Below are 72,089 nucleotides of genomic sequence, written 5' to 3'. Positions count from 1 at the left end.
ATACCAATCTGTAGCACAGAAACAAACGTAAGTAGCACTAATACACTGTGGGCTTCGAGGAGAGAACAAACCATACAATAAAGCAGTCAAAACAAGATCTAGAGATTGTAGAATCGCTGGCATCCCAAGGAACCACCTACGGTGCGTAAGTAGGGATACCACAGAGGACGGGTGCAGTGTGAGAACACGACTGCCTGCTACGTACAATTCAATGGGAGAGTCGCAGTTGCAGTTTTTGTGTTTAAGGACCCTTCCCATTGGATTACGAAGAAAACCTTTGGCACATAGACAGTTGGAGATCCACCCCACCAGTGGATACCGAAGTACCCGAGTTACCTATCCCAGGGAAGCCGGGTGCATAGGGTCGAAGTGGCGTCGGAAAAAGCAGTCGTTCTCAATGGGAATGGTCAAAGAAATGCCAGTGCTGGAAAGAAAAAAAGTGTCCGGTGGAACCCACAGGTGGATTCTTGAAGGAATGAACCTGAAAGCAGAGATGACAGAGTCTCGTCAGTCAGGAGTGACCAGGTGCTCGATAGAAGAATGCCCACCAATGTCGGGTGCTTCGGAGACCTTGACTATGCAGCCACAGGAACAAGGAGACGTCGAGGACAATCAAGGGCTGGATACGAGCTGTCCCACAAAGGATGCAGAGTGCTAGGGGGCCAGTCTCCGGCAGGAGCATCAACAAGCCTTGGCAGCTGCAACCAACGCAGAAGGTCGAGGAAGGTCATGGTCTAGCCCAGCAAGGACCATGAGACTCACCACAGCAAGGGGAGTCAGGGCAGGCCTGAAGCAACCAGGGGAGCCCAAGAAAATCAGTGTTGTTCCTCAAATGGACTCACAGGCCAAAGGCATACGAGTCGCGAGGGGACATCTAGCAGTTTTACAAAACAACAGCTTGTAAGGCACAGTGCAAGGTGGCCAACTTCCTTTGTAAGAAGTGTGCACAGAGGTTGGGCTATCAATAGCCCAATGAAATTAGTTGGGGAATGCCAAAAAGCATATGCAATTGCAAAGTACGCAGTGCACAGGGGTTCAGGTTATGCAATCCCCACGAGGGATACTGGCCTCAAACTCAATGAGTGGATAGCTCAACCTCAAGGAATGTAGGATCCTACCTCCTATCTTGCTGGAGACTTCGAGTCTGCAGGAGCTCAGAATCAGCAGACCAGCCAGTTGCATTACGGTGCCTGCGAATGCAGGGGAGTGACTCCTTCATCCCAAGGGAGACACTTCAGATGTCCTTGATGCTCCACAGGTTCTGCACGGAGCCTGTATGGTGCACGGGCACAGACGATGCTTTAGACGGCTAGGGAGACCTATATGTCTGGCTGCATCACTGACAATGCGGGAGAATGGTCTCAGAAGGCTGCAGAGGGGCTTTGCTCATGCAGGGGCACCCTCTCACATAAATCCCAGCACCCTGCCTTCAGGATTGTCAAGGCATGCTATAAGGGTGACTTATAGGTTTTAAGTGTAGTGACCTACAGATATAGTAAACCCATATATTACGTAAGTGGTGCAAGCACCAGCTAACACAGGCGGCAATGGCAGGCCTGTAGTTCAATTTTGCATGGCCTCTCATGGGTGGCATAATACATGCTTCAGTCCATTGGAGGCCTCTGGGCTACCTATGCCATGGATACATGTGTACCATACACTAGGGACTGACAAGGGTACCCCAGTATCCAATCTGGTATGGGCCCAAGTACATTTTAAGGAGAAAGCAGATAGACTGGGGCCCTGATTAGCAGGATCCCAGTCAGACTAGTCAAAACAGTGTACCATCAAGCAAAAAGTGGGGGTAACTATAAGAAGCAGAACCTACTTTCCTACACACACACACACTCAAACGTAAGGAGATGAGACTAACCTTGCCCAGTTGAGTCTTCATGCTCTAAGTGGAAATATCTGGAGAGTCCATCTGCAATGGAATGGTTACTCCCAGGTCTATGTTCCACTGTATAGTCCATCCTCTGTAGGGAAATGGACCATCCCAAATGTTTGGGGTTTTCACCCTTCATCGGTTTTAGTCATAGGAGGGGCTTATGGTCTGTCTGAACAATGAAGTGAGTGCCAAAGAAGTATGAGCTCAACTTCTTCAGAGCCCAAACCACAGCAAATGCTTCCTTCTCAATGGCTGACCAACGTTTATCTCTGGGGGTCAGCCTTCTGCTAATATAATCTACTGGTTGATCCTGACCCTCTGCATTAAGATGTGACAACACAGCACCTACCCTCAACTTAGATGCATCTGTTTGGACAATGATTTTTTTTAATAGTCGGGACTTTGCAGAATGGGAGCAGTGCACATGGCCTACTTGAGATCATCAAATGCCTTCTGACAGCTAACTGTCCAATGAACCTTCTTGGGCATTCTTTTTGATGTAAGATCATTCAAGTGAGTCACTATAGACCCATACCATTTTACAAATCTTCTGTAGTACCCAGTCAGGCCCAAGAAAGCTCTGACCGGAGTATGGGTAGTGGGAGCAACCCAGTCCATGATGGTTGGATTTTGCTCTGAAATGGTTGAACCTGGCCTCCACCCACAAGGTAGCCCAGGTACAAAACCGTACTCTGCCCTATGTAGCCTTGATAGTGAGGCCTGCTTTTTGCAGAGCCTCCAAAACATTCTTCAGGTGGACCAGGTGATCCTCCCAGGTGGTGGAGCTAAAGACAGCTATATCATCAAGATATGCTGCACTATAGGCTTCCAGGCCTGTAAGGACTTTATTCACCAGTCTTTGGAATGTGGCACGTACATTTTTCAAACCAAAGGGCATCACAATAAATTGATAATGCCCACTAGGGGTTGAAAATGCTGTTTTGGGGTTTGCAACCTCAGATAGTCTGATTTGCCAATATCCAACAGTGAGGTCAAATGTGCTCAAGTACTTGGCCGAGGCCAAAGTGTCAATGAGTTCATCTGCCCCTGGAATAGGGTGACCTCAGTCCTAGTGACTGCATTGAGCCCTCTGTAGTCCACATGAAACCTAATTTCTCTCTTATCACCCTGGGTATGAGGTTTGGGTACCAGGACCAATACACTAGCCCATGGGCTAGCTGAGGGTTCAATCACTCCCAATTCCAGAATCTTTTGGACCTCAGTTCTGATGCAATCTCCGACATGGTCAGGCTGCCTGTAAATCTTATTCTTAACAGGTAGGCTCTCACCTGTGCCCACTTCATGGGTACACCAGGTGGTCTATGAGTCAAAGAAAACATATGCCTATATTAATTGAGGACCTTCCTGCAATCAATCTGCTGTTGCTCAGTGAGGCTGCCTGCCAAAGCTACACCAACTGAGCCATCATTAGGGTTTTGTGAGAGCAGGTCGGGGAGTGGGTCACTCTCTTCCTCCTGTCCCTCATCAGTAGCCATGAGCAAGAACAGGTCTGCCCTGTCCACATAGGGTTTGATCCTGTTTACCTGGAGCACCCTATGGGGGCTCCTGGGAGTTTCAAGGTCCACTAAGTAGGTGACCTCTCCCTTTCGCTCAAGTATAGTAATGGGTCCACTCCACTTGTCCTGTAGGGCTGCAGGTGCCACAGGATCCAACACCCATACTTTCCGTCCAGGCTGATAAACAGTTAGTAGAGTCTTTTGGTCATGCCAAGATTTTTTTAATTCTTGACTTGCCTCAAGGTTTTTGCTGGCCTTCTTCATGTACTCAGCCATCCTGGAGCAGAGACCAAGCACATAATCCACAATGTCTTGCTTTGGTGGTTTGAGAGGTAACTCCCATTCCTCCTTCACTAAACACCCCTAACTGGATGCCCAAACGGAAGTTCAAAAGGGCTGTAGCCAACCCCCTTCTGTGAGACCTCTCTGTAGGCAAAGAGAAGACAGGGCAACAGGACATTCCATTTTCGCCTAAGGTTTTCTAGGAGGCCCATGATCATGCTCTTGCATTGTGGGTGATAGGGTGTGGTGAACTTGTAGTTCACTTCATACTCCTTCCACATAGCAGTAATATAACTTGACAGGAAGCTTGTACCTCTGCCAGTTAAGACCTCCTTAAGAAAACCCACTCTGGCAAAAAATTCCAGGAGGGCCCTGGCCACCACAAGATCTGTGGTGGTTCTAAGGGGTATTGCCTTTGGATACCTAGTGGCATGGTCCACTAGAACTAGAATATACCTGTGCGCAGAAGCAGTTGGAGGGTTCATGGAACCAATTAGGTCAATCCCAACCCTTTCAAAGGGAACCCCCACCACAGGTAGTGGTATGAGGGGGGCCTTTGTGGTACCACCAGACTTACCACTGGCTTGACAGGTGGTACAGGAGCGACAAAACTCATTGGTGTTCTCCGACATATGAGGCCAGTGAAAGTGAGGGACAAGCCTGTCCCAAGTCTTACTATGGCCTAGGTGTCCTGCTAAGGGAATATCATGTGCCAATGTGAGTAGGAATCCCCTAAACTTCAGAGGTAAGACCAACCTCCTTGTGGCACCAGGCCTGGTGTCTCTACCCTCTGAGTAAAGGAGCCCCTCATCCCAATAGATCCTGTGGGATCCACTGACACTCTCAACAGTAGCTTGCTGCCTGAGGAGTTCAAGGGGGGGGGGCAGGTTTGCTGCTCCAGACTTCGATCTTCCGTGGAAGGGTTCCCCTGTCACCAAGAACTCAACCGTATCAGGTTCCAGTTCATCTGGGACAGTCCCTTCACAGGGACTGAGATCATCTCCCTCAAGAGACTGATCCTATCTCTGGGCCTGGCGGGAAGACACAGCCTTACCCCTCCTGTTCCATTGTTTCAGAATCCAGGGGCTGTTCAGTAGACATCAGTTTGCCTTGTGACCTGGTCACAGCAAACACATCTGCAGAGATGACCAGCATTGCTGCATGAGTCCTTAGTTCCACTTCAGCCCAGGCTGAAGTTTTCAAATAATTGCCCAACAAGCATTCTACTGGGAGGTCTGAGCTAAACACAACTTTCTTTGGGCCAGTAACCCTTCCCCAGCTGAAATTAACAACTGCCAAGGAATGGTCAGTCCTGACATTGTTAGTACTGGTCACCTGGTACATTTCACCAAGTAGGATCTGGTCAGGGCCCACAAGACCTTTTGTCACCATAGTGACACTGCACCTGTGTCCCTGCATGCCTCGGCCTCCTTACCATTAATCAAAGGCTGTTGCCTGTTGCCTGTATTTTCCCAGGTTACTGGGACTAACAAATAAGGTGGCAATATCCATGGCACCATCACAGACAAGTACAGCCTGAACTGGAGTTCTGAGTAAGCCAGACCCCATCTCAGAGCCCAAGGTTAACCCTACTACTTCCTTGTTCCCTGTACCACCACTTGAAACTGGACTGGGGGAGCAGTTGCCTTAGGGGCAGTGGTGGTTGGAGTTCAATCCTTGGCCTTTGGACAATTGGCATCTTTTGTCCAATGGGTCTTTTGTTTACATAAATAACACCAAGGTTTCTTTTTGCCTTTTCCCTTGTTGGAGTGTGTGCAGGTTTTTGGGGCCATAATGAAGACTTTTGATCTTTACCCTTGTCCCCCCCTTATATGAAGTTTTAGCATCTTGCTTCTTTTGGTCACCACCAGTGTTCTGTTTTTTCTGCTTTACCCTGGTTCTGACCCACTTATCTGCCTTCTTTCCCAATTCTTAGGGAGAAGTCAGATCAGAGTCAACCATGTATTGATGCAACAACCGATTTGGGCAATTATTTTTTATTTACTTATTTTTGTTTTATTTACAGAGTTTTATATAGTGTGAACTTGACCTGAATCGGGTATCAGAGCGCTTTACATAGCACCAGTTGCATTACATGAGGACACATTCATTTTTTTTGTTAGGCACAGGGAAATTAAGTGATTTGCCAGGAATCACAGGATGTTCAGCGTCATTGCCGAGACTCTAACCCAGTTCCCCAGATTCGAGGTCGACCACCCTAGGCGTTAGGCCAACTCCTCTATTAAGGATCTGCTCCCTCATAATCAAATTGTACAACCCTGTAAAATCATTCACTTTGCTGCCAAGCAACCCGCCTTCCAGAGCCTTAATGGCACTGTCCGCAATAGAGCATATAACATAGGGAGGCACACAAAGAATACCCTTATCTGCAGACAGGTTCATTCTAAGAGATCAGAGATTGTGAGTGCATAACTCATGATGTTTAATGTTTAGTAAATAATGTATAAAATGTAAGTATGTACAGTAAACTTCAGTGAGATGTAATTATGATATGTAAATAATTGTATAGTAGTGTTTTATATGTATATTTCAGTATAGAAATGAGCAAGTACTACCAGGCAAGGACCTAACGGTGTAAGAGAAGTCCCTTTAGTATAAATCAATTCAGTATAGACATAGAGTTTTTGTAAATAGTAAAACTAGTTAGACGCTGTCATCTTAGATCAAATCTACAAGAATAACTGACTGAATTCATTTTTTTATTGTTATAGTATTAATGTGGTATAGAGCAAATACAGAATTCCTGAGGAAGGCAAACCGCCGAAACGCGTTGAAGGGGAAATAGTTCTGTATTCTATGAAATGAGTCATCAATTTTATGCCATCTGCTTGTAACTACCATTTATAATAGTTGTATATAATTACGTTTAAATGAAAAAATGATGCACTTTGTAAAACCAAAAAAAAGTTATATAAATGTGAACAAAATTCTTTTTACACAATGATTAAAATTAAAAACAGAGATATACATCTTTAAATTGCTTAGCAGTAATTGATTCAATTGTATTGCGTCTAAGTGTGTGGCTCTAAAATATATGCATGTAACCCGGTGCGACTTCTTGTTTTTCCAAAAAGTATAGTTTCCTTGCCAGGGTTTATCCTTTTAGGCAGGGGCCCCTTTCTTCCACATACTGTCCACAAAGACTACACATTCCTAATTCTGTGCCTTCTGGGTTTCTCTGAACCTAAACCTGTATTGTTCAGTGGTTACGCCAAACCCATCAATGAGAGCACTCTTCAGGACTGAATATTTGTCAGCATCCACATCTCTAACAGTGAGAAGCTTATCTCTACCTTTATCAGCAAAGGAGAGCCACCGGATAGCTGCCCACTGCTCTTGAGGGACTCTTTGTACTTTACAGGCCCTCTCTAAAGCAGTTATCCATGTATGGATGTCATCCCCAACATGGTAGGGAGGGACAATCTTGCTCAGGTTCCTATTATCAATGGAATGTTCCTCAAATCTAGGGACACTGTTGCTGCCACCATGGAACTCTAGTCCAAACCTTTTTCTAGCTCTCTGGACTTCTAGGGACTCTTTGTCCAGGGCCAATTGCTGTTGACTGAGCTTATCTTTCTCAAGTTCCAGAAATTGGTCCTCCCGGTCATAGGAGTGGTCCCTCTTGCTAGATACAGAGGTCCCTACGGCTGTCCTGAGTGATGTGATTCTGCAAAGGGAGATCTAGATCTCCTTGGTAAACTCTGCACTCTTCCAGGAGGGGTGAAGATGGGGCCATTTTGGCCTTCTTCAGCATCTCCCTGAAGATCTGAGTTGTCCAGATGGGACCCATCATGATCCTCCTGGCCAGGGTTGGAGTCTAGGTCATAACGGGTTTCACCTCCTGACCGGTCTTCATTCCCTGTCCCACCCACTCTGTCCTGTTCATCTGACCCAGGGGTCTTCCTAAGGGCATGTAACAGTAACACCTCAATGAGACGTTGAGTTTTGGCACTTCTCGTTGTCTTCAGCTTTCTAGAGGCACACAGGGCTTTCAATTCTTAGAATGAAAGCTCACTGTATCTCCTTTAGGAGACATACTACGTGTGGTGTACCTAACCTAGTGTGAAACTAAACTCTCTTAGGTTGGAGAAAAGGTGTGCTAAACCCTTAAGTTATCCAACCCCAAGTTCAGTAGAACTAACTTATCTAAGCTAGCTACCTAGTACTTAGTGGTTTTCAGTTAATCAATACAAAGATCTATCTGGTAAAACAATGCAGGTTTGAATCCCAACCGCTGAACTCCAATGTGAGAAGTTAGCCTGGTATATGATGTCCACTAAATAAAGTTGGCACTTTGCACCAGTCCAAATAACCCTTAAGGTGATTTAAGAGGTCAAAGATAACCTTAGCAATCTATCCAAGTGGTAGCTGTGGAGAGCAGGCTTCAGGCTTAGGCTCGAAGAAATGTTAAGCAGCTTGTTTTACCAGAATGTAACATTGATGTATTGGTTAAATGAAAGGAGAACCACACAGTAGTTATAAAAAATATGTATTTATTATTATAACACACCTTAAATACCTCACAGTATCTGCTTTACGCAGATAAACACAGAGCACACAATACTGTAGCACAGAAACAAACATAAGTAGCACTAATACACAGTGGGCTTCAGGGGGAGACCAAACCATATACTAAAATAGTGGCATAAGAACCACGACTCGAGTCACGACATTGTCTAACGGTTGTAGAATCGCTGGGACCCCAAGGAACCACCCAAGCTGAGTAGGTAGGGACCCCACAGAGGGTGGATGCAGTGTGAGAACACAACCATGTGCTACATACAAGTCAAGGGGAAAGTCACAATTGCAGTTTTAGTGTTTAAGGACTCTTCCCAGTGGGTTATGAAGAAACCCTTTGGAACATAGAAGGTTGGAGAGCCACCCCGCCCATGGATACCGAAGTACCAGAGTTACCTATCCCAAGGAAGCCGGTCACATAGGGTCGAAGTGACGTCGGAAACCACCTTAATTCTCAATGGGAGTCTAAAAAGAAATATGGTAATCACTAAAGGGCAACTGTTGCTAATGGAAGAAGAAGCTGGCCAATTCGGCAGCTAAAGGAAGCTAGTGAGTGGAAAGCAATCACAGTAAAGGTTGGATAGTGATGAACGTCGGGAAATTCCTCCTTTTGGAAAAAGTCCCCTCACACACCAATGCGGGTGTTATGCTTCATCATCGGGCGTTGCTCCTCTTGGGGGTGGCGCTACATTCCCCCACGGGCCCCGCGAGAGGGATCTTTGTCGGAGTTCTTTTCGTAGTAACGCAGTTGTGAGTGCGGTTGTGTGGGGGGAAAAAGTTGACTGAGTTAAAATTACCAGCTCAGTACCCCAATAAACCTTTATTTAAGGGTCCGTGTGGCAAGATTAAAAACAGATGACAAGGAAGGCCTCTTGGGAAATTATCAGAGGAGTGAGTATTTTCCTTCTGTTCTCTTAGTGAGTGGATGAAGGTGATAGTGGTGGTGAGTACATTAGGTCGACATGTTTCGCACCTTCTCGGGGTCCCTAGTGGATCCCGTGGCATTTAATCAGGACCGTGCTTAAGGTTAAGAAAAAGGGGTGTGACAAATAGGAATCAGAGACGGTGACACTCAGTATTCCTAGGATACCTATATTCAGGTTTTCGGCATCAATGTGCTTGAGGGAACATCTACTAGGCGTTCCTAAATCCAACCCCACCAATAATAAGGGATGGCCTCATCAGCGTGGTAGTGCGGCGTGAAGAGGACAACATAGCCTCTCCTCAAGTGCAGCCTACTACCTGCCCTTCCACTGCTCGAATGCCGGTAAGTCCTCAAAGAAATGCCACTGCTAGAAAGAAGAAAAGTGTCAGTTGGAACCCACAGGTGGAGTCTTGAAGGAAGGAACCTGAAAGCAGATTGGACAGAGTCGTAGTCACTGAGGAGTGACCAGGGGCTCAGTAGACGAATGCCCACCGATGTAGGGTGCTTCAGGTGTGAGATGGAGACAATGACTCTGCAGCCACGGGGACCAGGAGACGTCGAGGACAACCAGGAGCCGGATACGAGCTGTCCCACAAAGGATGTCGAGTGCTTAGTGGTCGGTGTCCGGCGGGCCTTGGCAACGGCAACCCATGCAGAAGGTTGAGGAAGGTCACAACCTGGCCCAGCAAGGACCAGGAGACTCACCACAGCAAGGCACAGGAGTCATGAGCGGACCTCTAGCAGTTTCCCAACACAACAGCTTGCAGGGCACATAGTGCGAGGAGGCCAAAGTCCTTTGTACCAAATGTGCACAGAGGATGGGGCTATCAATAGCCTAATGCAATTAGTTGGGGAACGCCAACAAGTATATGCAATTGCAAAAGTATGCGGTGCACAGGAGTTCAGGTTATGCAGTCCCCATGAGGGATACTGGCCTCAAACTCAGTGAGAGGGCAGCTCAACCTCAAGGAACCCACCTCCTGTGTTGCAGGAGCCTTTGGAGTCCTCAGGAGCTCAGGATCAGCAGACCGGTCATGCGAATGCAGGGGAGTGACTCCTTTACTCCAAGGGAGATACTTCAGATGTCCTTGATGCTCCACAGGCCCTGCATGGAGATGGATGGTGCACAGGCACAGACGCTGCTTTGGACAGAGTGGGATACAAAGTCGGGCCCAGTCGAAGTCCAGCGAAGTCCAGAGTGTCCAGCCGGTCGAAGTTATGTTATTTGCATTTTTAAATCGCAACGGTTACCCAGGGTTGTCCTGGCGCTGATAGCTAACTCTTCTGAGTTTAAGATTTCTGAGGAGATTTGATCATGTGTGTGAAATTCTATATGATAAAAAGTCAAGTTCTCAGTTCCTTTCTGAATACGAGGGGGTCAGTGGAGTACCTAAGATTCCAAGGGAGGTCCTTCCAGGCTTTGGCCGCGCAAATGATTAAACGTCTTCCCCCCATGTAGCTTTCTTAGTGGGTGGTATGCTCACTAATTTGGCTCCTAGTGAGCGCAGAGTTCTTTTGGGAGTGTACTATTGAAACCGTTGTTTCAAATATTTAGGACCCAGGCCCTGCAAAGCCTTGAAAACTGTGCGTAAAGATTTGAAACACACCCGTTTCCTGATGGGCAGCCAGTTTAGTCTTTGGATTTCCTTGCCGATAGATACAAATTTGCATGCACCAGTCAGAAGTCTTGCTGCCTTATTTTGCCTTATCTGCAGTTATTTAAATGACGCTCTTGGATATTCAAGTAGTGCCCGTTGCAGTAATTCAGCCGTGATAAAATGAGGGATGAGACAACAGTTCGTATTCTGTCTTCCGGCAGGAATGGTTTAACCTTTTTAATCAGTTTAAGAGAGTGAACAGTGGCTGAAGCAGTGGCATTTATCTGATCCCCAAAGTTCAGTCTATCATCCACTATAACACCCAGGTTTTTAGCTTTCCAGGTGGGTTTAGGGAGGGTACCCAGTTCTACCGTCCACCAGTCCGGGGTCCAGAAATTGGCCTTAATTCCAAACATGAGGATCTCAATTTTGCCTGAGTTTAGTTTTATTAACATAATGGGGTAACCTGGTGTCCCTCAGAACCTGGGTATTAGATTTAAACAAAACAATCGGTTCTGTTGGGTATATCAATTACTTTTCAAGGTTCAAGTAACATACAATTTACTTGTAACAGTATCAAAGATTTTAGAGAAAGGAAAGCATAACACACACAGGGGTTAGGTTTAAATCGTGTATTTGAGGTTATATCAAATATTCAAGGCTGTAGCAATATATAGATTTAATTGCAAAAAGGAATCATGTGACTGTGGTGAAGGAGTGGCATGTGGTGATAAGTGATATAGACGCATCATATATGTCAGCACATGACTCATAATTGTAGTTTAACCCTTAAATGGACCCTAGAACATATGTTCAAAAATTATAAAGACAAAATTCCCCCTCCTTGTTTACTGCACCTTCATTTTTGTCTTGTACATAGTGTTTTGTCTATATCACTTATCACCACATGATCCAGCATGATTAGTGCGGCCTCGCCTCTCCCATTCAGGGCTTCCCTAATTTCTTCCGTTGATTTTATGAGGGTGGCCTCAGTACTGTTCCCTTCTCTAAACCCATATTGAGTGGGATCCAACACTTGATTCTCATGAAGGAAAGCACTCAGCTGGGAATTAATTGTTTTCTCAACCACCTTCGCCGGCAGTGGAAAGCAAGAGATTGGCCTAAAATGATTTGGGTCCCTAGGATTCAGGTTGTGTTTGTTCAATAATGGAAGTATATAGGCTATCTTCCAAGTATTGGGGAAGTCTCCGGATTCAAACATGGCATTGAACACGGATGTGAGTGAGTTGGCGATGGGTTCCAGGGCTAATTCGATCACTGATACTGGGCAGGGGTAATGGAGAGAGCCTGATCTGATTGAGCCAAGAAGCATTTTTATATCATTTGTGGAGAGAGGGGCAAAGTTATCAAAAGTGAGAGGGGCGCCGAATACTTGCTTGACTCCCATCATTGGGTTTCCGTTCTCTCCCGGCGGGAATTGGTTGAAGATTGAGAAAATAGGTTCCACCTTATTCTGGAAAAACCTAGCAATTTCATCGCTTAATTCTTGGCTTGACTTGATCCTAGGTGGACTTGGGGAGGCCAACCTAGATACTGTTTTAAAGAGTTCTTTTGATAAATGTTTTGCTAAGTTGATTTGGTTTATAAAGAAAAGCTTCTTTTTTTAATTAAAAACAGACTGTAGACTGTAAGGCCTTGTTTATAGATTTCTTTCTCAGCTTCTGTGTATGCTTTCCTCCAGTTTCATTCAAGCCATTTGCAAATTCGTTTTTGCTTCGTAAGTTCCTCCGTGTACCAGGGTGCAGTTAGTAGAGATCGTTTGGGGTGCAGGAGTTTTGCCGGCGCTAACTTTTTGCAGGCTGTCTCTACCCAGTTAGTGTACCATCTGGTGGCATCCTCCACTCCTGAAGGCAGTGGAAATAAGGTGGTGCTGAGCAAATCTTTTAGTTTGGTCCCCTTCACTCTATTCCAGGCCCTTGTCTCTATCTGATTTGTAGAGCCCCCAGGTTTGTGATGATCAGCAGGAGTGGGCACTTCAAATTGAATTCCTGCATGGTCTGTCCAAACGAAGGGTATAGTTCCCATGCAGGTTAGATGTGGATAGTTAGAAAAAAATCCCATCCAGAGTGCATCCTGCCATGTCGGTGGGCTCTTTGGCTCGTTGGACCAGATCGGCACTACCCATCACATCCAACAGGGCTCTAGTGTCTGGGTCCATGAGGGCTTCCAGATGGAAATTAAAGTGCCCCAGAATGGTGAATGAATCAGAACAGAGCCCTTCTTCTAGCAGAGTCCCAATCGAGGATAAAAAGAGGTTCTAGACCCTGGTGGTCTATACAGTAGGATGCCCTTGAAGGAGTTATGAGGAGATAGGCCGACATTAAACAAGAGCGGTTCACAGGCTGTATTACCGGCTGTGTGAAAAGCTATTTTAAGGGTATTGTGGTAAACTATTGCTAACCATCCTCTTTTCCCGGTTGCCCTGTTTAGAGTGTAACAAAGAAAACCAGGTGGAGTGGCTAGGTCTTGTTCCACCAAGAGTCTAGCACACTCAAAACTGTGCTTTACCAAGGATCTGGTATTAACCAGTAAGCATTTAACACGTATTCCTTGGGCTTCACAGTAAAAGTCCCTGTTGATAGCTTAGTGGGTCTAACTCCCAGGTAGAGAACCAGGAATAAGGGGGCTATGACAGTTGGAACAGAAGTCTGGGAGCGTGGCAGGTTTAGTATGGAATGTAACACCCTTACATTTGATGCCCCCTCTATCAGGATTCAAGGCAAGTAAGTGGGCTCTGGAGTACCTTAAAAGAGGGCAATCATCTGCCTTATTACGGGCAGGGAGGCTGGCGCGGAGCACGGTCCGAGCGCGGACGGGCACAGACGGGCTTACCCTAAGCGTGCCTTTGGCGCACCAGCGGAGCACCTGCTGCGTGCGTCCGCTGCGCGTCCATGTCAGCGCACACATTTATAGTGTGGCAAAGGAACTAGCCTGCTAACCTTGTAATGGCGGCCCACTCTAACTAGTGGGAATCGTTAACCCCAAGACAGTGCCTGGCACTCCTGTGACATGCCAGACAGTCAATGTTGCAGCAGTTTCAAATGGTCAGTGCAATCAAATTTGGGAAGTTAAAATCAGGACATTAAACATTGCAGGTTAAAAACGCTTAAAAAAAATTACCCAGCACAAGTTCAGTGGTTTCTTGTTCAGAATCTTGCCCACATCAAATCTAGGGTCCTACTGCCAGGTAGGCCCTTTTGCACCCACGAGACAGGGTTGGACAGATTCAGGTGACTCTCCCAGGGGAGGGTCAAGACAAGGGTGAGGACAATCCCATGTCCTTTGTCCAGTTTCGCACCAGGGCAGGAGCCAATGGCTCCCAGGACTGGTTTGAAGTGGACTATGCACAGGGACAACAACAACACGAAAAAGAAGAGGGGGTCCTAGGGAACTTTTTAAGACCTGGCGTAGATATATTCCCCAAACAAAGTATAGAACACAACTAAAGTATCCACCGGTCTAGTCAAACTTAGAGCTACACTAGGATTAAAGGAATGTGATCCTGTTCAGAATGACCAGTACACAGACCTGGGCAAACCTTTCAGGAGGACGGATTCCCATCACTCACCAAGGTGACATGCTGCATCATCTGGGTCTCCTCCTAGCGACACGCTAGTGGCACTTAGGGCTAAAACCCTTATAATGGGGAGCTCACTGATGTTTTTACAAATACTTATTGCACAATAGCGCGCTCTATCAGATCCACTAGATGTGAAGAGGTGTTTTATTAAGGAGTGATGGACACAGTGTACAAAAGTGAACAGGTTGAGTTTAAAGTGAACAGAAGGAGAAAAATGGTTTAATGGGTATCTCCTAGTGCCCAGATTAAAAACAGTGCAACAACAGTTTTAACATGATAACTGTCAGAAATAAGAGTAAAAGGCAGGTCTATATGTTTCAGCCACTTGGATTAAATTAATTCTTAGCTTTCTGCAGGACCATACAAAAAGTATATTGCCACTGTGTAAAATGTGCCATGAGTTCAAAATAATAAAAACAGGGTTGGAACAAATACAACCATGTAACCTGTATCAGTAGGTTTTCATATCCTCATCTGTATACTCAGTCAATTGCTAAATAACTATATTGTTCTACAAAAATGTCCTTTTTTTCTAATTACACTGTACTAAATGCAACATACACTCCACATAATACCACTCAGTGCCACATAATCACATGCCACATAATCACACTCTACTTATAACAATGTAAATACACTCCACATAACACCACTCAAAATCACATAATTACACTCTGCTATATGCAACATACACTCCACATACCACTCACTGACACATAATTACTTAACACATAATTTCGCTCTACTCAATGCAACATAAAAACACTCCAATAATATCATTCAGTGCCATATAATTATACTCCACATAAACACTCTACTCAATGCATCACAAAATACCACTTGCTACCACATAATTACATGCCACATATTTACACCATACTAAATGCAACATACACCCCACATAATACCACTCAATACCACATAACTACATGCCACATAATTACACCCTACTCAATACAACATAATTACAAACCACATATCACTCAGTATCACACAATAACACGCCACATAATTACACTTTACTCAATACAATATAAATACACTTCACATAACACCACTCAAAGCCACATAATTACACCACGTAATTACACTCTACTAAATACAACATATACTCCACATAATACCACTTACTACCACAATTTGATAAAACATAATTACACTCTAATCAAAGCAACATAAACACACTACACATAAAACAAATCAGTACCACATAATTACACTCCACATAATTACACTCTCCTCAATACAACACAAAAAAACCCTCCGCATGATACAACTCAGTGCCACATAATTATCTTTATGTATTAGGTACAGTGAAGTAAAGAAATTGTTGTATTCCCGACAGAACCACTGTTTTTGTTTAACATAATTATATGCTACATAATTATACTACACTCGATGCAACATACACTCCAAATAACACCACTCACTGCCACAGTTACATACCACATAATTACACTCTAATAAATGCAACATACACCCCATATAATACCACTTAGTGACACATAATTACATGCCACATAATTACTCTCAACTCAATACAACATAAATACAATCCACATAATATCACTCAGTGCCACGTAATAACACACCACAGATTTAAACTACACTAAATGCAATATAAATACACTACAGATAACAACACTCAGTACCACATAATTACACAACACATAATTAATCTATACTCAATGCAACATAAATACACTCCACGTAATACCACTAAGCACCATATATAATACTCTACAACATAGCCAAAACTTCCACATAAACACATATGGTCCCGAAAGCGAGACCTATTGGCTATGCCAATGCTTGTTTGCTTCCTTTCTGCTCCGTTCTTACCCTGGTTTGTGCCTCTCCATCTGCTCTGCTTTCCTCGATTGTGCCTCTTTGCTCCATTTATTGTCCTTTGCCTATGACTCTGTGTCTTTGTCTTCCCGCCTGTTCCTGACCCTCATCACTCCTTTCTTGGTTCCCGCTGTCCTATTTCCCACCACCTGCACCTCCCTCTGCCTCGTTCACCACATCCAGCACTCCTCCCTCTCCCTCTTCCAGGACCTATCTAATATCTTCTGCATTGTAGACATGCTGATGCCATGCTGAAGGCGCAACAAAGGCATGTCCGCCTGTGCCCATCCACGCCAAGTGCCAAGAAACCTGGTCCTATTCCCACTCTCTGCTACCCTGCCGCATCCCTCAGCTCACAATCCTGTCCGCCACCCACCGTGCTGCTGCTGCACTATGCCTCACAATATGCAGGGAGCATTCTCTTGCGCCTCCTGCAAATACTCATACACTCTCCTTCACACTCCTCACTCTACTCTCAATCTGCAATATCTGCAGGGGAGGTTCAATCTGAGTTATACTCGGCTATACTGGAGCAGTTGGCACAATAAAACTAGTACTAGCACCTGAACCACTCAGTTTTGCTGGGCTCATGTGTGGTGTAGGTCTCTAACTTAACATCTGTTCTAGTATTTCACCCCCGAATCAGTATCTGACTTACCCTCTTCCTTTGTTCTAGAGTCTTTGTCCGGTCCCCTCTTTGCAGTCTCTGAAGTAAGAACTAGATATAATATATTCCCCTCTATGATAGCTTTCCTCCATCTGCCCTGTTCATCCCATTGGGTATTTACGTAATTCTTTGCTGCACTAGTAGTCCTCCTCTGGTATTTTTCCTTCTCCTTTCCCTGGACACTCTCTCCCATGCATTAAAGGCTTCATAGTAAAGGGGTATACGTGGTGGTTTCATTGTGTGCAAGTTTCTCTTCAAATTATCACACATTTTGGTGTTAACTGTCCCATACCTAGGAAAACTCAAAGCACCCTCAGTCTCATAATCTTGCTCCACTGGCAAAGCCAAGTACACGTATTTAACCCATGTTCGGTAGTCATAATGTATGCCTCAGGAGGTGCCTCTTTGTCTCCATGTACAGCAATAGTAACAGATTGCCCCACCAGTAGCAGCTCGCCTACCAGCTGCTGTTCCAATAGTGACTTCTGAAGCTATGGTGCCCAATGTAGCTCCGGTACCTGTTAAATAATTAAGGGAGGAGTATCCATTTCAGGATTTGCCCAACTTCCTAGAATTCAAGGATAGTTGTCTGGAAGCCACCTTTAATGGCGCACGCCCTTATAAGTGGGAGAAGAATAGTACTCATAACTCCAATATCATTTGAAAAAATAGTTGCGACTGAGGAAGGATATACACCAACTTGGTTTGAGGAAACATCAAAAACTAGTAAAGCAGAGAATGTGGGGACACCTGAGAAATCAGAGATTGAAATAGCCAATAAATATCACACAACTAAAAATTGAATTGGAAGAAATAATAAGGGGGTGTGTAGAGTTCAAATGTTTAGAACAGTATCAAAGAAAATAATTAATTTACCTGTGCAAGGAAGTTAAGAGGAGAGCTGCTTCGACTCATGGCAAATTAACAGAAGTCGCCCAGAAGTATGAAAAATACCTTACCAAAAATGTGCATCTACACAGAAACTATAGGGTTCGATTAGATGACACGGCATTTGAGGATTACAGTATTGCAAGGGCACATAGTAGAATTGGTTAAGTGCATTCACAGGTAGAGTGATTTTGAGAAATTAGAAGTCAAACGGGCCAAGAAACATGATAAGAAAAAGAGGGACTCAGCTATGGCAGGAAAGCTAGATGAAGGGAGTGAAGGAGAAGAGAAGACTCAGCTGATCCACTTAGAGTAAAAGCTGAATGTACATATGTCCATGTTACTTGGAGTCATGGCAATTTGACTGCATTTACAAACAATTTTCCAAAATTGAAGGACCAACCGGTGCAGTTGTATGTACAAGTGAAAAGGTTTATCAAACATTCCTAGAATGGATATGAGTAAATATTTTGACATTGTAGTGCATGTCGATTTATGGGCTGAATGTAAAACTGCAGTACTGTGGCCTAGAGAGAACCCAGTGAGTGTGTCTGGGACAAATGCGCAGTCTCCCATAGGGATGGAGAAGTATGAAGCTGTTATTACCTTTTTGAATGGTAGATTGCCTCTGAAACATTTGGATTGGCTCAAAATTAAAAGTACTACCCAAGAGACAAAGGAGACTGTACATGAATATTATGAGATATTGTTGCAGGTATTCCAACAGCATAGTGCACTTGAATATCCTGAAGAAAAGGATATGGGGATTTTTGTGTCCCAGTTTGTACTAGGGCTGAAGCCAGAAATCAGTTCGAACATAACCCAAAGCATGATTTCCTGGCAAAATAAATCACTTTATGAAATCCTGAGATATGCTATATATTGTAGCGATGAGTTGAACAAGAAGCAAGAAAAGATAAAGGAGAAGTTCATGTTAGCACAGACAAAGCTGGGCTTTCAGAATCCTTCCTTTGTGGGGGGTCAAGGAATGCAGGGTGTTGTGATGCCGCAAACAGGTTTTCAGGGAAGTCGAGGATGAATGGCCATGTCACAGGGAAGAGGTAGAGGTGTTCCTGTGGTTATAGGATATGGATCAAGTGTTGCTATGAAAAACATTACTGCCTATCATGTCTGACATAAAATCGGGCATTGGAAGAGGGAAATTTGATATCATTCTGAAAATTCTGGAGCAAATATGCAAATGCCACAAGGTATGCAAAGGCAAAATGTACCTGGTCAGTGACTGTAGATGTCAGCACAGGGACAGGTTCCAATGATGCTAATTGCACCTGCACAGATGGGGAATCCAAGATTTAATTTGAATCAGATGCCTAAAATAAAAACAAAACCATTTCAGAATGCTGTACCACAATTTCAGAACCCAAAGCAGAACACATTGCACCAGTTCCCATTATTTGAGACTGATGGCAACAGCTCAGGAAAAATGAGGCCTGCTCTAACTGTCGGTACCTCTGGCTCGTTCAGAGGTACCGACGGTTAGAGCGGGGCCTCATTTTTCCTGAGCTGTATCCAAGTGAGGTGAGGTGCCTTCCTCACATTATACGGATGAGTTAGTGAGATGGAGAGTGAAAGAGTTAGTGATTTAGTGAGAGATAGCTTAAGAAATAGAGTTAGTTAGTAAGTGATCGGTTTAGAATGAGTTAGTGAGTGAGAGAGGGTGTTAGTTATTGAGGGAGAGTTCTTTTTTTAGATAGATTGAGCTATGTTGGGAGCGAGAGTGTTATAGAGTTAGTTATTGAGGCAGAGAGTTCATTTTTGAGTTTTTGTCGTGATAGTGTGTGAGAGATATTAATTTATATTTAGAGTTGAAAGAGAATTAGTTATTGAGAATTTTTGTAAGGGAGTGATATAGTTATTTTGTTAGTGAGCACGTTAGTGAGAGTGAATTATTGCAATAGTTAGTGAGTTAGTGTGAGTGAGCGAGTGAGAGTGAGTTATTTACTAAGTGTGTGAGTTAACATGCATTAGTGTCCAAGGGATTTTTTTTAGAGAGCGTTAGCTAGTAAGATAGAGATAGTTAGTTATTGAAAGAGAGAGTTATTGAGATAGAGAGTTAATGAGAGAGTTTTAGTTTATTAGCCCCTTTTAACTCTTTTTTAAATAGATTTTAATAAGGTTTTGTATAGTAATAACTGACAATTTTTTTGTTGCATTTTTACTTGAAATTGTGTTAACATTTTTATCATGAAAAAGTGATTTCTCTTGGGGGAAAGAACAATAATTTACATGTATACATTTTGTTATAAAATATTTTCATACTGTTGCAATATCTTATGATTTCTGTAAAAATCACATTGCAAAATATGACTTTGCATGTCCATGGTAAATAGGGCATAAGTCCATCGGATAATTCATCAACATCAGTATTGATATCACACCAGTCCTTTAGAATGTCATTACTAATATCAACTGATATGTGTCAGTATCCCGTACTTGCGTAGTTATAGTACTTATTTCCTGTTCCGTTTTTTCTATCCCATATATTTCAACTAATAATGTTTCTGATGGAGGTTCTGTTGAATAGATGCAAAAGCAAGCATTAGGTTTCCGTAGAATTTTGTTGTTATTGTGGGGGTTTTTTCAAATCATTTTTATTGAGTAGAGCTTCAGGCAAGCCATTTTAGAGAAACATATTGCCATAATGTTAAATAATTGTTGTTGTTAAATGCAATTAGAAATAAATCAGCGTTTGATATATAACATTTTTTGTTTTATTAGCATAATAGAAAAAGTTTGTAAACTGATTTTATTTTTTAACCGGTCAATATTACCTATGCCATACAGTAACAATAAACATAAGTTTTGCTAACTGCAAAATATTTCTAAGTTATGGCAAAATATTTTATTGACCCTACACGCTTAGCATAAGCTTTTTTAAACCGTTTAATGTGTCTTATGTTATTTAACTATTTGTTATATAGAGGTGCTTGCACTAATTTCCAATTTTTGTAGAATTAGGGAGTGAGCCACGAAAGTTCTTATTGAGTTTAACATTTTTGCAATTTGTACTTACTTGAAGTTGACTGTGTCTTGTCGTATTTAATATCTTGTCTGCGTTGAACTCATGCCCTGTGACATAGGTTATTTTTACATATTGTCCAATTTGAATATTAAAGTTGGTTGCTTCCCTCCATAATGTTATTTTCCCAAAGTCTGTTGAATCTTTTACATATTGTCCAATTTGAATATTAAAGTTGGTTGCTTCCCTCCATAATGTTATTTTCCCAAAGTCTGTTGAATCTTTTATCGTTATTGACTTTAAATCAGTTTCTTGTCCGCTGATAAATACTGTTTTCATTTTTTCTTCCTTGAACTAAAAAAAAGTATAGTTTTTTTTGTTATTAGAAGTGAGATAGTGAGATGGTAAGAGAGAGCGAGATTGAGAGTTAGAGAGAGGGAATTAGTAAGTGTGAGCGAGATTTAAATAGTGAGGTAGTTAGTGAGATAGAGTATGTTAGTTGAGGGAGCGTTAGGTAGTGAAAGAGAATGAGAGAGTGATAGAGTTAGTCTTAGTTAGTGATAGAGAGAGTGATAGTGAGATAGTTTTAACATAAGATAGTGTGAGACAGAGATAGTGATATAGTTTAAGAAGTGTAGAGCTATTTAGATAGTGAGGCAGTTGTTGAGATTGAGCATGTTAGTAGAGATAGTATGAGTGAGTAAGTGATCGAGAAAGTGATTGAGTGAGGGAGTGAGAGTGAGTTAGTGAGAGAGAGAGTTTGTGTGTTAGTAATATATTTATAGAGTTGTTTAATGAGAACTACAGATAGTGTGATAGGTTGGTAAGTGTAGAGATTGTTATATAGGGAGGTAGTTAGTGGGTTTTGTGTATGTTAGTAGAGAGAGTGAGAGAGTTAGTTAGACAGAGTGATAGTGTGCGAGTGAGTTAGTAAGAGAGTGAGTTTTAGAGAGGTAGTGAGATAGTGATATAGTTAGTTATTGAGAGCTAGAGAGATAGTTAGATTTTGTGAAGTGTACAGAAAGTTAGATATTGTGCTAGTTTGTGAAATAGATTATGGTATAGTGAGAGATTGAGAGAGTCAGTTCATTAGAGAGATTGAGAGAGTGATATTGATTTAGTGAGCGAGAGTTTTGGAGAGTTGTTGAGATAGTGATAGAGTTAGTTAGTTAGAGATGGAGATAGTGAGTTAGGTTTAGAATTGTCGATAGCGTTTTATATTGATGTATTTAGTGAGATAGAGTATGTTAGTTGGAAGAGAGTTTTTTGTGAGATAGAGAGTGGGACAGTGATAGTGAGTTAGTTATAGAGAGTTAGTGAGATAGTGATAGAGTTCGTTTTTTAGGAGATAAGATATTTTTGTAGGCTTGTGAGTTATTTTGAAAGAGGAGGTATTTGTTTGTGGTTAGTAGTGGTGTTGTGGTTGGTTATTTGAGGGGTTGTAGTAGTATGTGATAGAGGAGATGGTGTTTTGTTGTGTTATGGTGTTGAGTAATTTGTGTATAAGTGACTAGTTGATAGCATTGCTAGGTTGTAAGTGTTGCTTTGTGTTGCGGTTAGAGAGTTAGTGAGAAAGTGATAGAGTTAGCTAATGTGAGATATTTTGTTAAGTATAGTGAAAGTTAGTTAGTGAGATAGAGTATGTTATTAGAGAGTGAGTTAGACAGTTAGGTAGTGAGAGAGTGACTGATAGAGTGAGGGAGTACTAAACCGCCAGGGTTTAGTACACTTATAGAGTCCTGATGAATGCCTGGTAACTTTACACCGTTTCAAAGGCAGAAACATGTTGACTGACGATTAGGAAATAACCACACAATTAATTGTGGACTACTTTCCTACACATAATTTTTATAAATATCTCCTAAGTGATCACATATTAAATCAATTTTGGATACACTGAAGACATTTTTAATCTCCTCACTACCATTTAGTCTATTTTCACTGCACGCCTTAACTCACAAAAACCTGCTCCGCAGTACATCTGGCTTCGAAGCACACTAAAGAGGCACTCGGCCTCTTTAGTGGAGCCCAATGATGAAGCATGTCATCACCAGGTGGTGAGTGAGGGCTTTCCTAACCGACCTAAGTGAGGCCGTTTTTTCAATCCTTTTTGCTCCTTCGTGTCGTCTTGCTAAACCATATGACACTCTTTTTTTGTTTAAAAGAATTCTTCATTGTAACAAGTTGCTTTGATTGTACTTGTTGTATCTGCTAATGCCAACTTTGTTGTCTTGCTATTTTGTAGTAGGTTTTTGTTGAACATTTTACAACATTTACTTTGATTGCTTTTTGATAATGTGTGTTGTCTTCTGTTGGGTTGTTGATAATGTCTTGAATAGTAAGCATCTGAAATGAGAAAAATAATTAGTCATATTTTAAATTGATACCCATAAAGCTTTGTGATCACTATAATAGCAGTCTAGTGTTCCGTAGACTTGTAATACTTCATTTGTGTATATGTGAGATAATAATGCTTGGTAGTTTGTTATGTAAGTGTTTATAAGCTGCTTGCATTGTAAAACATTTTTCATAACTTGTTGAAGTAGTGTACTTTTTGGGCAGTTTGATTTTAAATCTATGTTAAAATCTCCCATGTTTATATATTTATAATTTGGGTAGAATTGGGTTATGGTTTGTATTGCTTGTAATAGTGTCTGTATTAATATACGTGGTGTGGTGGTTTGTAGAATATTACAACTAGGTAGTTGTTATTATTAACATGCAATGTGAAATGTACTAGGTCAATCCCTTGTTGTATTTCATAAATAGGTAGAATGAACAGTTCTTATTTGTAGTAAAGTAAAATTCCATGGTTTGTTTGTTCGTTATTGTATTTATCAAATATTATACAAAGCGGCTGCGTGCCAATCCTAAAAATAATTCCGACAACCCTGTCCCTCGTTGCAGGAGCTAACATTACGGTCCTGTATACATGTCCATGCCTAAGCACCTTAAAAATAAAAGCCCTTTTGTGCCTACAATGCTTAAAGGGGAAAAGCTTAAAAACAGTGCTAAGCATAACGGCACACACCACCATAAATTAAGCTCCTTGCACGCACTAATATTACAGCACTAATTTGACAACGACCAAACAGATTTGCCTAATACACCGCAAAATCAGCATAAAACTGGTCAACAAAATAGGATTACGGAGGAGTAGGCAGAGTTTACCACAATCTTAATATAATGCCTCAGCACGTTATAACATGTAAAGCCCCTGAACGTGATAACATTGCAGTCTCTGATACAATATTTCTTTGGGAACTAAGTAATAATGTGAGGCAAGCGGGGGAGCAGAGGAAGAGGGGGTAGGCAGAAGTACTATGTATATGGGTGCACACAGCATGTGCTTGAGTGAAGTAAATATTTGCACAGGCATCGGATGTTAACTGCGCATGTGTGTAGGCCCAAACAAAAAAAAACACATCCCGGACACGAAATACAAAGTGACTGCGTGCCTATCCCAAAAATAATTCTGACAACGCCGTCCCTCCTTGCAGGCACTAAGTTTACGGCCCTGTATACATCTTCATGCCGAAGCACCTTGAAAATGAAAGCCCTTTCTTGCCTACAATGTTTAAATGAGAAAAGCTTAAAAAAATGCTAAGCATCCCGGCACACACCACCCTAAATTAAGCTCCTTGCACGTACTAATATTACGGCCCTAATTTGACTATGACCCAACAGATTTGCCTAATACACTGTAAAATTGGCATAAAACAGGTAAACAAAATAGGATTACGGAAAAGTAGGCAGCGTTTCCACTTGCTTAATATAATGTCACAGGATAATTTGTTAATTTATGTTAGTAGGAGTGCCCAGTCGTGATTACATTTGCGGTAAAGTGTGGCGTTAGGTGAACTGAAGTTTATTTGAAGTGGGGGAAGTGTGCTGCGTATGCCTGCAGAAACTGTAAACTAGCGGCCTTGCAAAAGGTAATTTTAAAGACAGGAGCCTAGTATATTTATAATGCTAAAGAGCTATTTATAATTTTTTTAATAGAAAAGGAGGCCAAACAAACATGTCTACATTGTTTCTAGAAAAAGAATTAAAGAGAGTGTTAAGCGTCCCGGTCCGACCCCGCCATAATTTCGGCTTTTTACTTGTGTTAATATTACGGATTTAATTTAACTAAAAAGGAACAGTTTTGCACAGTATATTGCAAAATAGGTACAAAAATGTTTTAAAAAATGTAATTACGGGAGAGTAGGCAGTGTTTAACACTGGCTTATTATTATGCCCCAGCATGTGATGAGATGTAAGGCCCCTGAACGCGATAACATTACGGCCCTGGTACAAGTTTTCTGTTGGATTGAAAGCAGTTGAATGTAAAACGGTGGCGGGTGAGAACAAACGAAGAAGAAAGGAGAATTGGAGTTTCTTTATTGCAAAAACAAAATAGAAAGTGATATTGGAGACATCTGCGCAGCCTCTGCTCTGTTAGCGAGTTATCAAGTGAGAAGTGTACATTTCCATGCGTAAGCACCTTGAAAACAAAAGCCCTTTCGTGCCTACAATGTTTAAAGGAGTAAAGCTTTATAAGAGTGCCAAGCGTCCCGGCACAAACCACCCTAAATTAAGCTCCTTGCAAGTACTAATATTATAACCCTAATTTGACTACGACCCAAAATATTTGCTTAATACGCCGCAAAATCGGCAAGAAACTGATAAACAAAATAGGATTACGAAGGATGGGCAATGTTTACCACAAGCTTAATATAATGTAACAGCACATGTTAACATGTAAGACCCCTGAACGCGATAACATTATGGTCTCTGATACAAGATTTCTTTGGGAACTAAGTAATAATGTGAGGCAGAAGGGGGCAGAGGAAGAGGGGGCGGGCAGAGGCACTATGGATGTGGGTGCACACAGCGTGTGCTTTAGTGAAGTTAAATATGAGCACAGGCATTGGATGTTAACAGTGCATGTGTTTAGGCCCCCCCCAAAAAAAGTCCCGGATGTGAAATACAAAGCGACTGGGGCCCCCAAAAAAAAAGCACTGACCAGCAGCGGCGACGGCGGGCAGCAAATGGACTGTACAGGCGGAAGTCTGCAGGACTGCTTCACGGCACGCACTCAGCAGCTAGCTGCTATTCCGCGAAGGCACGAGCGAAATGCAAAAAAAACTCACAAAAAAACAGACACACACAGCATTGCCCTTGCAGGAGCGAGCAGGGGCACCACCTGTTTGCAAAATAATTACAAACAGATGTTACCAAAGCTTGCTCCCGCAAGAGAAACGCTAAACATGCACGCGTTGCAGTTGAAAGCAATGCAAAGCGTGCACTTTTTTGGGCAAAAAATCTGATCGATTCCAAGAGGTCCCCTCCTATGCAGCGCATGTGCGTTGCATAGGCGAGACCTAAAAAGAGGCACAAAGCAAAGGACAGTGCGAAGAAATACAAAACCACAGGTTAAACAGAGCAGAAAAAGAGGCACAGACAAGGGTTAAAACGGAGCAGAAAAAGGCACAAATAAGTGTTAAACAGATCGAGAAGAGGCGCAACAAGGATTCAACAGAGCAGAAAAAGGCACAAACAGTGATGAAGCCAAGCACAAACACAACAAAAGAGGTACAAATCCAAGAACACAGAGGAGCAAAGAGCACAAAACAATAGTGAACAGCAAAAGGAGCAGGAGGAACAGCACGGGGCTAAAAACCAGCATGGAGACGGGAGAAAAGAGGTTACAAAACATGGTGAAAACAGAGCGGAAAACAAAGGTCATGAGCCAGGCCGAAGGGCCTTACAGGTAAGTCCTAGCGGGATAGGGTTATGCACCTATTGCATTTTAATCTGGTAAAACAAACTCAATTGTGAGAGCAGGGTTCTTTCTTGGGCATCTGGTAAACTTATTTGCAATATAATCATACTATTCTTATAAAACAGGGATGTGTTACATTTGCGTCACTATCCTGTTCAGGCTGTCCCTCTAAAACTAAACAAGTGATTAATGCACCTGCTTATCCTTACCCACATTTTTTGGGAATGGCTTTCCTTGATAATTTATGCATCCTAGTTCCTGCAGTTTGAATTCTCTGGAACTCCATCTGTGGATTACCCTTCATTTCTACAGCAGTGAATCATCTGTTTTCCTCCATGACAACTTCATTACAACCTTGTCCCAGTTCGCATTTGCACTGACTGAACTACCTCCGCGCCATCGCAATCTATCCAACACCATATGTTCAATTTACAAGGAAGATATACAGGAAACATAGGTTCCCCTGACACAGGTAGCAAGGCTTCATATGTATTTTTCACTGGTCTCATTGTAGGCTAACATGATTATTATTTGTGCATTTAAAATAAATGCACTACGCGGTGCAAATACAGGGCTTAGAAAGCAGACTCACTTATCATTTGCATTTTCATTGTTGTGTCTGTGACTGCTGTTGTCTGTCTCCTCCACTGCCTGTACGTGGTCTGTGCCCGTTCTCTCCCTCTGTTCCCCTCGCTGCCCCCGTGTCTCTCTGCCCGGTTTCCCTTCTGCTCCCCTCGATGTCCCCGTGTCTCTCTGCCCGGTTTTTCCTTATGCTCCCCTCGCGGCTCCCATGTCTCTCTGCTCGTTTTTGCCTTCTGTTGCTTAGCTGCCCCAGCATTTCTGTGACCTTTCTGCCTTCTGTGTCACTCATTTCCCCCGTTTTTTTAGACCTTTCTGCCCTTTCTTGTGACCTTTGTGCCACTCGTTTCCCCCCGTTTTTTGTGACCTTTCTGCCCATTCTTAGGACCTTTCTGCTCCCTGTGCCATTCGTTTCCCACCGTTTTTTGTGACCTTTCTGCCCTTTCTTGGGACCTTTCTGCCTTCTGTGCCACTCGTTTCCCCCGTTTTTTGTGACCTTTCTGCCCTTTCCTGTGACCTTTGTGCCTCTGTGCCACTCGTTTCTCCCATTTTTTCTGCCCTTACTTGTGACCTTTGTGCCTATGTGCCACTCGTTTCCCCCATTTTTTATTCTCTGCCCTTTCCTGTGACCTTTGTGCCTCTGTGCCACTTGTTTCCCCTGTTTTCTGACCTTTCTGCCCTTTCCTGTGACCTTTCAGCCTCTGTGCCACTCATTTGCCCCTGTTTTTTCTGACCTTTCTGTCCTTTCTTGGGACCTTTCTACCCTCTGTGCCACTCGTTTCCCCCCCGTTTTTTCTGACCTTTCTGCCCTTTCCTGTAACCTTTCTGCCTCTGTGCCACTCGTTTCTCCCCGTTTTTTCTGACCTTTCTGCCCTCTCTTGGGACCTTTCTGCCCTCTGTGCCCCTCGTTTCCCCCTGTATATTTGTGACCTTATGCCCTTTTTTGTGACCTTTCTGCCTTCTGTGCCACTTGTTTCCCCTGCCTTCTGTCCCACTCGTTTCCATCTCAATTGTTGTGCCCTTTGGCCTTCTGTTTCCTTTGTCGCCCCTCACCACTGCTTCTCCAGCGGCCCCGCCCCCCTGACTGCCCATTCGCTGCCCCCACCTCCCGCCTCCCAGCTGCTACTCCCTCCCACCTCCCCATATAGACCGGCCGCTGCGCGGTGAGGAGAGCGACCCTAGACCCTTCTAGGTAGGTTGCTCTCCCTCTGCACAGCACCGACTGTGCCTCCCTGCCCAGCCACCACTGCTGAGGAAGTTCGAGGCCCTCCTCCACCCGCAGGCTACCACTGCATCTCATCCCTGGTGGCCAGTGGTAGGCCGTAGGTTTGCACATCCTCCATTGTATTGTCTGTATTTTCTTTCATTGCTCTCATTGTAGTGACTGCATTTTCATTGTTGTGTCTGTGACTGCTGTTGTCTGTCTCCCCCGCTGCCTGTACGTGGTCTGTGCCCGTTCTCTTCCTCTGTTCCCCTCGCTGCCCCTGTGTCTCTCTGCTCAGTTTCCCTACTGCTCCCCTCTCCTCCCCCGTGTCTCTCTGCCCGTTTTTTCCTTCTGCTCCCCTCGCGGCCCCGTGTCTCTCTGCTCATTTTTGCCTTCTGTTGCTTAGCTGCCCCTGCATATCTGTGACCTTTCTGCCTTCTGTGCCACTCGTTTCCCCGTTTTTGTGACCTTTCTGCCCTTTCTTGTGACCTTTTGCCTTCTGTGCCACTCATTTCCCCCATACTCTTGTGACCTTTTTGCCCTTTTTTCTGACCTTTCTGTTCTCTGTGCCACTCGTTTGCCCTCAATTGGTGTGCCCATTTGCCTTCTTTTTCCTTTGTCGCCCCTCACCGCCCCCGCCGCTGCGTCCCCTGCGGCTCAACCCCCCTGACTGCCCATTCACCGCCCCGCCTCCCGCCTGCTCCTCACTCCCACCTCCCCATACATGCCAGCCGCTGCGCGGTCATGCCGCTGGTGTGGCGCAAGCCCGTCAGCGCCCGTCCGTGCCTGGACCGCGCCCAGTGCCAGAACCTCTGGTCCCCGCACCCGCCATGATGACCGCCGCCACTACGACGCCAGCACTCTGCACGCTCTCAACCCCGGAAGGACCCACAACTGCTTCAAGGCAGCCCCGAAACGCACACACGGTCCCTTCACCTGCTGGAACTGCAGCTACACCAGCCACAGAGTCGATGAACCACCCACCAAGAAAGACCTCAACCACCTCCGATGCATACTACTGAACACCCGCTCCGCATGCAAACATGCCGTCGAGCTCTGGGACCTGCTCAACACAACCTCCCCTGATGTCGCCTTCCTGACAGAGACCTGGTTGAACGACTCCTCTGTACCCGACATCGCCATAGCCATCCCAGGCGGCTACAAGATCACCCGCAGAGACCGCACCAACGGAGTCGGATCAGTAATCGCCATCGTCCACAAGAACAGCATCAGGGCCTCGACTAGCACCGACGACGCGCTCAGCACCGATGAACACATGCATTTCCAGATCCACACAGACCCCAACTCCACCCTTAGAGGCACCCTCGTCTACTGACCACCCGGACCCCGCCCCGAGTTCAGCGACTCCATCGCAGACTTCATCAGCGCGCACGCCCTGACCTTCACCGACTACATCCTCCTCGGAGACCTGAACTTTCACCTTGAGAACAACAACAACAACAACTCCATAACCCTGATAGATAACCTCGCCAACCTCGGACTGAGACAACTCGTCACAACGCCCACCCACTCCCGGGGCACACGCTCGACCCAGTCTTCTCCTCAAGCCCGCACATCTCCGTCAGCCACACCACCGAACTCCTCTGGACCGACCACCGTTGCATCCACTTCACCTTCCAGAAACCCACCACACACCATGACACCCAACAGAACCCCTGCCGCCGCTGGAGCAAAATCACCGAAGACCAACTACATGCAAACCTCGCTCTCAGCCCACCCACGGAACCCTCCAACACCGACGTCGCTGCCCACAACCTCAGATGCTGGATCGAGGACTGCGCCAACACCCTCGCCCCGCTGAAGAAACCCCCCCACAGAGACACCAGCAAGAGGGCCAGCTGGTTCACCGCAGAACTCCTAGATTCCAAGCAAGCCTGCTGGAAACTAGAGAAGAAATGGCACAGTGAACAAACTCCGGACAGCCACTCAGCACAAGAAAGCCGTTCCCAACCACCACCACCACCTCATCAGGGCTGCCAAGAAGACCTCCTTCAAAGACTGCCTCGACAACAACGCACACAACAGCAAGGAGCTCTTCAACATCGTGAAGGAACTCTCCAACCCCAGTTCCAACACCAATGACATCCCGCCTTCGCAAACCCTGTGCGACTCCCTCGCCACATTCTTCCACTGCAAGATAGCAGACATCCATGACAGCTTCAACACCCAGACAGCCCCACAGACAGCAACACAACAGACCCTCCGCACACCATCGACAACGTCCCCTTGTTAGCCTGGACCAGGGTGAGCGTCGATGACACCATCAAGACCATGAGCACAATCAACTCCGGCTCTCCGTCAGACCCATTCCCGCACCACGTCTTCAACAAAGCAAGCAGCTCCATCGCACCCCACTTACGCAACGTCATCAATCTCTCCCTTGAAACCGCAACCTTCCCAGAGAGCTGGAAACACGCCGAGATCAACGCCCTACTCAAAGAACCCAAGGCAGACCCAAGAGACCTCAAGTCGAGAAAATCGTTAACAGACAGCTAACCCGATACCTCGAAGAGGACAGAATCCTGGACCCTTCCCAGTCAGGGTTCCACAGCAACCACAGCACCGAGACCACCCTCATCGCCACCACCGACGACATCAGGACCCTGCTAGACAACGGGGAGACTGCAGCACTCCTCCTCCTAGACCTCTCCGCCGCCTTTGACACCTTCTGCCACCGCACACTGCGCGCACGCCTCCACGCCGCAGGGATCCGAGACAAGGCTCTGGAATGGGCCACCTCCTTCCTCTCAGGCAGAACGCAGAGCATCCGCCTCCCCCCGTTCCGTTCCGAAGCCTCCGAGATCATCTGCAGTGTACCCCAAGGATCCTCCCTTAGCCCGACACTGTTCAACATTTACATGGCCCCGCTTGCACACGCCACCTGACAGCACGACCTCAACATAATCTCCTACGCCGACGACACTCAACTGATCGTCTCCCTCACCAAGGACCCCATCACCGCCAAAGCCAACATCCATAAACCTCCATAAAGGAATGAAGGCCGTCACCGACTGGATGAAGATCAGCCGTCTGAAGCTGAACTCGGACAAGACGGAGGTCCTCATCCTCTGCTCCAACCCGTCAGCCTGGGACGACTCCTGGTGGCCAACGGCACTGGGGGCAGCCCGACCCCCACCGACCACGCACACAATCTGGGAATCATCCTCGACTCAACGCTCTCAATGACCAAGCAAGTCAACGCCGTCTCCTCCTCCTGTTTCAACACCTTCCACATGCTCCGCAAGATCTACAGATGGATCCCGACAGAGACAAGAAAGACAGTCACCCACTCGTCGGCAACAGACTCGACTACGGAAACGCCCTCTACGCGGGAGCCCCGACCAAGCTCATCAATCGACTACAACGCATCCAAAACGCCTCGGCACGACTGATCCTCGATGTACCACGACACGGCCACTGCACCCCCCACCTGAGAAACCTGAACTGGCTCCCTGTCAACAAAAGGATATCCTTCAAGCTCCTCATCCACGCACACAAGGCACTCCACAAGACCGGCCCAGCCTACCTCAGACGGCTCTCCTTCTACACCCCCAACCGCCAGGTACGCTCCGCCAACCTCTCACTCGCCACCGTCCCACGCATCCGAAGAACAACCACCGGCGGGAGATCCTTCTCCCACCTTGCCGCCAAGACATGGAACACCCTCCCACTGAGCCTACGACAGACCCAAGACCCAAGACCTTCAGGAGGACACTAAAGACCTGGCTGTTCGATCAGTAGCTGCCCCCATCTCCCTTCCCCCCAGCGCCTTGAGACCCTCGCGGGTATGTAGTGCGCTTAACAAGTGACTGATTGATTGACAGCAACAGAAATATGGCTACAAGGGAAGATGGCCATTTGTCAGCTAAGTGAAAGGTGCAATACTTGTGTGAAAAAAGGCTGTGTACCTGTTAACAGCACAAGTAGTGCGCTATATTTAAGGCACTACACATTGTAGGCTTCCACCTACCTGAACAGATGCATCTCCTTCCGTTAACCAACCAGATACTTCCGTTCCTTGGGACTCCTACTCTCACACAATTCCCGCATATATACAGAACAAGATCAGGAGAATGGGCATTCTCTTCCATCGCTCCTACGGTTGGAACAACCTCCCACTCCACATCAGAGCCTCCTACTTTCGCCTTGAATTCCACAAGACGCTGAAGACCTGACTTTCCAATTAATCAACCTACCATGGGGAGGGCAAAGCACACACAAGCTTGTGGGTGATCTAGTACTTTACAAATGCACATAACACACCATAACATATTTGCAACCATAATGGATCACTGATTAGTAAGGTTATTTCTTGCGAAAAATATACAGCAAAGTATATATATTATTGCAGAAACTGATAAACTGTTGGTTCTTTAATCCAGGATGAATTTGTTACTATGGGCTTCCTAAAATCGAAGTCCCAGAAGCTCTTAAGATAGGACAGATCCACACACTCCTAAAGAAACCTACACCAGATCTGGCCAACTACTGGCCTATCACTCACCTACCATTCTTCTGCAAGATTACTGAAAAAGCAGTTTATCCTCAACTCCAAAGTCACAACATTAAGATCTTGGGAAAAATTGAAAGTTGCCAGCTGAGGAAGTCAGACTGGTTAAGATATTGTAATGTATCTTAAATCTCTCTTGCAAAACATTCCAGGAGATATTGCCCATAGAATATATTGTATTACATTTTTATTTACTTATCGCTTGCCATACTCCTTGTGGGGCATGAAGTACTTTCTGAGCCATTAACTAAAAAGCTACCCTATATGTATCAGTTATATAATCCTATGTAGCCCTAGTGATCTCGTAGAGGGCTTTGATTTTGGCCCCTTTTGGGTGCATGGCTGAAAGGTGGATGACGGTAATATGGCCTATATGGGAAAAGTTGGGAGCAGTGCATGAGGTTTGGAAGCAGGGTAGACACTGTTGACAGAGATAGAAGAGCATATAAAAAGGATGGGAACTATGATGAATGCAATGGGGTTAGGGTCAGCAAATCTGCGAGCGAGGCAACAAGAAGTATAGGAACTGTTAGTGTAAAATTTAACAAGATTGTGAACGCCGTTCCCAATAGGCCCCGCCCACTTCAACCACTGACTGTAGAGAGTATGTGCGAACTGATACAGTCATGCATATGGTTACGTAGAATCTTTGCATAGCGATTATTACTTTATAGAGATTGTCATTGATGGTATCTGTCTAGATACAGGTATGGCATTTGTCTAGTTACGGATTAGAAACACATTATTAAACCGTTCATGGCTGTGGGATAGAAGCAGAAGTAGCTACCATTGGAGCAGCAGGTGCAGTGCACCAGGGTCCCAAGCCCTGTGGGGCCCATTGAACCTTGATAACTGCTGAATTATGCTACCCCAACAGCAGTCATATGGGCCATTATCCTTGCTTGCACTGGAGCCTATGGCATCCTTGCTACGCTACTGCCCTTATTCGCATTGTGAGACCAGCCTTAACCAATAGAAATTGTCTCGTCCCAAACTTATCTCCTCTTTTCTTCCTTTCACTGCGAAAATCATTGGTACAAATTAAACATGTACCAAAGCCTGGAGCTCAATTAGAAGATAACAACGAGCCACTTTATTTTATATGTCATAAAACCCTAAACATAAATGCACCCATTGATTGGCAACCGCCTATTTCGCTGTCGTTTCGGTCCAATTAAAAGAGAGAGCGCCTTTGACGTTCTCGGACAGCTAATTCCCGCCTTAGGATGTGGTCCGCCACAAGCATGTACAAACACGCAAAATAACAAGCAAACCGCACGTGGCTGACTCGAACATGCAGCCCTCAGTGTAATGTAGCGTCCGCATCAAATGGGGGAACCAGTGGCATTTCTGTTGATGGAAAATCCCCTTTGCCTGTTTACATTTGGGAGCTGTGACATGAATTAACTTTCTTTCAGACTGAGTTTCCTCGTTCCATGGTAAAAGATTTAAGTTCTTCTCAACCAGTGAAGAAAAGCAAACATTTAACTGGCATGTCACAACTATCATTATTGACAATATGTCTTTCCACTAGTGCTTATGTCGCAGCAGGAATCAGGCTACACTCATTCAAATAAACTTATGAAACCAAACAGCAAAAGCAATAAGAGACCAATTCAGTCCAGGCAACCATTTATCAACTTCCTTTGCTTGGCTGTTTGTAAGTTTGGCTTTTTAGGGCAGCAGTCTGCATACAACAGTGTTAACAATTATTTAAAGACATACAGTGTACACAGAGCGTGCCTGACTCCACCCTGTAGTTGTATCCCTCTCAGGTCATGCTATTGGCTGTCTTGTGTATGACCACCTTCTAGCAAGTGCTCCCATTGGAATTCCTGCAGGACTCATTTACATCTGAAAAGTACCCCGAATAACCAAACCGTTTGTAAAGTTCAATTCTATGTCTCCAATATGTGCTCCACACACAAAGCAACTCTTTGGTGCCACTTTTCCCAGCATGGTAAAACCAATATGTCTGGATTTAATTGAATCTGAAACAGAAGACCTAATATCATCACATAAAGCCTTAGTGATTTCCAAGAAGACCCGCATTATAAGAAGACATTTTGGTCACGGTGATATAAATGTATATATTTTGATGATGATTTGACTGAATACACTTAGTGCATGTTGAGGTATTATATACAGCATATGCAACATAACAAAAAAAAGAATACTTCTTTATATTATTATATAATGAGCTGCTTGCAATTACCATACATTTTGGTCTTATCTGGTGTTCTGTATTTGGTCTTTTAATGGTTTCTCTTGTTGGTTGATGTTGAATTAAAGAAGTATGAAAGGAACATGTGTGAGGGTATGCATGGTATTTTAGTGTGATTGGGGAGTCAGGCTGAGAAAATCTGAGAACATATACTTATGTTCTGTATATTGCACATGTATTTGCTTTGAAATTCAGTTTTTTCCTGCATCAATATTTCTATTTATCTATTGAATATTGTGTTGGAATTTGTTTTAAAATGTTTGTTTTTTTAAACTAAAGAAGAAATAACATTGAATAAATTTCATTTTTTGCTATCAAATATTCTCTGTTATCCTATTTGGGCTCGAGACTATTATTTGAATGTTTGTCTGTTGCTTGGATCCATCATCATAGTGTACCCTATAGAATTTCTACGTGAAATCTGTCGGCACATCTGGTTGCCCAAGCCCTTCTTTGTGAGACAAGTTTATTAGACAAACTGGCTTGACCCTTTTTTTAAAACAACAAAAAAAAGAAAACCGCCCCCTATCGGTTAGAGACAACCACTACAACACTTTTAGGTTTAACATTTAAAGCATGAGGATCGCGCATGTTCACACTATACAAGCGTCATATCTGTCAACTAGTATGAAAGGTCACACAAACGGCTCTGCAAAATGGATGATACAGGAAAAAAAGAGTAGCTTTATTTGCAGTAGTGGCCATTTTGCAGATTTTTTTGACAGCTCTCGCTCCCCAGTGCTACCAGGCTGTTTGCAAACTGATTTCAAATGTAAAATAGACCCTCAAGCATCCCGATTGAGGATGAAGGTCAACCCAAAATCATCAATACAAAAAATGGTGGGACAAAAATGTTCCTCTGGACTGATTCCAGAGAATATTGACAAATAGGAGCAGCAAATACTGTGTCAAGTCCACAATTTTTTTTTTTCTTTTTGTTTAGTGCTCAGCACCACTTAGCATGAGTATCAAATTACTAAACAATTTACAGAGAACAATGTGATGAATCAATCAATCAATCAAGGACATTTATAGAGCGCACTACTTACCCGGAGGGTCTCAAGGCGCTTGGGGGGGGGGGGGTGCTGCGACAGCCAGGTCTTGAGCTTCTTCCTGAAGGAGAGGTGGTCTTGGGTCAGACGCAGGTCGGTCGGGAGGGAGTTCCAGGTCTTGGCGGCCAGGTGGGAGAAGGACCTTCCTCCTGTTGTCGTTCTTCGGATGCGGGGGACGGCGGCGAGGGCGTGACTGGCTGATCGGAGGTGGCGTTTGGGAGCGTAGAAGTTGATGCGGTTGTTGAGGTAGCTCGGGCCTTGATCGTGTAGGGCTTTGTGTGCGTGGGTGAGGAGACGGAAGGTGATTCTCTTGTTGACGGGGAGCCAGTGCAGGTCTCTCAGATGTCCGGAGATGTGGCTGCGTCAGGGGATGTCGAGGATGAGTCTGGCTGAGGCGTTCTGGATCCGCTGGAGTCTCTTCTGGAGCTTGGCGGTGGTTCCGGCGTAGAGGGCGTTGCCGTAGTCCAGTCGGCTGGTGACGAGGGCCTGGGTGACCGTCTTCCTGGTCTCGGTGGGGATCCACCGGAAGATCTTCCGTAGCATGCGCAGGATGTTGAAGCATGACGAGGAGACGGCGTTGACTTGTCTAGTCATGGAGAGGGAGGAGTCCAGGATGAAGCCCAGGTTGCGTGCGTGGTCTGTCGGTGTGGGTGCGGTGCCCAGGGCGGGGGGCCACCAGGAGTCGTCCCAGGCGGAGGGCGAAGAGCCCAGGATGAGGACTTCCGTCTTGTCTGAGTTCAGTTTCAGGCGGCTGGTCATCATCCACTCGGCTACATCTTTCATCCCTTCGTGAAGGTTGGCTCTGGAAGCGGCGGGGTCGTTGGTCAGCGAGAGGATCAGTTGGGTGTCATCGGAGTAGGAGATGATGTTCAGGTTGTGTTGGCGTGCGATGGGCGCGAGGGGGCTCATGTAGACGTTGAAGAGGGTGGGGCTCAGCGAGGATCCTTGAGGGACGCCGCAGATTACTTCGGTGGCCTCTGACTTGTACGGTGGTAGACGGACTCTCTGTGTTCTTCCGTCGAGGAAGGAGACGATCCATTCCAGTGCCTTCTCCTGAATTCCGACGTTGCTGAGGCGCTGCACTAGGGTGCGGTGGCAGACAGTGTTGAATGCCGCGGAGATGTCTAGGAGGATGAGGGCCGCTGTTTCTCCATTGTCCATCAGGGCTCGGATGTCATCGGTGGCAGAGATGAGGGCGGTCTCGGTGCTGTAGTTGGCTCGGAAGCCAGACTGTGAGGGGTCGAGGGATCCATTCATCTCGAGGAAGGCGGCCAGCTGTTTGTTGACGGTCTTCTCGATGACTTTGGCTGGAAACGGGAGGAGCGAGATGGGGCGGTAGTTCTTGAGTTCGGTGGGGTCCGCTGTTGGTTTCTTTAGTAGAGCGCCGAGTTCGGCGTGCTTCCAGCTCTCCGGGAAGGTGGCGGTGTCGAAGGAGGTGTTGACGATGTCCCGCAGGTGGGGTGCGATGACAGCGTCGGCCTTGTTGAAGACGTGGTGAGGGCAGGGGTCGGTCGGAGATCCGGAGTGGATGGAGTTCATCATGCGGACGGTGTCATCGGTGCTGATCGGAGTCCAGGCGCGGAGGGTGGTGGTGGGCGGCGTTGCTGCGGTCGTTGTGTGCGATGGTTGAATGCTGAAGCTGTTGTGTATGTCCGCGATCTTGTTGTGGAAGTAGGTGGCGAGGGAGTTGCAGAGGTCTTGCGATGGGGTGATGTCGTTGTTTCCGGCGTTGGGGTTGGAGAGCTCTTTCACGATGTTGAAGAGTTCCTTGCAGTTGTGTGCGTTGTTGTCCAGTCGGTCCTTGAATGCAGTGTTCTTGGTGGCGCGGATCAGTTGGTGGTGCTTCCGGGTGGCAAGCTTGAGGGTGGTCATGTTGTCCGGTGTTGGTTCCCTTCTCCAGACTTTCTCGAGGGCTCGGCAGTTCTTCTTGGAGCTCTTGAGTTCGACGGTGAACCATGGGGCTTTCTTGCTGCCGGGTCTGCTGGGCGGGGTCCTCAGAGGGGCGAGTTCGTCCGCGCAGTTGCTGATCCACTTCGTGAGGTTGTCGGCGGCCTGGCTGGGGTTCGCTGAGCTGGCGGGAGGGTGCTGACTTAGGGAAGCGGCGAGCTGGTCGGCTGTGATCTTGTTCCAGCTTCTTCGTGCAACCTGTTGCTGGTGGTGGTGGGTCGTCGTTCTTCTGAAGGTGAAGTGGACGCAGCTGTGGTCCGACCAGTGGAGTCCTGTGGCGTGGCTGAAGGCGATGTCTTTGCTGGATGAGAAGACGGCGTCGAGAGTGTGTCCGGCGAGGTGGGTGGGGGTGGTCACCAGCTGCTTGAGGCCCAGGTTTGCGAGGTTTTCCAGCAGGGTGGTGGTGTTGCGGTCGTCGTTGTTCTCCAGGTGGAAGTTGAGGTCCCCGAGGAGGATGTAGTCGGCTGAGGGGAGGGCGAGCGGGCTGATGAAGTCGGCGATGTCCTCGCTGAATTGTGTGCGTGGTCCCGGGGGTCTGTAGATGAGGGTGCCTCTGAGGGTGGTCTTGGGGTTGACGTGGATCTGAAAGTGCAGGTGTTCGGCGGGTGCGATGGTGTCGTCGGTGTTGGTCGTGATGCGGATGGTGTTCCTGTGAATGATGGCGATGCCTCCTCCTGTCTGGTTGACGCGGTCTCTCCGGATGATCTTGTAGCCGTCCGGGATGGCGATGGCGATGTCGGGCGCTGAGGAGGCGTTCATCCAGGTTTCCGTGAGGAAGGCGACGTCTGGGGCTGTGGTGTCGAGCAGGTTCCAGAGCTCGACGGCGTGTCTGTGGACGGAGCGGGTGTTGAGCAGGATGCACTTCAGGTGGGTGCTGCTGGAGTTCGGCTTGGTGGGTGCTGGTGCAGTGCAGGTCCGGGTGCAGGACTGGCAGATGAAGGGTCCGTGGGTGCGTCTCGGGGTGGCTCGGTAGCATCCAGGGGTTCGGCCGGCATTGAGTGCGTTGAGGGTGGCGGCGTCGTACGTCTGGCGGGTGGGCTGGGGTCTGCGAGGGCCAGGGGTCCTGGCGCTGGGCGCGGTCCAGGCGCGGACGGGCGCAGACGGGCTTACCTTTGGCGCACCTTCGGCGCTCAATCGGTGCTCCCGCTGCGCGCGTCCCCTGCGCGCGTCCGCTGCGCGGTCGCTCTGGGGACGTCATAAGAAGGGAGCCGGTCGGGAGGGTCTGCGGGGAGGCGGGAGCGCGAGCCAATCGGCTGTCGGGGGGGCGGGGCCACGGGCTGGGGCGGCAGGAAAAGCTGGTGTGGGCTCGGCGGCCCTCGGGAGGCTGGGGCTGCGGCAGCGGCAGCAGGCACAGGAGCGTGGGGGTGACCAGGCCGAAGGCGCAGTGGTCACTCCCTGGATCTTGCTCTGGCTCCCCTTAAGAAGGGAGCCGGTCGGGAGGGTCTGCGGGGAGGCGGGAGCGCGAGCCAATCGGCTGTCGGGGGGGCGGGGCCACGGGCTGGGGCGGCGGGAAAAGCTGGTGTGGGCTCGGCGGCCCTCGGGAGGCTGGGGCGGCGGGAAAAGCTGGTGTGGGCTCGGCGGCCCTCGGGAGGCTGGGGCTGCGGCAGCAGGCACAGGAGCGTGGGGGTGACCAGGCCGAAGGCGCAGTGGTCACTCCCTGGATCTTGCTCTGGCTCCCCTTAAGAAGGGAGCCGGTCGGGAGGGTCTGCGGGGAGGCGGGAGCGCGAGCCAATCGGCTGTCGGGGGGGCAGGGCCACGGGCTGGGGCGGCGGGAAAAGCTGGTGTGGGCTCGGCGGCCCTCGGGAGGCTGGGGCGGCGGGAAAAGCTGGTGTGGGCTCGGCGGCCCTCGGGAGGCTGGGGCTGCGGCAGCGGCAGCAGGCACAGGAGCGTGGGGGTGACCAGGCCGAAGGCGCAGTGGTCACTCCCTGGATCTTGCTCTGGCTCCCCTTAAGAAGGGAGCCGGTCGGGAGGGTCTGCGGGGAGGCGGGAGCGCGAGCCAATCAGCTGTCGGGGGGCGGGGCCACGGGCTGGGGCGGCGGGAAAAGCTGGTGTGGGCTCGGCGGCCCTCGGGAGGCTGGGGCGGCGGGAAAAGCTGGTGTGGGCTCGGCGGCCCTCGGGAGGCTGGGGCTGCGGCAGCGGCAGCAGGCACAGGAGCGTGGGGGTGACCAGGCCAAAGGCGCAGTGGTCACTCCCTGGATCTTGCTCTGGCTCCCCTTAAGAAGGGAGCCGGTCGGGAGGGTCTGCGGGGAGGCGGGAGCGCGAGCCAATCGGCTGTCGGGGGGGGCGGGGCCACGGGCTGGGGCGGCGGGAAAAGCTGGTGTGGGCTCAGCGGCCCTGGGGAGGCTGGGGCGGCGGGAAAAGCTGGTGTGGGCTCGGCGGCCCTCGGGAGGCTGGGGCTGCGGCAGCGGCAGGAGGCACAGGAGCGTGGGGGGTGTATTGCAGTCAATGACAACCAGTTGAGGTGGGTGCAGCCTGAAGCTCATTACAGTCCATCAGAGTATGACTAGGCTGAAAGTATTAAAACAAAATGTGTTTTCAGCCCCTTTCAGAATTTCATTGAAAACCTTTTACGTGATGTGATGTGCACGGAGTCATTTTACGTTTTCAATCTTCACTCACAAACAGTATATCCACCAATACTATCCTTTTGTTGGCAATAATAGCCCATGCATGGAAGTCACTGCACCATTGGTGAATATACCGTTTTCCAGACGAGTTCTGGAATTTTTACTTTGAATATCTCTTACAGGTCTCAACTATCCGGGTCTTCAACCCTGGATCTTCTCTAATAAAGCTGGTGACAATCACAGTACTTAGCACCGGCCTTGCAGTAGTGTTAGAGTTTAGGAGTATTTACTCCTGTAGACACTGGCCTTGAAGAATTGCCGATTGACCTGTTCGGGGCAGAAGGCAAGAAACATGTCGACCGCACACACATACTAGACCCTGTGGGATCATTGGTATTCTAAACAGGGCACACACATTCTATCTAGGTTAGTACACCCCACAAATGAAATTAGTTCCCTCTAGGGCAGTACTAAACCTATTTTAATCCACTACTCACACTCACGCACTACCTAGACCACTCATCCTCACGCACCAAACGTCTGTCTCTTAAAATATCTCCGGCTAAGAGCCACTTCGCAGGAGACCGTCGGGCATTGCAGTGCCTGCCCGACGAGGAGCACAGCCCAATGATGATGCATGACATCCTTCTGGGTATGTGAGGGCATTCCATAAGAGACCTGTTCACTCCCACCACTATTAGGAACTGCACATTCTTTTGATTTACATTACCTACATCTCTGCCATCATGAGTTCACGATCAAGGCAAAGCTCGTACATGTCTGAGAATAGACAAATGCCCTTTGATGTACACATTTTGTATCGATCTGTGAACACCAGTCAAGCACACTGGGCATGTGGTACACTGTGCGTTGCAAAGTACTTTTATTGGGCACAAATTCCCATATTCAGACACCTGTCTATGGCTTACTTTTTCTGTGCATGCCTATCCACCAGTGTGTGCCGCAGGTGTATAGATGGTATAGTCCCACGTTTATTGTCTGTTCTCATAGCATGTTGTGATGTAAGGCAAAATTAGACTGCACATCAGACCAGTGGCTGCCCATAATGTGGAGTAGTGATGGTGCAGGCACAAATACAGGGACATTGTCTTCGACACGCGCACACACATACTCACAGTTATGCATGCACCCTACATTAAAACAAAGTTACTGGCCAGCGGTGATCTTGGGTGGCGGGAAGGACGCTCTGGTGGTTCCTAGAGGCTTTGCGGAAGGGAAAACTGGATGATCCAGCCGCCTTGTCTCATTGGCTGACCTTGTCATGAGTTAGCCAAATGAGAGGAAGACGTTCTGCTACTTGTCCCAGAATGGGATGGGGTCAGTAAGACTTAATGACCCCACCCCATTTTGTTACATGGACTTACTGATGTACTGTCTGCCCTTGGCGTTTCAGAGCTTAAAACTGAAGCTCCCAGGTCCTAGTCTATCAGTGACACGACCCCTCGTCATGAGGGGGGAGGACCTAGCAGCACTTTGCAGAGCACACTCAGAGTCCTAAGAAATATTCAACTTGGCAAAGTTCGGCTCAAGCAGCCAGGCACCTGTGCATGTACAGCTCCTGGCTGCCTGACCCAAACATGAAGGGTGTCTATCAGGCTGACCTTTGCTTAGCCTGACAGACACATTTCATGTGTTGGAAAAGGGTGATGGGGCCTCTGCCCTTAACGATGGGCCGCACCTGCATCAGACCCATGTGATATATATGTGGAGCCAGGTCACGATACCAGACACAAGGGTTTTTCCACCGCAACAAACCTATGTCATGTGAGTGTAATGTACCTACAGCGTAATTGACAGATGTAAAGCGCCATTGGGCATGCCTAGTACCTGCCTTCCGTAAAACATCCATCTGACCTGAAAGTGGCTGGGTTGTGGTGCTGCATTTCCCGCTGCAAAAATGCAGGCAGTCTCACGAAACTGTGGATTTCTAGAGACGAGTTCTGCAATACCTTCCACATGAAGGTTAAACAAAGCAGTCTTTTAGCGAAGACAGGCAGTGCAGGGGAATCAGTCGGTGAGTCACAGACCCTCTAAGAATAGAACACCAAGTTCCCTTTTCAGTAAAATTCTGTCACGTTTAGCATGTACGCCTTGTGGTTCCTTGTGCAAATGAAGGAAGTGTGATTAATTTCGTAAGGCCGCTGGGGCCAAGAACAAACAAACATGATTGCAAAATTGCAAAATAATAGTGGCATTTGAGGCAGCCCAGATGAATGTGTCAATGTTAACTCTAGGAAACCAAGGCCAAGCAGACCTGATGATGAGGCAGAGGACACCATTTATGTAATTAGCACTCCAACAAAAAAAAAACGCTATTGCACTTAACCCTGCATGTACCCTGAGGCAGCACAGGCCCTTTCTTAATCCTTTCAAAAATGTGAGCATTCTAAGTTACTTCATTTTAATTGCATGGATTTTAAAGCCCTCACACCGCCTGGAGACCCCCCCCCCCAAGCACTAGGAGAAGGACATATAAATGTAAAGTCTAATTTCATTAAATAAACAGCTTCACAGCCCATTTCGTGCCCTAAACAAGGCTAGAGAATAACACTGGCATCTATAAAATTATACAGTCTACATGTGTGATGGTGGTAAGCCTTCTTGAACCTCGACAGACCATCGAGCCCTTTTAAATTCGAAGTGTTTTTCTGAGAGGCAGGATGACAGGTTAACATGGGCACGATTATGAGTCAGCTGGAGGGCTATCCCCAGGAGAATACTACCTGGGCCCATTTGATGAGGCCCAGTGTACCGGCACCTAAAGTTATAGCTTGCGGGATGACCTGCCCTCATTTTACTGGCACATTTTCAGGGATGCTTAAAATAACCTGGGCACAGGCATAGCATGGCCCCAACCTTGCTCCTTCCTTCAGCACAGGGGGAGCATGGTACTCTACCTCTACCAGAGAAGAGCCCGTCCATCCACACCCTCCCGAACAACCACTCCATGACGGGAATTGGCTTTCTGCTCCTATTCGCATGCTAAGAGCAGGTGCTGAATGGGGGTAGGAAAGTCCTTGAAATTTGGGATAACTGGTGCAGAAAAGGATTCAGTAATTTTTAGTCTGCATGGCTATTCCCCATTGCAGGGACTGAAACAACCAACTGCACTGTGCAGGGGGGAGGAATTAGTGCAAAAATCGCTAAGCTTGTAAGGGAGCTGCTTCATAGGATCATTGGGGTGTTGATCCCAGCCGCCCATCCCCCACCCCACTGTGTGCCACTATATGCCAGACACACTCATTATTGCTTTCTACATTTAAAATACTTTGCTGCCAAGACCGTCATTTAGTACAAGACACAGGGCACAGTAAGCTGCAGAATTCATACTGCAGAGGGGATTGGGGCACCTTCTGTTTATATTTCTATATATAGAAAGCATTTACTGTTCTACACGGTACCACTTACAGGAGTTATGGGCTGCCCCTGTTAGCTTGCCCCCTCACCCCGTACTGAGCAACTCATAATCGAGCCCCTAACTGTGAGATGAGGAGGACTTGAGTCACCATTATTAGCACAGACTGGGAATTATTGCTTCATCCCGCCTCCCCCAACTTTTCAAGTGCACTGGACCAAGAAGGTCGTACCTCAGCCCCCCTTTGTCAAGATGAGGTAACATTTCAGAAGTTAAAGGCTAGTAGGGCCTGGTCCTGTGCATGGGGTGCAAGGTCACCATTCAGCCCTTCTGGCATGGAGTCATGCTGAGGTATGCACCCGAGGATGGTCCCTAGACTGATGTTCTGTGGAGGAAAAGACATGTTTTATAATACACCTTTCATCTTAGAGGACAGGGCTCCTCAGAAGGTGCACTTTGAAGCGGTGAACCTTTCTGATGTGTGTGGGACTGCCGGTGGGAGTTTGGGGTGCCATCAATTACGCTCTATTTCAGAGCGGAATACATGTTCCACTCCTGAAGTGTGTTACCGAGAACATGCATGTTGGCGAGAACTCAGTCCCAGCCCTTGTCTAAGGGTAGGGAGTCATCTTGCGGTGTTAAATGAGAAGTCTCCCATGAATTCAGATCTGGTCATGGGCTATACATCCTGTTGGAAAGGGAGAATACAAAGCAAAGAAGGGTATCTGTCACTGTAGACGACTCTCTAAAGCAGGCATCATTTTGTACATGTGCTCCTACCCTTCTTTGTTTGAAGAGGCTTCTTTGAGCTAATGAGTTGAGGAGCTCTGGTTGATGCACCCGCGTTCCGAGAGTGGTACAGAGACCAGAGAAGACTTTGGGAAGCTTTTTCAGCACCGCCAAAAAAGACTGGTTACTCTCTACTGAGGAAGAACAGTTATCCTGAGCTCGTGTCTAATTATACACAGCACTGACTGCACCAATAAGTATGAATACTAAAGACTGAACTGAAGTGTTATTATACATTGCTTTCACCATAATGCATTGGGGCAAACCGAGTGCTGGGATATGCAGCATGGGTGCTTCTCTTCCCCATCATTTCGAAAGATGTCTTTGGAGGGAAGGAGCCACTCTTTGGGGAAAAAGAAATTCCATCTTGCCATCTGGAAGATTTCCACTCAATGAGTAGACTCATATTGGGGTTCAAGACCCTTTCTGGAAGCGTCACATGGATCAATGCCACCGGAGGAGTAGTCACAGCTTCAGGTACTTGTTGTCCCTAGGGATAACACCTGTAAAGATTCCTGTAGAAAGGAGGAGTGGGGAGGTTCCAGAATGGCGATTAGATTGGAACATCAAAGGCATGTTTGATGGAGTGAAGTCAGCATGCCAGTTATGCAGTTTAATTTTCATACTTTTTCCAAATTTTACAAGTTCTGATTTGGGGCAAGATTGTAGTGGTATAGAGTGCTTTACAAAAGAGCAATGCTAATGCAGAATTCTACTCAAAGTATCTGTATCTCTCTATCTGTCTGTTTTGGCCATCTGACTTTTAGAGTCAGGTCGAATGGTAAAGTACATTGTGACTGGAGACTTACTGGCAACCCGGCCAATCTGGGTGTAGTCAACAGGGTAGCATTAAGCACTATTATCCAGGTGGGGACTGGCACACTCAGGTACTTTTTGACCTGAGTGGAGTCAGAGGACCCTGGGATGAAGCCGAGGACCCTACTTCAACCCAATCACTACCTAGGAGTGCTCTCCCCTGGAGTATAGCGAAGGTCTCAGCTGGGTTCCGCTGTTGAACCTGCTGCAATTGTCTAAAAGGGAGATGGCCAGTGAAAGGTTAAATATTGCCTGTAGAGGCAGTGGCAGCAAATTCAGCATTCCACACAGAATGTAAAGGGGGAAGAAAAATGGTTTTGCAATACAAATAAATTACAGAACACAGTGTAGATCAGCGACAAGAGTGACTCCTTGGTTGTGAACTGTATGAGAAAGAATCAGAGTAAACCCCAAAATGGTGGGCAGCCAAAGAGACGTGAGATCTCCCAGGTCATGCAGCATTTGAGGAAATTAAGTTGAATCATTTCTTATGCATCCATGTTTAGATAGTCCAGGTTTTGCTCGAGTTCCTCTGTTCCCTTTGATACTCTAATATATACTGGGTATAATCAGCATCTTTTTTTTATTGGGGTATAAAAAAATATGTGTGTAAATGTTATGATAACAATTTTAAACACGTGGCATCCTATAGTGATGCCTAACACAGTGCTATATATAACAGTGTCTTATGGAAGGAGTGACCTGAACATTAGAAGAAGTGTAATACCTTGACAAATTTCTAAACTCTTTGACAGAAACTTGAAATAAGAAGGTGCTTAATAAAATGTGATAAATGGCACAGGGCTCATAGATTGTGTGAAATAACAAAGTTGAATCCAGAGTATTTATTTTTAACTAATCACACATGAAAATTAAGTACTAATAAGATGAGCAACAAGGCAGAAATAAGACTTCTGTCATGTTATTCCCCTTGGTTACCTCTTTCGGGCTATCTTTTTGATGCCTGTTATAAATGGATAATAACCAAGGGAATGTTGCTCAAATGACCAAATAAAGTCAACCGCACTGACCTCTACCTTCAACCACTCCACAGTCCCAAATCAAACAAGGCATGAAAAGGATGACTTCTGTTGCTCTACTTTATATGGTCTACGGTGCTGAGAAAGCCATAGCCATGCTGTGCGTGGTGAGGAGGCCAGTAGGAGTAGCTGTAGCTCAATTCTACATTAGTGTGGGCTCCACGCTCTATTCACCATGCAGATCCAGCCAAATTGATGAAAGACAGTGGCTCAGTCTGTATGACCTGGATGGGGATATTCCCTTCTCGACCTTCTACAGTGTTAACATGTTACTGTAAATGGGCAGCAGTCTCAACAGAGAGTACTTTGAGTGAACATAGCTCTAATTGCGTGGCTGCGGAGTGGGTATGCATCAGCCTCTAATATTGTCCCAGCCGTGTGCATAAGCCCAGCTCTGGATCTGAAAGTGGGGACAATGAAGGAAGACTAAGCATCTGATCAGCATATCTCTACTTCAGAGTTTAAACTGTTGTGTGAGCATCACTAGCATCCAAACATCACCAGTACCTTTTCCTTTGCAATCTTTTATTTCACATGTAAGTTACTTTTTTAATGATTTAAATATATATGTATAACTAAAACATGAATTACTCTTCACCCAATATTGTTCAATTATCGTTGGCAAAAGGAATAAGTCTGGCCTTGGTTACACCTAAATATAAAAAGAAGACAAAAAACTTTCCACAGGCTAAATGTGGCAGCCATATGCTTACGATAGCAATAAAGAAAATAACCATTGTCTATCATTTTAATACATCGGTGTGGGTGTTTCCCAGTTTTGTCACGAAATTATAACAGATATAGAAACCCTCTTTTCAGTTTGTTGCACCTCAAAAGGAAATATGATTCCAATTGGCATAAAGAAAAGAAACTATTGCCTTTGAATTACTGTAACACAAAGACATAGTCTAAATAGATAAGGAGAATTATGGCAAAAAACCTAAAGATGAAGAATGGGCAGAAAAAAAGCTTTGCCAAAGTATGGGCCCGTGCACTTCCTGCATATGCAATCAGGCAAAATGCTGCCATAGACAGTGCAAGAGAAACAATGGCTGAAAAGAGTTGACCGACCACCTCATACTGTATGCTGTTGTGGGCATAAGTAAAATGTGAATGACAGCTGAACAGACCAATGGATAAAGAGGGTTCACCCAATGCCTCTGTATATATGAGTACTCGGACGTTGTGCCCATGCATTTTGCCGAAATAATACGGCAGCAGCACCTAATTAAACAGTACTGCAGTTAGAGGTTGCGAAATGCCCGTGGGGAGGGCACTGAAGGGCACCCCCTGTAAAAAAAAAAAAAATTAAAAGTAGCAATCAGCACAGGACAAACACCGGCATTGAGAGTGTGTTGGAGTTTGCCCTGCTGTGAAATATCTGCAAGTTGTATGTATTTATTTATATATGTATATACATGTTTGTTGTTGTTTTTTTTTTAATTTACTTAGGATTACATGAAGTTGGTTAAACAGCTAAAGTTGCCTGCAGGACAGACTTAAAAATCCATGTTAGCTAAAAAGAACAATTATTTGCTTCTACCAATATTTCCATTGCATGTGATCCAAGTCCAGCGCTGTGTGAGATTGCTGGTGAGAGAGCGCAAACTGATTAAATGTATGAGTACATCACACTTACCTGGAGTAAGCACAAATCATGAAGAGAAATGCCATGAGTGCTAATAGTATCTGCAAGTATATTCAAAAATATATAGCTAATATAGAGATTTAAGTAGAAGTGGAACTAATACAGAAATGTGTGACATTATATGATTTTATTAGACGTGATTATTTTGAATCTATGTCGTGTAGCTGTTAACATGTAAGATGGTCTGTGGTAAAACGCAGAACGTGGTAGGCCTCAGGGCCAGAGCTGGAGCTAAAAGGGAAGGTGTTTCTTTTCACGACACAGATTGTTTTAACATTTTTGGTCATTGCATTAATGGGCCATGATTTATAGTAATGTTTACTGAATAATAGAATAAGAGTCTTAACATGCTTTAATTAAATGAAGAAGTTGAATGCTATAATCATAATGAGAAATATTGTAGGCCTGAAATGTTTTAGCATTGATTTACACGTACATGTCTGGGCTGAGAAATGTTGCAAGCCTTTTTAGAAGTCTATGAGAGTTGGGTTCTTGGCGGCAGATATCTGTCTGCAACAGGAAAGGGGGGATCCAATTATAAGTGAATGAATAGAGGTCTGTTCAGTGGACGGCCCAGACATGGAGGAGGGTTCTGGAATGTTTAAGGGGTATCAGCGGGCCGGAGAAGAGTCTGAGAAGCAAGGTCAACTCTAACGTCTGAGGCCCAATACAAAGCATCATGGAAAAAGCCTGAAGTTGCACCACGTGAGAGGCGTTTCGCAAGGGGCGTCTCAAATGTTGTTGACTGTTTTGTATTAGGGACAGCACCCCTGGGTGGAGTTAGAGCAGAGACCTGAGGACCCTTTAGAGAGCGGATGGGTAGGCAGAGAGGGGTCATGACTGGAGAACTTTAGGTTTTCACCAAGAGACTTAGAGTGGGTGACTTCCCTTGGGGGTCATTCATTGCTGACACCTTTGTTAGGTTGGGATTTGGTTAAGTAGGGATACCATCTAGAACAGGGTAGGGACGCCTAACCTGTGTTTGTTTTCCTCCAATCTAAATGAAGGAGCGATATGCGTCTATGCTGATAGCTTTATTATTTTTAGAACTTGTGTTAGTGATTTCTGTTGCTCGTCTGAGGGCTTTTCGAGAGCACATGTATGTAATTGGACCTGTGTATCTCGTGAATCTCATTCTGAGATGTCTGTATTTGCAGCTCATTATATCTTTACAATAAACTTTTGAAACCTAGAAGTTGTCCGTGATCTTTGAGAGTAGAGTCCTTTATTGGGTGAACTAACTTGCAGATAGGTGTACTGTTTTCTTCCAAGACAGGCAACAAAGGTTCAGTCGACCAGATCGAGGTTTGGATCAATAGAGATAAGGTATCGATCAAAATCTCGCCCTTTCAGTTGGTAGCTATAGAGGATGGTTGCCTTCTTGAGGACGGTGACCTAGGCCAGGTTAGCTTACCCCAAGGCCCCTAGAAATCGATGATCGGAAGAACAGCCCGCAGAAGAAGATCCGGATGACGTGAGACAGAAAAAGCAGCAGTATCGGTCGAGAGTGAGTATAAAGGGTTATGCGTGTTAGATTGCGGTGTTTTTGTATTGTATCTATGTTGTAATGTCTGGCGGAGTTGAATGTCTGTAGAGTGACTGTGGAACAGGTTGTGAGCGCGCGCAACCGGTGGAAATCTTAAGTTCAAGGAGAGCTTAAGTGGTTCGGGTGTATCGGACACCCAGAGTAATTGTCAACTAGTGTGAAGGGGGTCATGAGGTACCATTGATCACCCGAGGGACTGAGATAGGGGGAACGTAAGAGTGAGTGCGTGAGTAACGGACGCTGGTCGGAAGTTACTGTGTGTGTAAGCAACCTATCAGAGAGACGATAGACATCTCGTCAGTTGTGTTGACAATTACAGATAGACTGTGGACGTACAGTCGAGAGAAGTGACCGCTTGGTCGGAAGTAGTCATTTTTCGGTGTATGAATGGGACGCATGCATAACCGGGAGACGAGTTGAGAAAGGAGGGGTGCTGCTGCGAAGCGGAGAAAAGTGACGTCAGGTGGTGTCGCGCAGTGATTGGCTGACCGGCGAAAGACCGCGCTGTGATAGGCCAGCTAGCGAACACGTCAGACAGGGTCGCGACGTGATTGGCCGACAGGAGAAAGACCGCGCTGTGATAGGCCAAGCTAGCAAAGCCGCGACAGGATTGGTGGATTGTCATCAGGAAGTAAACAGAGTAGCGAGGCTGGATTTTGTGCGCATAATTATGAAGTGTTTTAAATGGTTGAAAGCGCTGTTTAAGAAAGAGAAGGGAGGATCGTATGAAGGGGAAGAAGCCCCGCCGGAGGGTACGCCAGCTCGTTATATGGCAGTAAATGTTGGGTTGCATACGATCCTTTGGATATCAGAGTGGAGTAAGATTACTGAAGGAAATGAGGAACTGACGTTCCCGAAGTACGGGACGTTCAGATTAGAGGTGTTACATCGATTGAAATCAGTCATGACCTCAAAGAGACCCTTGCCTAGACCAACCCAGTTTGAAGCCCTTGATGCATGGCTTAGGGCAGCGCATGAAAGGAATATGAACAGACGACAAGAAAGGGTGAAACGCTCGGTAAGGGCAGTGCAGGATGCCAGGTGGGATGCGGATGCTAAAAGATGGAGAGTGCATAATTTGGAAATAAATAAACTGTACCCAGTGTTAGAGGCGCCAGTAAATAAAAGTCCCCTAGAAGAAGATGATGAGAGCGAAACAGAGGATAGCTTGATAAACAGATTACTGACAGACAGGCCACCCCCGTATAATAGAGCAGGGGGAGAGGTCGAGAATACTGAAGGAGCAAAGGGGGGCAATGCAGGAGAGCATAGACCGCTTCCCAGTTCAGAGTGGGATCCTGAGCCAAAGAAAGAGTTGCTTCAGCCTAGTCAGGTGCAACAGGTAGTCGGTAGGTTTGTGGTACAAAGAGCGCCGGAAACGGAAAGCGCCACATCCTACCCATTACCAGATGCACTACAGGTACCTGTTACCATAGGTCCTATAATATCGATATATGACCAAGAGAGAGCAAAAGGGGAAGAACGGAAACGGAAAGACAGAGAAAGAGCAGAGCAGGCAAGGAGGAACGATACCACTAATTCCCCAAGTCAGATGCCGATACCCAGAGAGTGGAGCACCCCGATGCACACAGCAGGGGACCCAGGGGGAGATCCTGGGGGCCCCAGATGGCCAATGGATCTGAGGGGATCTGGACGAAAATCCTTTCAAGAGCTAAATGAGTACATGAAGCAGTGGGACGAGGCAGTGAAGGCTCAAAAGTGCATCAATGCTGCAGAAGCAGAAAGGGAAAGTCAGGACAGCCGAGCACGGACTCACTGCGGGGCTGGGGAGAGTAGTCCGGAGCGGGACTGTAGAGGGAGTAGGGGAGTCACCCATTGGGCCCGGAGTGGAGGTAGAACAGACCTGGAAAACGGGGGCCCCGGGAGTGGAGGGGTGGCGTGCCCAATACTCAGTGAAGGGGAGAGGAGAGCGCAAGAGTACAGGAACAGCTTTAAGTGTCCACACTGTGTGCCTGGCACCAGAGAACAGAATGGGAGTTGTGAGAGGTCGCACCATAGTCCCTGTGATGACAGAAATGAGCGCAGCCCAGGGAATATGGGGAACCAGGAAGGATCGTATCGGATACTGAGCGATACGAGGCAAAGGGAGTGTAGCGACCAGAGGGAAAACAACAGAGAGGTGTGCGGTGAGAGGAGAGAAGAAGACGAGAGTGGGCAGAGAGAGAGTAGGGATAACAGGCCCGTGTTCCATCACCTTCCAAGATCGGATGGCCGAGCATGGGACCTGGAGAGATGGGAGCAAGGGAGGCCACCCATTAACTCTCCCGAGCCCAAACGCAGAGCTCGAAGTTGGGATGGTAGGGAGACCAGTGAGCCCCCTTCGAAAGACATATTGCGAGCTGAGATAAAAGCCAAGAGACTTGATGTCTCCAGCTTAAGGTCAGATCTGGATGACATGATAGATGGTACCCTGCCTTTAGAAAGAATGGAAATGTATGAACAGGATGAAATACTGTATATGGCAAAGGACATCACACGAAAGGCGAGAGCAGTCCATGAGAAGTTAGTCGAACTAGCAGGCAAATATATGGTGGACTTGTCAAGAACCAAAGCATTACAGGGTAACCATAGGCTACATTACTCAGATCGAGACCTAGATGAGAGGAGAACGATTGGGCTGAAAACACACATAAGGGAACTGATTACTGGAATAAGGACATGGAGGGCACTAGATAAATGGGAAGAGAGGTGGTCCAAGAAAGGGACCGGCAGGAGAAGCATGATTGGTATGACACCAGGACAGCAGGGAATAGAAGCTTACCCTTTGCGTGAAGTTGCAAATGGGAATTATGTACATGTCCCGTGGAGTAGGGGAGATTTAGCTGCTTTTACCACCTCTTTCCCCAAATTAAGAGAGAACCCCGTGGAGTGGTACAAGCAAGTCGAGAGATTTGTAAAAATCTCCAAGGTCCTATGGATAGATCTGAACACGCTGTTTGACATTGTAGTACCAGGAGATCTGTGGACAGCATGCAAGGTTAGCGCTGAGTGGCCCACAACGGAGCCAGAGAGAGATGCCAAGACTAATGGGCCGTCCGAGATTGTGATGGCAAAATTCGAGAGAGTGATGACTTGGCTGAAAGAGAAGGTGCCAATGCAAGACATAGATTGGGTCAGAATAGACCGAACGAGACAGGAACCCAAAGAGACAGTTCATGAATATTACGAGAGATTGCTGAAGGCGTTTAAACAGTATAGCGGCTTGGATGTAATGGATCCAAAAGATATAGGGCAATTTGTGTCCAAGTTCGTCCTGGGACTGAGACCGGATATTAGTTTAATGATTCAGCAACACTCGATCTGTTGGCAAAGTAAACCCCTAGACGAAATACTGAGATATGCCAGGTACTGCTGTGATGAGATAGATTCCAAGGCTAAGAAACTAAAAGAAAAGTTGATGGTGGTACAGATGCAGGCAGCCGGGAAGGGGGGACCGCAGCAACAGCAGCAAGGGACAGGTACAGGAGGTAAGAAGCAGTACAGTCAGAACAAGGGTAATGAGGAGAGTTCTACCTTTAGACCCAGAATAGACATAGCTACCTTGAAGAAAACGACTAGGTGCCACCAGTGCAACGAGCTGGGGCATTGGAAACGCGAGTGCCCCTACAATGTAGAGATAGGAGAGCAAGAGATAGAGGAGGAAGAGGTCCAGAGCGCACCTACAAGAGGGGTAACGCCATACCAAGGAAAGGTGCTCAAAGGGGGGGGGGCTCCTCCCCGAGCCCAGTTCCCGCAACCTCCTCGAGTAGGGAGTATGGGTAAGACCTATAGACAAATGCCCCTGTTTGTGGAAGGTGAAGAGTGCTATTATGTGGACCCATTAACCGGACAGAGAGTGGAAAGAGAAGACTGCACCCTTGGGGCAGCCTTGGAGGTAGATCAGAGGGGACCCTATGTCGAAGCAGAAGTAGCAGGGTGCCCTACGACATTTCTGGTGGACACAGGAGCCACTAGATCCACGATCAGATCAGCTGCAGTTCCAGACCTGCCCATGTCTGGAGAGACCATACAGGTGGTAGGGGTCGCAAACAGGAGAATAACCAGCCAATTGACAGAACCGGTGCAGGTGAAAATAGGGAAGTACAGTGATGAGCACCAGTTTGTGGTTTGCGATTCAAGCCCTGTGTGTCTGCTAGGAAGAGACCTGTTATGCAAATTGAATTGTACTATATACTGTACACCCCAGGGAGTGGAGGTATTGACTAATGATGATGATGCAGATTTCAAAGTTGCGAATTCAAGGATATGTGTGGAGCTGTACCCTACTTTGACAGTAGACGAGCTTCCCTGGGACTTGAGAGAGACAGTGGCATCAGAGGTATGGGATTTCACTGGGGAAGAGATTGGATTGGTCAAAGGGGTGGACCCAGTGAAAATTGTAGTGAAACCGCATGCTGAGTTCCCAAGAACACCCCAATATAAATTGACTCCAGAAACGATTGCAGGCATAAAACCCGTGATCGAGTCCATGATTAAACAGGGAATACTGAAAGAAATCGTGGGTAGTCCATGTAACTCCCCGATTATGGGTCTGCAGAAACCAAATGGGAAATTTCGGATAGTGCAGGACCTTCGAAAGATTAATAACATAGTCGTTTCATGTTGTCCAGTGGTACCGAATCCATCAGTGATACTGTTTCAGATTCCATTCCAAGCTGAGTGGTTCACTGTGATCGATCTTTGCCAGGCTTTCTTTTCGATCCCTTTGGACGAAGATAGCCATTTTCTTTTCGCATTTAAGCTGGAAAATCGCGTCCTAACATGGTGTCGTATCCCTCAGGGGTATACAGAGAGTCCATCGATCTTTAACCAGCTTCTGAAGAAAAATCTTGAAAGTCTAGTGCTGCCCCAGAAGTCAGTTCTGGTCCAGTACATAGACGACCTCCTTGTGGCGTCAGAGACAGAAGAAGCTTGCAGGGAAGACTCCATTGCTTTGTTAAATCACCTAGCTGCCAATGGGCATAAGGTGTCCCCGGGAAAATTGCAGTACTGCCTGACAGAAGTGCAGTACTTGGGACACAGAATTGAGAAAGGCAAACGAAAAGTGTCACCAGACAGGATAGAGGCGATCATGAAAATGAATGCGCCTAAGACACAGAGAGAGGTCAGGATGTTCCTAGGGATGGTGGGTTATTGCCGACAGTGGATCGTGAACTTTTCACTGAAAGCAAAGCCCTTGCAAAAACTGACGCACAAAGAGGTGAGTGATCCGGTACCATGGGACAAAGACTGTTTGATGGCGTTCCTACAGTTGAGAGAGGACCTGTGTCGTGCTCCGGCATTGGGAATGCCTGATTACAATAAACAATTTTTTCTTTACTGTTGTGAGAGAGAAGGTTGCGCGTTGTCTGTGTTGGTCCAAATCCATGGGAATGCCCGTAGACCAGTTGCTTATTTCTCGGCTACTTTAGACCCAGTAGCCGCAGCGTTGCCCGGATGTCTCAAATCCGTTGCTGCAACGGGTGTCAGCATTGAGAGATGTGAAAATATCGTTATGGGGCACCCGTTAGAGGTGTGCGTGCCACATTCTGTTGAATTGTTAATGACCAGGACCAAAACACAGCATCTGACCAATAGCAGGCTCACGCGCTATGAGCAAGTTATTCTTGCTGCAGAGAACGTGACCCTCAAGAGATGCTCTGTTTTGAACCCTGCTACCTTAATGCCACTTCCAAATGATATTGATGATGATGATGAATATACAGACCATGACTGTCTCGATGTGACTGAACTATGCACCAAACCCAGACCCGACATCGTAGATGAGCCACTGACCGACCCAGACGAAGTTTTCTTTGTCGATGGCTCATGTGTAAGAGACGGAGTTGGGCAGTTGAGAGCAGCTTATGCTGTTTGTACAATTGAAGGAGTTGTGGAAGCTGGGTGCCTGGAAGGAGTACACTCCGCTCAGGTAGCCGAGATTATTGCCCTGACACGTGCTTGCTTAGCAGGCAATCAAATTCGAGTCACCATATACACCGACAGCCAGTATGGGTATGGGGTAGTTCATGATTACGGGCAGTTATGGTCTCAAAGAGGGTTCATGACTTCTTCAGGCTCTCCCATTCGCAATGGAGAGTTTGTGCGCCTGTTGTTAGAAGCATTGCAATGCCCAGCAAGTATCGCAGTTGTAAAGTGCATCGCACATACCAGAAATGAGGACTTTGTTTCGAAAGGCAATAGATATGCTGATGAAGTTGCGCGGTATTGCGCGGAACAAGGTTACTCTTTCACAGAGGTGGATGTGGGTGGAATAAATGTAAGAACTGAATTAGCCATGATACTGGAAACTGTTGATACTTGGGATGAACTGTCAATCATGCAAGAAAATGCTCCTGATTCTGAAAAAGAAACATGGGAAAGGGCAGGATGTGTAATGGGTGAGACTCATTTTTGGGTCTCAGCAGACGGCAGAGCAGTGTTGCCCAATGAGATGGTGAGTCCAATGGCTAGACTCATACATGGTCCCGTACACTTAGGGAGAGATGCTATGCTGAGAGTGTTTAGACAGACTTGGTACAATCCTAAGTTTAGAATAGCAGCAGAAGCAGTGTGCCAGCGTTGTGTGACCTGCCAGCAGCTGAACGTAGGAAAAAGAACACCAGTTGCACTAAGTCACATAGGAAGGTCTGGAGGTCCATTCAACAGAATGCAGATAGATTTCATTGAAATGCCAAGATGCAACCGCCTCCGCTATGTCCTGGTGGTTGTTTGTGTGTTCTCCAGATGGGTCGAGGCATACCCTACACGTAGGTGCGACACCCTCACAGTGGCTAAGTTACTGCTTAGAGAACTTATCCCTCGTTTCGGGGTGCCGGCCTTTTTGGAATCAGATAGGGGAACACATTTTAACAGCGAGCTTGTGAAGATGATTTGTGTTGCACTAAATATAGACCAAAAGCTACATTGCAGTTACCGACCAGAAGCTTCAGGAATTGTGGAACAAATTAATGGAACGATCAAGAGCAGGATAGCAAAAGTGTGCTCCTCAACGACCCTGAGTTGGCCTGATGCCCTGCCATTAGTTCTCATGAGCCTTCGTAGTACCCCAGACAGAAGAACAGGGTTGTCACCACATGAGGTGTTAATGGGGAGAGCAATGAGGCTGCCATCTATTCCAGCTACTGCACTGTTAAATATCACAGATGATATGATCCTGGACTATTGTAAGGGGCTGTCTGACGCCATGCGTTCTGTGTCCCTTCAGGTGCAGGCTGCAGAGGTTCCAGCGTGCCAGGGCCCTTGCCATGACCTGTATCCTGGGGACTGGGTCCTGGTGAAGAAACATGTGAGAAGAAGCTGCTTGGATATTCGTTGGCGTGGGCCCTACCAGGTCATCCTGATCACAAGCACGGCTGTAAAGGTGGGAGGCCTGCCCAATTGGATCCACGCGTCACATACGAAAAGGGTTCCAGCACCTCTGGAAACAGCTCCTCTCTCGGATGGACGTCCAGCTGAGGACCAAGAAGCCATAGAGGGGGCTAGTCAAGCTGTAGAGGTGCCCGCGGAAGCAGGGAACGAGTCTGACCAAGCTGAGGACGGTCAGTACAACAGCGAAACTGAAGACGCTACAGAAGGAGAAAGTAGCTGGGAGTACGAGTCTGACCCTGACAGGTCTGAAAGAGAGCGAGAACAGACCAGAAGGAGAAGGAGTAGAAGGGCACGTGGAGAAGCAAATTGGCCGCAAAGAAGAAGTTCTAGCCTGAGGTCAACTCCAGAAGCAACCCTTCCTCCGATATCAGAAGACTCAGACCCAGAAGAAGGTGCTCAGGGCGCTGAAGCACCGGACCGAAGAAGGTCAAGAAGAGTGCGTGTGCCTAACAGAAGATACTCCACACCTGAGTGGACATATCTGGCGACAAATGTCTGTGAAACCGGAGACAGGGAGGATCCGAGCGGTGGTGGTGTCCAGTTCTGAGCCCATTATCACCGTGGAAATACGACTGTTGGTACCCGGTGTCGAACAAGAAGGGTCACTAACATTCGTGCTCCCCAGACCTCCCCGCCTCAGCAAGTTAAAACATATGTTTCTTACAGAATTGCAATTCCCCGACTTTGGTACAACGATAACAGCACATGAAGAGCACACTCTTCGCTTGGAAATATTGAACTATGCTATTGAAGCTGCAACCACAAATCTGATAGTTGACTGTTAAAGGACTTTGTAAATAAAGCAAGCAGAAAAAAGAAGATTACCTAGCGCCCAGGAAGCAGAGAATTTTAGGGAACCCCTTGAGTGGATGGAGAAGGGCTAGGGTTGTCTTTTTGAACTGTTAAAGGACTTTTTGCGAAAAAAGGTTGTCAGCCTCCAGCTGTGTGGATTCTAAAGACAAAAAGGATTTAAAAGAGACTGTAAAGGAACGAGAGGAAAAGAACTTTTTGCAAAGATAAAGAGAGAGCTATAATATCTGACGAAATGGAGGCCGGCACCCCGAACCGCAGAGCTAAATGTATAATAGGTACACTAATAGTAGGAGTGATAATATTAATAGCTTTAGTGGTAACAATTTCTTATGTAAAGGGACATGAAGAAGAGGTAAAGGTAACTGATGTGAGTTCTGTAGTAACGCTTACACCTATTGTTGCTGGTGAGAAAAGGGAAAACACTCAAGAGAAAGCGTTATTGGCTGCAGAAGCCCGCAGGTTACATGCAGACGAGTCCCAAGGAGACTTTAGGTCAAATGCTTATGCTAAACTTTTATATGAATACGTGGATGCCATGGAGGTTAAGGATTGCTACGTCTGCATGCAGTTGCCTGCGTCTGTAGATGAAGGAATTCGCTATCATCACCTCCCTCTGACATATGGCATTACATGTAGCTTATTGCTTAGTATATTTTATGAGAGAGATAGTTTTGAATACTATTTCTCTAATTATGATTCTGTGTTGCCAGAAGTCCCAAATTATAAGCAGATGAACAAATGGGATTACTGGAAGAGTGAAGACAGATTGGCCAAGTTCTTCATTCCTTGGATTACCTTAGATACTTCACATGCCCGTAGAAATAATCTGACATGCAAGGTGTCAGAAGTCGAGAAAAAGTTCATAGGGCAGGTGGATGATCGTTACAGGAGACAAAAGATTTTGAAAAAATCAGGACAAGGGAAATTAGATTGGACCGAGGAAGAGAAGTCACATAAGAGAAAGGGTAGTAGTGGTCCAATAGCTTTAGATAAAGCGCAGAGAGGAAAGTTATGTCTTCACCGAGCCAAAACGTATTATGAAAATGTATACGTGGGTGAAGTTGACTGTGAACATGCTTTTAATTTAGAGTACTACACTAAGGATTTCCTGAAGGGAATGCAAGTGATTCCAAATGTGTATTTTGTATGTGGAAGAAATGCTTACGTGAGACTACCTGACAACTGGTATGGATCATGTTACTTGGCAATTGTCTTCCCCAAAATATATCATGCACAAGACTTAGTGATCATTGAGGGTCAGACATCATCGAGGGGAAGGAGAGATGTAGGTGATGCCGAAATGGTTGGAGATGTCTTTGGAGCTATGTTCCCTCTTTTGGGAATAATCCTTAATGATGTTAAAATTAGACGACTGGCAACAGTTGTCGACAGGTTGTCTGCCAGCACTGCTCAGTCCTTAATGCTGGTAGAAGGAGAGATGCAATCGATAAGGGCTATGGTTCTTCAAAATCGGCTTGCATTAGATGTCTTATTAGCAAAAGAGGGCGGAGTCTGTAAGGCTTTGAAGGTCCAGGAATGTTGCACTTACATTCCAGACCTTTCGAAGCCCCTTGAGAAGGTTATTAAGAACATAACTAATATACACAAGGAGATCGAAGACTTGAGTAGAGAAAATGTCTGGGAAAAGGTGGGCCACGGAATGAGTACAGTTGGAGGGTGGTTTTCCACCTTAGGCAAAAGCTTTATTTGGTATATCCTAAAGCCTATCATCATAATATTGATCTGTGGGATAATATTGTGGGGATTGGTGAGGGTATTCAAATGGTACAGAGCAAGAAGGTCAGAAAGGGCCCAAAGAGAGCAGCTGCAGAGATTGGCTGCCATACAAGATAATCAGTACAGGAGCCTGAGAGCTCTGGAAGCGCAGAGAATGCTACCCATAACTGCAGTTTAAATGTTAGTGATGACCCCGAGAGGTCATCAAAGGGGGGAACTGAGAGAGCGCAAACTGATTAAATGTATGAGTACATCACACTTACCTGGAGTAAGCACAAATCATGAAGAGAAATGCCATGAGTGCTAATAGTATCTGCAAGTATATTCAAAAATATATAGCTAATATAGAGATTTAAGTAGAAGTGGAACTAATACAGAAATGTGTGACATTATATGATTTTATTAGACGTGATTATTTTGAATCTATGTCGTGTAGCTGTTAACATGTAAGATGGTCTGTGGTAAAACGCAGAACGTGGTAGGCCTCAGGGCCAGAGCTGGAGCTAAAAGGGAAGGTGTTTCTTTTCACGACACAGATTGTTTTAACATTTTTGGTCATTGCATTAATGGGCCATGATTTATAGTAATGTTTACTGAATAATAGAATAAGAGTCTTAACATGCTTTAATTAAATGAAGAAGTTGAATGCTATAATCATAATGAGAAATATTGTAGGCCTGAAATGTTTTAGCATTGATTTACACGTACATGTCTGGGCTGAGAAATGTTGCAAGCCTTTTTAGAAGTCTATGAGAGTTGGGTTCTTGGCGGCAGATATCTGTCTGCAACAGGAAAGGGGGGGATCCAATTATAAGTGAATGAATAGAGGTCTGTTCAGTGGACGGCCCAGACATGGAGGAGGGTTCTGGAATGTTTAAGGGGTATCAGCGGGCCGGAGAAGAGTCTGAGAAGCAAGGTCAACTCTAACGTCTGAGGCCCAATACAAAGCATCATGGAAAAAGCCTGAAGTTGCACCACGTGAGAGGCGTTTCGCAAGGGGCGTCTCAAATGTTGTTGACTGTTTTGTATTAGGGACAGCACCCCTGGGTGGAGTTAGAGCAGAGACCTGAGGACCCTTTAGAGAGCGGATGGGTAGGCAGAGAGGGGTCATGACTGGAGAACTTTAGGTTTTCACCAAGAGACTTAGAGTGGGTGACTTCCCTTGGGGGTCATTCATTGCTGACACCTTTGTTAGGTTGGGATTTGGTTAAGTAGGGATACCATCTAGAACAGGGTAGGGACGCCTAACCTGTGTTTGTTTTCCTCCAATCTAAATGAAGGAGCGATATGCGTCTATGCTGATAGCTTTATTATTTTTAGAACTTGTGTTAGTGATTTCTGTTGCTCGTCTGAGGGCTTTTCGAGAGCACATGTATGTAATTGGACCTGTGTATCTCGTGAATCTCATTCTGAGATGTCTGTATTTGCAGCTCATTATATCTTTACAATAAACTTTTGAAACCTAGAAGTTGTCCGTGATCTTTGAGAGTAGAGTCCTTTATTGGGTGAACTAACTTGCAGATAGGTGTACTGTTTTCTTCCAAGACAGGCAACAAAGGTTCAGTCGACCAGATCGAGGTTTGGATCAATAGAGATAAGGTATCGATCAAAATCTCGCCCTTTCACTGGCAACGAGCACAAAGCTGTTGTTTACACAAAGTACGAGGTCATTATCCCACCGAGGCTTCACTTCCTTAACTTCATGCGCTCATTCTCACTTCTGCCTTGTGGAAGAGGCTACGCACATTAGGCCCACACTTTAATAGCCAAACCTATTCCTGCCAAGGAGTCTGGAAGAAATCTATATTTCTCAAACCCAATTATTCTAAAAGAAACCTATTAGGAAACAAGAACTTATAAATGAGTACATTTTTGTTACAACAAACTGATGCAAGAGGAAAACGTGCAACAGAGTGTGCTACAGACACCAAATGACTCCAAGAGTGCTGTATAGTGCCGCAGTGTCCAGGAAAAATACACAGCGGCATAGTGAACACAGAGATTATGTAACACATTCAAACTGCATGAATTTATGTAACAGCAATATGTTTTATGAATAATATTTGCACTGCAGTTAACGCTTATTCTAAAGCTGCATTTAAAATCCTTGTAAAAAAAACTTGCCGGTGTTGAAATGCCAAACCACATACAGCCTTTAAAAGAAGTATTTTGAAGGGATTATTTTCCAAGCTCTTAAAATTCTCACATTCAGAGCATGTAAGCTGTCATTCAAATATTTTCTCTTGACTGCTATTCGATCTGTAGTTTTTTTTATCTTTCCAATGGTGTATATTTCCGTTTTCTGATTTACCCGTTTCATTCTTTCTTTACTTTCTGCTTCTTTCTCTCTTTTTCAATATTTTTTTGCGTTTTTCTGTCTTTTAACGCCCATGCTTCTAAAATATGTTAATTTATTTTTTATTTGAAAAGTTTTATATAGCGCTAGCTTGACGCACAGGTATCAGAGGGCTTTACATACACACAGTTAAAAAACACAGAAGGAGATTGCATTACATAGTAGGCAGGCAGGGGAGCAAAACCAGAGATAACAAGAAAAAAAGAATAGAGCATGAAAAATAAGTACGTCGTGCATCGGAGGGGGGAGAGAATAAAGAAAAAAGGTGGTTCGCTCAGACCAGTCACCAACTATCATTGAATGTCAAGAGAGGGAAGAGTCAACTCGGATATTGAAGTCTAGGTTAGTTGACGTTGGTCAGGCCACGTTGCATGCAGTAATATTTCGTTGATAAAAACATATTTGCTATACCAACAATCATTCGAAGTAAAGTGGGCATGGATATCAGCTAACTTCGGTAGTAACAAGCATGTTTCTGGACATGGGTCTGGCCTTCAGCTGGACCTCGTGCTAAGCCTCCCCACACGAAGAAGCCACTTGGCATAGCCCGGGCCTTTCCGTGCTCAAGGTGCAGGATCAAGCCATCGCCCAGTCTCTGCAGTTCCATCTGTATTCAGCACTCCTATTCCCAACACCCACTGGACAACCTTGTTCAGTGGTCTCTCACTGAAGGGCCTGGCCTTTGGCATGGTCTGTAAGAACCTTATGCAGATAGACATGGACAATTGTAATCCCCAATGAGTTCTTGGTGTGATCCATATAGTCACCTTCTATGCTCAGCACCACTTCCCTCACAGCCCTCCATCCTCATCCAAATATGGACTTTGTTATAGTATGTTCCTCTCATTTATGTAGTGTACAGTCGCTGTTCAATGCTGTCTGTCTGGGGTGTCTTGAAAGGCAATGCTTGAATTTATAATCCAAAATCTGTGTCATCCCGTCACATGCTCTGGTATTGCGATGGGGTTCATCTATAAATAGGTTGCAGTGCCATGTTTAGTTACATAGGGATGTGATATATTAGAGTCTGCTGGAGGGCATTAGGCATTTGCTTATACATCTCTTAGGGAGATAACGGGGCATAGGCCTTGCCACAGCAGCTAGGGTACCTTCATTGATGATATTCTGGATAGCTAGGTAACGTGATCTCTGGCATAAGATTATAATTCCAGTCTGTGTGCCCCCAAGAAAAAGATAAAACGAACAAACGATGGACAGAATGTGGACCAATGTCAAACATTCACCCCAGTACAGAGATCTGGGCACAAATCCATCGTTTGTTTGCTCCTCATGCCATTCCAGGTTAATTCCAGCCATATGCAAATTGGTCTTGACCCTGCTCCACACTGGAACAGACCAGCCTGAACTGCTATTGCCAAGTCCTCCCTGGACTGGAAATAAGCATCCTGGGACCAGTTTTGGAGTTTCACCCATCATCAGTCAGGCTAGCTTGACTCCAGTGGCCTGGACAGCATGGAGCCCACATCTGGGCATACCTGTCCCACTCTGGGTGACAAATGAAAAAAGAACAAATGATGGACAGAATGTTAAACACTGGCAAATATTCACTCCAGTACAGAGATCTGGGTCTAAATCCATTGTTGTTTTTGCTTCCCGTGCCATTCCAGTTTAAACCTAGTCATATGCAAATCTGTCTTGACCCTGCTTCCCATAGGAACAGTCCAGCCTGAACTGCCAGGCCAGGTCCTTCCTGGACTGGAAACAAGCCTTCTAAGACCGGTTTTGGGGTTTCACCCCTCATTAGCCAGGCTAGCTTGACTCCAGAAAAAAAGATGCTCTTGCAGTGTCTTTGGACACATCTGGCTATGCCCGAAGCCCATCCCCCATGCTCACTGAACCAGCTATACACAGTATTTGACAATGCGTGGCACCCTTTGGACACACTCCTTAGCCTCAAGTCAAACAGGTAACTTTTAAGAACTTTTTTTAACTTGCCAAAAGAATCCACTGAAAACGTATCTGTGAATATACAAAAGACAGTATTTATTAATTTACAGAAATTATTCAATTCAAAGCTGAAGGCTAGCATTGACATTTTCCAGAACACTGGACAATATTCAAGATGCCAGATGAAATCACTGGGTAACACTATGGACAACAACTGCATTATACAATTTGTGCTCAAGGCGATCACTTGAAGCATCCATCAGGGGGGCGGGCGATCTAAGACAACTATCGAAGATGTACTTCCATGACTGCCCCTACACGATATCACTTGGACCATAAGTGTCACTGTCGGGGTCAAGAGTGAGGGCCTCCTGTTCCCAGTGTTCAAAACAAGAAACGATAATTAGAGTGTTACTACTCCAGTCAACCCCAAATAGACAAAAGACAACAAAAGACAGAGATTAGCAAATGACCTTCCTAACCAATGCAAAACACGAAAAACAACTCACCAACCAACTAGATAATGGGCTGGGAGGTTGGGAACAAGGAAAAAAGTTAGGTGAGCGACACTCACAAACTGCAGTTGTCGTGAGTGGTAGAGGGAAAGCGCAGAACCAATTAAAAGCAGGGGTTTTATAGCGTGCACCTCTCTCTACCCTGGGACACTGGAAATCTACCTTAACTTCTGGCAAACTCCCAAGATAACACAGAAATAGCTACAGGGGCAAGCATGGCCCAATGACCAATATCTGTGGACAGTGCAAGCATCCACTGTCTGGTTGCTGCCTAATTTACATATTGGTGACACTTGATGTAACATCGCTGTACACCCAGATCCCACAGGATGAGGCGATAGCCGTACTCACATTTTTTCTTGAATCTAGACAAAGACCTATGAGAGTACCTACTCATTTTCTAGTTTCTTTAGCATCTTTTGCTTTACGTAAAAATTATTTTTGTTTCAACAAAGACTTTTATTACCAAACGAAAGGGGTAGCGATGGGGTGTCCTTTTGCCCCAGAGCTAGCGGTACTTTTCATGTCTATGTACGAAAACACCTATGTACATAACAACAATCCATTCAGTGAGCACATCCGTGTTTGGCTCCGCTTTATTGATGATGTCTTTATGGTGTGGACTGGAGGTAGTGAGAAACTGTCCCAGTTCCATCAATGGCTAAATGCGAGAGTCCCAGACATTCAGTTCAGTCTTGCTCAATCAACCACTAATATTCCATTCTTAGATGTAGAGGTCTTCCCCAGATCAGGATCACTGGCAACCACTTTATTCATTAAACAGACTGATCGCAATAAGGCACTCTTATTTGACAGTAACCATCCCAAGAGTCTTAAAGAAAACCTTCCATACGGACAGTTTCTGCGTGTCCGCAGAAACTGCACTACACTGATGATTTCGAATACCATGCGGAAAACCTTGTGTCTAAATTGTGTGATAGAGGGTACCCAAAAAAGCTGGTAAAAAATTGCAAGAAAAGGGCAAGATGGACACCAAGGGAAACCCTTTTAGAGCGGAGACCAAAACCAGCTTTAAAACGCCAAGTCTGCGTTACTACATTCTGCCCTAATGCCAATCAGTTGAAACGTATAATCGGACACAATTGGCATCTTGTAAAAAACCTAGATCCCTCCTTAAAAGAACTACCTTTATTTACCTTTAAAAAGGAAAACAGTATAGCTAACCACATAGTCCGAGCTGCCATGCCATCTGAATCATCACCAACCTTGCGCCATCTTTTAGGGATGCCGCCAGTGACTGGACACCACAAATGTGGCACGTGTCTATGCTGTGAAGCCACAGTGGAAGGATCCCTATTCCAACATAAGGGAGTCTCTTGGAAGCACAATGCATTCAGCAATTGTAAATCGAGATTTGTAGTGTATGGAATAATCTGTCCTTGCGACAGTCTCTATATTGGTAAAACCAATCAAGAAGTGCGCCAACGCATTTCCCAGCACAAATCTAGATTAAAAAATAAAGTGGCAAATGCCCCTTTGGTCAACCATTGGATCAAGACCAATCATAAGATCAGTGACCTAAAATGGACTATAATTTCCAAAGTAGAGAAAGACCCTAGAGGTGGTGACCAGAATTTAAAACTAGCACAACGAGAGGCCTATCTAATAGTAAAATTTAATACAGCTCTATCAGGCCTGAATGAACTGAGCGAGATCTACAACCTATGAACACGCACTGATTCCATTTGCTAAAGACTGAATGGTGGATTCCCAGGCCCCCAGATTTTTAACTCCTATCTGATGTGCCTCGGACCCAATCATGTAATTCATTAGAATAGGTCCCCCCTTTCCCCCTCAGTTTCCCTGTACCTAATCTGTGGTTTCTAGGAAACGCTTTTAACATTTGATTAGGTTTTAGTAAGCCGCAGACCATCTGCGCTTAAAATATGTTGAACGAATAACACGGCCGCATATGCTACTGAATGAGCTATCAGTCACGCCCTAAGTGGGAGTGCCCCTCTCCGTTACAGCCTTAAAAGACACTGCGCGTGCGCGAAAAATCAGTGCTCCGTTGAACGCCGTTTGTGAACGCGACCGCCGCATCCGACAGTAAGTTCGCCCCTATGCCTTGTGCCTTTTAGCGGCCCTCCGCTTCTAATACCAAACCACTAATGGATGTTCCTTTTTTGTCGTTACATCTCCATCGCGATGGGTTAGAAATTAACTGAAGACAGACCAGACTCGCCGCTAGTTCTGTAATCCCTGGGATTTACACACGAAAGACGTGATAGCCTCACCCCTTACGGTATGTATAATCGCTATCAGTGTAGACGGTTGTCGTTCGCTCCTAGATTCAAGTAATAAATGAGTTTTTCTTGATTTTTACACCCCCAGCCATAACCTCTGTGAGACGATCTAATTTAAAGTCAAGATATGGCGGATGCCACGTTACTATTTTAACTGGTAAGACTCATAGCTCTTTGCTGTTATTATCGGTCTATGCGAGCTTGTTCTAAGCACAACCCAAGACATCAGGGTTTACAACCTTTAGCCTTTTAGCCTAGGCTTTTTGCCGTCTTCGAAAAGATTGTTATTTACACTCCAGGCTGTAGCGAGCCTTTAAACCCCGTTGACTGTTGGGGTGGTAATTCGTACAGTTTTATAATATTGTTCCCATCGCCCCTTCTAGCCGAGGTGGACAATAGCTAGCATGCTGATAATTGAGTAAGGCACTCTTAGCGGACAGAACTTAATATAAATGTATTCCTGCTTTTAGGCATCATTCATAGCGGAAAATCCAGAGCGCATTGAAATAGCGCCTTCAACCCAGCAGCTGGGATGCACGCAAAAAGAATCTTTAAAGGTTGGTAATAAACCCTGTGTACTTCTGACATCGCGAGCGTTAGAACGTTATGAGTTTGAGGTTTCCTTATAACGCTTTTACTATCGTTCTTGCACCAATTAGGATAGGACACCTATGGTTCAACTCCCTTCTTCACTGTAAAGCGACCGCTCTAACTACAAACCCGGTAAGCTGGGTCGATGACCGTTGTTGCATTGCTGAGCAGCTTGTCCCGGTGTGCTCCGTTTGTGTATGATTTAACAAACCATAACTGGTTGACCTACTGAATTTTCCCTTGTTTTTCTAATTTTTGCAGATTCTGTTCTTTGGCCCTGATGAGAATCCCCCATGCTACTCCAAGAGGGATTCGAAACGCGTAGGCCCAGCCATCTTTAGTCTACTTGGATATCCAGGTGTTCCAAATAATTCAGCCTGGGACCCATTCTTGTGTACATTACCTGACAATATAAAGTGTTAATGAACTATAAAGAAAATGCTTGACACATAGGAATGTACAGCTCTTATTGATATCTTATTCCCATTGAAAACTTGTGTAGGCTTTGGCTTTCTTGTACCTTATGATTATTTTTCCTTTTCTTTTTTTGTTACCTTATTGCACTTTATTTAATCCTTTTTTCTTTGGTTAAAATGCATAAATTGCTTTTGGTCGTTTGTGATGTGTGGTTCTTTGAATGATTGCTTGAATGCATGTTTAGTAACTCCATTGTTCATTTGTATTTAATAATGAGTGCTACTGTACTATGTATTGATTTTGAAAAATGCACAAAAGTAACTTTATAATAAAAAGCTATTAAATAGCCAAATTCCCTTTCTTGAATCTGGTTTCATGTTAAGGAAGTACATTGAAAGACAGTGATTAACGAGTTTTTCAGTATTGGCATTTCTGTTGTGTTTATTGAATTTATGCAGCTCTCAATTAGTGAGCGTGCTCCAAAAAGCACAATTTACACCATCTGCACCATTTTCAACTGGGGTGGCATATTTTTTTTTAAGAGAGACAAATAACCAATTCCTTGATTTCCTCTCAAATTATCATTACATATGATGCCCGCAAACAAATGCAAAGAAAAAAAGATTGCTGTACTCTAAATTGCAAACAATTGTGCTAATTTCTGAAAAAGAACATTGTCAAAACTCAGCAAATCAAATCAGGTACATTTGCATAATTTGAATTTTCAAAAAAAGTCTCAAGCAGCCAATGAATATAGCTATAACTCATGTGTATATTGAACTTTGCCAAGCCAATTTTCTGGGGCCTGTGAGCAGGGCCGCCTTTAGAGCTGTTGCCCCTCCCCCCGTGACCTCCTCCTCGGATTCCCCCATGACCAATGGGAAACAGTGTCTCATCTCTCCATTGACACTCTCTCACAAACATTTAATTTGTTTTAAATCACTCTAAAGGTTGTCTTTACTAATACAAATGTATATTACCCACACAAACCATGTTCAGCAACATTAGGAATAGATAATGACAGACTGGGGGGAACAGAACGTCCTAACCTATGTCATGCAGTTTGCATGCAGCACTTTGATGACAGTTCGCGACAGTCACTGTTCTATATTAGGGTTATATCTTATAAGCTTTGGTGACAAAAGGATGTCTGTGACAAACGCAGTAATCCATTCAGCTATCCACACAAAATACAGGTCTGTGATCTGCACAGTACAAAGTCTTTGCAGCAGGGATATTAACCCTCTGCACCACTCCTTAATGGCAAGTGAAAACTGCCACTTGACAAAACTCCAATCTCTCTAACAGGAACATTAATCACGAAAGTTAATTGTACACTTTTAATGCTGCTTGATAATTGGACTCAGAAGGAACTCTGCTGAAGATGATTTTAAGTCATACGGTATTGCTAAACACAGTGCCTTCCCCCCTTGAAGTCAGCGTCCCTCTCCCCACGTCAGTGCCCAGTGCGGCTGCACCAGTTGCACTCCCCAAAGCCGGCCCTGCCTGTGAGATATAAGGTTATTAGGCAATCCTCGACATAAATTCTGTTATTGCCCTAGGAACACAGAAACCAGGAAGTTTTGCAAGCTGTCTTGTGAACTACCACCTCATTGGGCTTTGTGTTAATAGGTCGTGAGAGCAAATAGAGAGTGGTGTGGAAAAGAAAGCTGTGTTGCTTATTTAAAAAAGGACGTTTTTGCAATTGTGTCAAGAAATGTATGTGGTAATTTCTAGCATTTCAGTTGTTTTTTATGTTACTTTGGCCAGGCTCAGTGGATGGTTACTCCTTACCATGTCTATATCTCAGTAATGATACTCAAGCGGGACAGTGACACAATCTTAAAACCTTACTTTTAGCCATGCATAAATTCTGGATTTCTAGGCAGAGAATCCACAGTTCAGCATAGCCATTTTGTAGAAGCTGAGGAAACGTAACCAGTTCCTGAATAGTGCCACAGGCAACGGACACAGAACTCGGCCAAAAGGCATGCAAGGATGAGGCTCTACCCATCTTGCTCAAATCACAACTGGAGTATTCGTGTCAGATGCCACTGGTAGATTCATGGCTCTTGGGAGTGCATCTAAGGAGTTGAAGTTGCAAATTTTGCAGTATGAAGGATTCCTTGGCAGTTTTATATCTTGGACGGCCAGACGTGTGCTGTGAGAGTGAGAACGTGAAGGATCACAGGACTGTAGCACTGGTGTCTGCACTTCAGCATTAATGGGGGAAAAGACATGGCAAACACCAGCAGAGGCACATGGTTCTTTATGCGTGAACAGCATTGCTCACAGGAGACATAGAAAGGCAAAAGTTGGGTGCGGAAGCATATGGACCATCATGTTCAATCAGTAACACTAACTGGGAATACAGTTAGATGACAACAGGTTGCAGAGGCACAAAAGCCCTCACATTCAATGAGCACCTCGCTTATGGGACACAGAGAGGTGGCGACAGCAGCGGGGTGCAGACGCATGTGGATACTCACGCGTGGACAGAGTCACTCAGAGGGGACACCGAGAACTAACAGCAGGGCGTGCACCATCAGCACCACTTACAGATTCTTGATAGTGCTGAGCAGTGGTCATCATCTTCTGGTGACGACAGATTCAGGTTTCCTCAAATTCCTTGTGGTAAATGTCAGTGTCTCTGGACACCGCTCTGTCCAAAAGCTAGAGATATTGCTTCCACATTTGGTAGTCTGTGTGCTGTCTCTTCTTCAGGTTGAGGTGCGTCTTCCTCAGCCTTTGGGTATATTTCCTATTCATCTCAGGGAGAGAAACAAAGAATCGGAGTCGTGTTCCAGTCTATGGCAACACAGGGTTGAGAACTCTTCCATTTAAAAGACTCACCCTGGATAAGCCAGCGGGTGGTATTATATCCAGTACAGTGACACTTGGGCTCCACCTTATTGAATATTCAAATTTTAAATTGGGGCTCCAACTAATTTAATACTCAAATTTAAAGTTGGTGCCATACTTTCATGGGCAACGGATCATCACAAAGATCATTTTGTTGACAGAAGGTCCTGTCACTTTCAAGTTCTGGAATCAAAAACTCTGCAGGTCCGCCCATCCCATTGGCCATAGTGTTTTTATCTGTCCACAGGCTGACCTGCTGGAGCTGCCATGGGACTGGACAACACAAAGTAATCTTTCTGGTGTATTGAGGGTGATGTTGATACGAAACCAGACGTGCAATTGATTTTACAATTAATTCTCTAAGGAGAGGGTTGAAAAAAGAGCAACACAAAGCAACAAGAATGAAATTGAAGACACGCTGCTCTGACTACCATGAAGCCTTGAGGAGCACCCTACAACCAAAGAGACCACATAAGTACAGATGGGGCTGACTTTAAGTGTATTAAAGGCACCGAATGAAGCCCACCCTTATATGCCATATGAATTTGGGGTATTTTGTATTTGTTGCCAAAAGGAATTAGCATTCAAATAATTCGTATACCCCTTATTTGCACTCCCTTCCTTTTATTTATTTAGAAAGTTTTATCTAAGGCAAACATGAATCAAGAGGGTATCAGAGCACTTTATAATATAAAGCACAATAATTCAGCACTTTGGTTCCTCCCCTTGATGCATCTACAGAAAATGTGCCAACCTCTAAGTGAGTCTTCACACGGATATACATTGATCATTGCTGTTACAATGACCTTTAACACTGCTTGCTTTTACTATCATAACATGCCTAATGCATAAACACTAAATAATTCGATTTCTTTTTATGTCACAGGCCCACGAGTAATGGAAATGAAACCGCCCTAGTTTATGAATAGTGGGTAAAAATATCCTCTTCATAGAAACACGGTCGAACGAATGCCCTCAGGACTGCTCAGAGACATGAAGAGGCCAGCAAGTCCTTACCTGTCAGCGAATTACGAAGGATTACTAAATGGCGTGTTTAGGCATTCGGAGCAGATGTAGACCCTCCCGCACACCTGACTCGGTTCGCAGCCAGGGAGCATTTGATTTCTGCATTCTGTGCTAAAATCGTATTTTGTCTTTTGCAATTCTGCAGCTAAGAGATGAGCTTTTATTGTTAAGTAGGCGTATTCTAATTGCATAACAATTGTACATTTCAATAGTATGATATTCTACACATTGTTGCAGCAGGGCCTACTGTTACAAAGGCTGGATTGGAAAGATTGGCCGTTTTTCTTTTAATATAAATTTTTTGATTTTGCACCGATTACCGTACATGGTAGTAGCGCCAGCACATGCGGGGGCATGTGTATTTGTGTAGAGTAAAGGGACGAAAG

Source organism: Lissotriton helveticus, chromosome 6 (genome assembly GCF_964261635.1).
Source record: "Lissotriton helveticus chromosome 6, aLisHel1.1, whole genome shotgun sequence".
Lineage (NCBI taxonomy): Eukaryota > Metazoa > Chordata > Amphibia > Caudata > Salamandridae > Lissotriton > Lissotriton helveticus.
Note: the sequence above shows the minus strand (reverse complement) of the source record.